The 60,948-nt window shown below is 41.2% G+C and overlaps 5 protein-coding genes across 5 annotated transcripts; 3 read left to right on the plus strand and 2 right to left on the minus strand.

Annotated features, from left to right (window-relative positions):
* Positions 1-29,085: 29,085 nt before the first annotated feature.
* Positions 29,086-31,914, minus strand: LOC141003640 (probable E3 ubiquitin-protein ligase RNF144A-A). The gene is made up of 4 exons (XM_073475047.1): positions 31,722-31,914; positions 31,379-31,479; positions 30,201-30,374; positions 29,086-29,857 (listed from the first exon to the last, which is right to left on the minus strand). The coding sequence occupies exons 1-4, from the start codon at positions 31,810-31,812 to the stop codon at positions 29,402-29,404; spliced, it is 822 nt and encodes a 273-aa protein (XP_073331148.1). The 5' UTR covers positions 31,813-31,914; the 3' UTR covers positions 29,086-29,401.
* A 1,450-nt stretch (positions 31,915-33,364) lies between these two features.
* On the plus strand, positions 33,365-35,389 carry LOC141003743 (uncharacterized). The gene is made up of 3 exons (XM_073475186.1): positions 33,365-33,425; positions 33,593-33,880; positions 35,071-35,389. The coding sequence occupies exons 1-3, from the start codon at positions 33,422-33,424 to the stop codon at positions 35,202-35,204; spliced, it is 426 nt and encodes a 141-aa protein (XP_073331287.1). The 5' UTR covers positions 33,365-33,421; the 3' UTR covers positions 35,205-35,389.
* Positions 35,390-36,123: 734 nt separating this feature from the next.
* LOC141003654 (uncharacterized) lies at positions 36,124-42,092 on the plus strand. The gene is made up of 12 exons (XM_073475069.1): positions 36,124-36,273; positions 36,375-36,470; positions 37,247-37,346; positions 37,439-37,560; positions 37,816-37,886; positions 37,971-38,096; positions 38,638-38,733; positions 38,863-38,994; positions 39,071-39,193; positions 39,309-39,346; positions 39,800-39,840; positions 39,951-42,092. The coding sequence occupies exons 2-12, from the start codon at positions 36,425-36,427 to the stop codon at positions 42,017-42,019; spliced, it is 2,964 nt and encodes a 987-aa protein (XP_073331170.1). The 5' UTR covers positions 36,124-36,273; positions 36,375-36,424; the 3' UTR covers positions 42,020-42,092.
* A 1,850-nt stretch (positions 42,093-43,942) lies between these two features.
* Positions 43,943-50,154, plus strand: oxa1l (OXA1L mitochondrial inner membrane protein). Its single transcript, XM_073474818.1, has 11 exons — positions 43,943-44,055; positions 45,581-45,715; positions 46,243-46,374; positions 46,472-46,763; positions 47,094-47,237; positions 47,359-47,444; positions 47,995-48,159; positions 48,325-48,429; positions 48,549-48,711; positions 48,817-48,897; positions 49,902-50,154. The coding sequence occupies exons 1-11, from the start codon at positions 43,945-43,947 to the stop codon at positions 50,021-50,023; spliced, it is 1,536 nt and encodes a 511-aa protein (XP_073330919.1). The 5' UTR covers positions 43,943-43,944; the 3' UTR covers positions 50,024-50,154.
* Positions 50,155-50,252: 98 nt separating this feature from the next.
* slc7a7 (solute carrier family 7 member 7) lies at positions 50,253-59,868 on the minus strand. The gene is made up of 10 exons (XM_073474961.1): positions 59,816-59,868; positions 58,073-58,705; positions 55,222-55,347; positions 54,607-54,751; positions 53,956-54,079; positions 53,770-53,873; positions 53,560-53,656; positions 53,276-53,425; positions 51,979-52,162; positions 50,253-51,004 (listed from the first exon to the last, which is right to left on the minus strand). Exons 2-10 carry the CDS (start codon positions 58,563-58,565, stop codon positions 50,937-50,939), a joined length of 1,491 nt encoding a protein of 496 aa, XP_073331062.1. The 5' UTR covers positions 58,566-58,705; positions 59,816-59,868; the 3' UTR covers positions 50,253-50,936.
* Positions 59,869-60,948: the final 1,080 nt, after the last annotated feature.

The raw sequence follows: 60,948 nt of genomic DNA on the forward strand, positions 1-60,948 counted from the left end.
GGGTTAGGGTTATGGGGCTAGGGTTAGGGTTACGGTCGTCTTTTGACCGATTGACTCGAAATTCGGCACGAATGTGGTCCTCTACTGGCTGAACGAGGGACAGCAGTTCCCATTGGATTCTGGTGAAATTTGTATTTTTGGTGAATATTTTAGTGAAAAAAGTGGCCCATTTTTTCAATAGCTTCCAGGTCTTTGGACCGATTGACTCGAAATCGCTCCCAAATGTGCTCCTATACTGCCTGAACGAGACACAGCAGTCCCCATCGGATTCCGGTGGAATTTGTATTTTTGGTGAATATTTTAGTGAAAAGGGACAATGTTTCATGAGACTGGCTTAAGGCTGCAGTTAGGGTTAGGGTTATGGGGCTAGGGTTAGGGTTACGGTCGTCTTTGGACCGATTGACTCAAAATCGCTCCCAAATGTGCTCCTATACTGGCTGAACGAGACACAGCAGTCCCCATCGGATTCCGGTGAAATTTGTATTTTTGGTGAATATTTTAGTGAAAAAAGTGGCCCATTTTTTCAATAGCTTCCAGGTCTTTGGACCGATTGACTCGAAATCGCTCCCAAATGTGCTCCTATACGGGCTGAACGAGACACAGCAGTCCCCATCGGATTCCGGTGAAATTTGTATTTTTGGTGAATATTTTAGTGAAAAAAGTGGCCCATTTTTTCAATAGCTTCCAGGTCTTTGGACCGATTGACTCGAAATCGCTGCCCAATGTGCTCCTATACGGGCTGAACGAGACACAGCAGTCCCCATCGGATTCCGGTGGAATTTGTATTTTTGGTGAATATTTTAGTGAAAAGGGAAAATGTTTCATGAGACTGGCTTAAGGCTGCAGTTAGGGTTAGGGTTATGGGGCTAGGGTTAGGGTTACGGTCGTCTTTTCACCGATTGACTCGAAATTCGGCACGAATGTGGTCCTCTACTGGCTGAAAGAGACACAGCAGTCCCCATCGGATTCCGGTGGAATTTGTATTTTTGGTGTATATTTTAGTGAAAAAAGTGGCCCATTTTTTCAATAGCTTCCAGGTCTTTGAACCGATTGACTCAAAATCGCTCCCAAATGTGCTCCTATACTGGCTGAATGAGACACAGCAGTCCCCATCGGATTCCGGTGGAATTTGTATTTTTGGTGAATATTTTAGTGAAAAGGGACAATGTTTCATGAGACTGGCTTAAGGCTGCAGTTAGGGTTAGGTTTATGGGGCTAGGGTTAGGGTTACGGTCATCTTTTGACCGATTGACTCGAAATTCGGCACGAATGTGGTCCTCTACTGGCTGAACGAGGGACAGCAGTTCCCATTGGATTCCGGTGAAATTTGTATTTTTGGTGAATATTTTAGTGAAAAAAGTGGCCCATTTTTTCAATAGCTTCCAGGTCTTTGAACCGATTGACTCGAAATCGCTGCCAAATGTGCTCCTATATGGGCTGAACGAGACACAGCAGTCCCCATCGGATTCCGGTGGAATTTGTATTTTTGGTGAATATTTTAGTGAAAAAAGTGGCCCATTTTTTCAATAGCTTCCAGGTCTTTGGACCGATTGACTCGAAATCGCTCCCAAATGTGCTCCTATACGGGCTGAACGAGACACAGCAGTCCCCATCGGATTCCGGTGGAATTTGTATTTTTGGTGAATATTTTAGTGAAAAGGGACAATGTTTCATGAGACTGGCTTAAGACTGGAGTTAGGGTTAGGGTTATGGGGCTAGGGTTAGGGTTACGGTCGTCTTTTGACCGATTGACTCGAAATTCGGCACGAATGTGGTCCTCTACTGGCTGAACGAGGGACAGCAGTTCCCATTGGATTCCGGTGAAATTTGTATTTTTGGTGAATATTTTAGTGAAAAAAGTGGCCCATTTTTTCAATAGGTTCCAGGTCTTTGAACCGATTGACTCGAAATCGCTGCCAAATATGCTCCTATATGGGCTGAACGAGACACAGCAGTCCCCATCGGATTCCGGTGGAATTTGTATTTTTGGTGAATATTTTAGTGAAAAAAGTGGCCCATTTTTTCAATAGCTTCCAGGTCTTTGGACCGATTGACTCGAAATCGCTCCCAAATGTGCTCCTATACTGGCTGAACGAGACACAGCAGTCCCCATCGGATTCCGGTGGAATTTGTATTTTTGGTGAATATTTTAGTGAAAAGGGACAATGTTTCATGAGACTGGCTTAAGGCTGCAGTTAGGGTTAGGGTTATGGGGCTAGGGTTAGGGTTACGGTCGTCTTTTGACCGATTGACTCGAAATTCGGCACGAATGTGGTCCTCTACTGGCTGAACGAGGGACAGCAGTTCCCATTGGATTCCGGTGAAATTTGTATTTTTGGTGAATATTTTAGTGAAAAAAGTGGCCCATTTTTTCAATAGGTTCCAGGTCTTTGAACCGATTGACTCAAAATCGCTGCCAAATATGCTCCTATACGGGCTGAACGAGACACAGCAGTCCCCATCGGATTCCGGTGGAATTTGTATTTTTGGTGAATATTTTAGTGAAAAAAGTGGCCCATTTTTTCAATAGCTTCCAGGTCTTTTGACCGATTGACTCGAAATCGCTCCCAAATGTGCTCCTATACGGGCTGAACGAGACACAGCAGTCCCCATCGGATTCCGGTGGAATTTGTATTTTTGGTGAATATTTTAGTGAAAAGGGACAATGTTTCATGAGACTGGCTTAAGGCTGCAGTTAGGGTTAGTGTTATGGGGCTAGGGTTAGGGTTACGGTCGTCTTTTGACCGATTGACTCGAAATTCGGCACGAATGTGGTCCGCTACTGGCTGAACGAGACACAGCAGTCCCCATCGGATTCCGGTGGAATTTGTATTTTTGGTGAATATTTTAGTGAAAAAAGTGGCCCATTTTTTCAATAGCTTCCAGGTCTTTGGACCGATTGACTCGAAATCGCTCCCAAATGTGCTCCTATACTGGCTGAACGAGACACAGCAGTCCCCATCGGATTCCGGTGGAATTTGTATTTTTGGTGAATATTTTAGTGAAAAGGGACAATGTTTCATGAGACTGGCTTAAGGCTGCAGTTAGGGTTAGGGTTATGGGGCTAGGGTTAGGGTTACGGTCGTCTTTTGACCGATTGACTCGAAATTCGGCACGAATGTGGTCCTCTACTGGCTGAACGAGACACAGCAGTCCCCATCGGATTCCGGTGAAATTTGTATTTTTGGTGAATATTTTAGTGAAAAAAGTGGCCCATTTTTTCAATAGCTTCCAGGTCTTTGGACCGATTGACTCAAAATCGCTCCCAAATGTGCTCCTATACTGGCTGAACGAGACACAGCAGTCCCCATCGGATTCCGGTGGAATTTGTATTTTTGGTGAATATTTTAGTGAAAAGGGACAATGTTTCATGAGACTGGCTTAAGGCTGCAGTTAGGGTTAGTGTTATGGGGCTAGGGTTAGGGTTACGGTCGTCTTTTGACCGATTGACTCGAAATTCGGCACGAATGTGGTCCGCTACTGGCTGAACGAGACACAGCAGTCCCCATCGGATTCCGGTGGAATTTGTATTTTTGGTGAATATTTTAGTGAAAAAAGTGGCCCATTTTTTCAATAGCTTCCAGGTCTTTGGACCGATTGACTCGAAATCGCTCCCAAATGTGCTCCTATACTGGCTGAACGAGACACAGCAGTCCCCATCGGATTCCGGTGGAATTTGTATTTTTGGTGAATATTTTAGTGAAAAGGGACAATGTTTCATGAGACTGGCTTAAGGCTGCAGTTAGGGTTAGGGTTATGGGGCTAGGGTTAGGGTTACGGTCGTCTTTTGACCGATTGACTCGAAATTCGGCACGAATGTGGTCCTCTACTGGCTGAACGAGACACAGCAGTCCCCATCGGATTCCGGTGAAATTTGTATTTTTGGTGAATATTTTAGTGAAAAAAGTGGCCCATTTTTTCAATAGCTTCCAGGTCTTTGGACCGATTGACTCAAAATCGCTCCCAAATGTGCTCCTATACTGGCTGAACGAGACACAGCAGTCCCCATCGGATTCCGGTGGAATTTGTATTTTTGGTGAATATTTTAGTGAAAAGGGACAATGTTTCATGAGACTGGCTTAAGGCTGCAGTTAGGGTTAGGGTTATGGGGCTAGGGTTAGGGTTACGGTCGTCTTTTGACCGATTGACTCGAAATTCGGCACGAATGTGGTCCTCTACTGGCTGAACGTGGGACAGCAGTTCCCATTGGATTCCGGTGAAATTTGTATTTTTGGTGAATATTTTAGTGAAAAAAGTGGCCCACTTTTTTCAATAGCTTCCAGGTCTTTGGACCGATTGACTCGAAATCGCTCCCAAATGTGCTCCTATACGGCCTGAACGAAACACAGCAGTCCCCATCGGATTCCGGTGAAATTTGTATTTTTGGTGAATATTTTAGTGAAAAAAGTCGCCCATTTTTTCAATAGCTTCCAGGTCTTTGAACCGATTGACTCGAACTCGCTCCCAAATGTGCTCCTATACGGCCTGAACGAGACACAGCAGTCCCCATCGGATTCCGGTGAAATTTGTATTTTTGGTGAATATTTTAGTGAAAAAAGTGGCCCATTTTTTCAATAGCTTCCAGGTCTTTGGACCGATTGACTCGAAATCGCTGCCAAATGTGCTCCTATATGGCCTGAACGAGACACAGCAGTCCCCATCGGATTCCGGTGGAATTTGTATTTTTGGTGAATATTTTAGTGAAAAGGGACAATGTTTCATGAGACTGGCTTAAGGCTGCAGTTAGGGTTAGGGTTATGGGGCTAGGGTTAGGGTTACGGTCGTCTTTTGACCGATTGACTCGAAATTCGGCACGAATGTGGTCCTCTACTGGCTGAACGAGACACAGCAGTCCCCATCGGATTCCGGTGGAATTTGTATTTTTGGTGAATATTTTAGTGAAAAAAGTGGCCCATTTTTTCAATAGCTTCCAGGTCTTTGGACCGATTGACTCAAAATCGCTCCCAAATGTGCTCCTATACTGGCTGAACGAGACACAGCAGTCCCCATCGGATTCCGGTGGAATTTGTATTTTTGGTGAATATTTTAGTGAAAAGGGACAATGTTTCATGAGACTGGCTTAAGGCTGCAGTTAGGGTTAGGTTTATGGGGCTAGGGTTAGGGTTACGGTCGTCTTTTGACCGATTGACTCGAAATTCGGCACGAATGTGGTCCTCTACTGGCTGAACGTGGGACAGCAGTTCCCATTGGATTCCGGTGAAATTTGTATTTTTGGTGAATATTTTAGTGAAAAAAGTGGCCCACTTTTTTCAATAGCTTCCAGGTCTTTGGACCGATTGACTCGAAATCGCTCCCAAATGTGCTCCTATACGGCCTGAACGAAACACAGCAGTCCCCATCGGATTCCGGTGAAATTTGTATTTTTGGTGAATATTTTAGTGAAAAAAGTGGCCCATTTTTTCAATAGCTTCCAGGTCTTTGGACCGATTGACTCGAAATCGCTCCCAAATGTGCTCCTATACGGGCTGAACGAGACACAGCAGTCCCCATCGGATTCCGGTGGAATTTGTATTTTTGGTGAATATTTTAGTGAAAAGGGACAATGTTTCATGAGACTCGCTTAAGGCTGCAGTTAGGGTTAGTGTTATGGGGCTAGGGTTAGGGTTACGGTCGTCTTTTGACCGATTGACTCGAAATTCGGCACGAATGTGGTCCTCTACTGGCTGAACGAGACACAGCAGTCCCAATCGGATTCCGGTGGAATTTGTATTTTTGGTGAATATTTTAGTGAAAAAAGTGGCCCACTTTTTTCAATAGCTTCCAGGTCTTTGGACCGATTGACTCGAAATCGCTCCCAAATGTGCTCCTATACGGCCTGAACGAGACACAGCAGTCCCCATCGGATTCCAGTGGAATTTGTATTTTTGGTGTATATTTTAGTGAAAAAAGTGGCCCATTTTTTCAATAGCTTCCAGGTCTTTGAACCGATTGACTCAAAATCGCTCCCAAATGTGCTCCTATACTGGCTGAACGAGACACAGCAGTCCCCATCGGATTCCGGTGGAATTTGTATTTTTGGTGAATATTTTAGTGAAAAGGGACAATGTTTCATGAGACTGGCTTAAGGCTGCAGTTAGGGTTAGGGTTATGGGGCTAGGGTTAGGGTTACGGTCGTCTTTTGACCGATTGACTCGAAATTCGGCACGAATGTGGTCCTCTACTGGCTGAACGAGACAAAGCAGTTCCCATTGGATTCCGGTGAAATTTGTATTTTTGGTGAATATTTTAGTGAAAAAAGTGGCCCATTTTTTCAATAGCTTCCAGGTCTTTGAACCGATTGACTCGAAATCGCTGCCAAATGTGCTCCTATACGGGCTGAACGAGACACAGCAGTCCCCATCGGATTCCGGTGGAATTTGTATTTTTGGTGAATATTTTAGTGAAAAAAGTGGCCCATTTTTTCAATAGCTTCCAGGTCTTTGGACCGATTGACTCGAAATCGCTCCCAAATGTGCTCCTATACGGGCTGAACGAGACACAGCAGTCCCCATCGGATTCCGGTGGAATTTGTATTTTTGGTGAATATTTTAGTGAAAAGGGACAATGTTTCATGAGACTGGCTTAAGGCTGCAGTTAGGGTTAGTGTTATGGGGCTAGGGTTAGGGTTACGGTCGTCTTTTGACCGATTGACTCGAAATTCGGCACGAATGTGGTCCTCTACTGGCTGAACGAGACACAGCAGTCCCCATCGGATTCCGGTGGAATTTGTATTTTTGGTGAATATTTTAGTGAAAAAAGTGGCCCATTTTTTCAATAGCTTCCAGGTCTTTGAACCGATTGACTCGAAATCGCTGCCAAATGTGCTCCTATACGGGCTGAACGAGACACAGCAGTCCCCATCGGATTCCGGTGGAATTTGTATTTTTGGTGAATATTTTAGTGAAAAAAGTGGCCCATTTTTTCAATAGCTTCCAGGTCTTTGGACCGATTGACTCGAAATCGCTCCCAAATGTGCTCCTATACGGGCTGAACGAGACACAGCAGTCCCCATTGGATTCCGGTGGAATTTGTATTTTTGGTGAATATTTTAGTGAAAAGGGACAATGTTTCATGAGACTGGCTTAAGGCTGCAGTTAGGGTTAGGGTTATGGGGCTAGGGTTAGGGTTACGGTCGTCTTTTGACCGATTGACTGGAAATTCGGCACGAATGTGGTCCTCTACTGGCTGAACGAGGGACAGCAGTTCCCATTGGATTCCGGTGAAATTTGTATTTTTGGTGAATATTTTAGTGAAAAAAGTGGCCCATTTTTTCAATAGCTTCCAGGTCTTTGGACCGATTGACTCGAAATCGCTGCCAAATGTGCTCCTATACGGGCTGAACGAGACACAGCAGTCCCCATCGGATTCCGGTGGAATTTGTATTTTTGGTGAATATTTTAGTGAAAAGGGACAATGTTTCATGAGACTGGCTTAAGGCTGCAGTTAGGGTTAGGGTTATGGGGCTAGGGTTAGGGTTACGGTCGTCTTTTGACCGATTGACTCGAAATTCGGCACGAATGTGGTCCTCTACTGGCTGAACGAGACAAAGCAGTTCCCATTGGATTCCGGTGAAATTTGTATTGTTGGTGAATATTTTAGTGAAAAAAGTGGCCCATTTTTTCAATAGCTTCCAGGTCTTTGAACCGATTGACTCGAAATCGCTGCCAAATGTGCTCCTATACGGGCTGAACGAGACACAGCAGTCCCCATCGGATTCCGGTGGAATTTGTATTTTTGGTGAATATTTTAGTGAAAAAAGTGGCCCATTTTTTCAATAGCTTCCAGGTCTTTGGACCGATTGACTCGAAATCGCTCCCAAATGTGCTCCTATACGGGCTGAACGAGACACAGCAGTCCCCATCGGATTCCGGTGGAATTTGTATTTTTGGTGAATATTTTAGTGAAAAGGGACAATGTTTCATGAGACTGGCTTAAGGCTGCAGTTAGGGTTAGTGTTATGGGGCTAGGGTTAGGGTTACGGTCGTCTTTTGACCGATTGACTCGAAATTCGGCACGAATGTGGTCCTCTACTGGCTGAACGAGACACAGCAGTCCCCATCGGATTCCGGTGGAATTTGTATTTTTGGTGAATATTTTAGTGAAAAAAGTGGCCCATTTTTTCAATAGCTTCCAGGTCTTTGAACCGATTGACTCGAAATCGCTGCCAAATGTGCTCCTATACGGGCTGAACGAGACACAGCAGTCCCCATCGGATTCCGGTGGAATTTGTATTTTTGGTGAATATTTTAGTGAAAAAAGTGGCCCATTTTTTCAATAGCTTCCAGGTCTTTGGACCGATTGACTCGAAATCGCTCCCAAATGTGCTCCTATACGGGCTGAACGAGACACAGCAGTCCCCATTGGATTCCGGTGGAATTTGTATTTTTGGTGAATATTTTAGTGAAAAGGGACAATGTTTCATGAGACTGGCTTAAGGCTGCAGTTAGGGTTAGGGTTATGGGGCTAGGGTTAGGGTTACGGTCGTCTTTTGACCGATTGACTGGAAATTCGGCACGAATGTGGTCCTCTACTGGCTGAACGAGGGACAGCAGTTCCCATTGGATTCCGGTGAAATTTGTATTTTTGGTGAATATTTTAGTGAAAAAAGTGGCCCATTTTTTCAATAGCTTCCAGGTCTTTGGACCGATTGACTCGAAATCGCTCCCAAATGTGCTCCTATACTGGCTGAACTAGACACAGCAGTCCCCATCGGATTCCGGTGGAATTTGTATTTTTGGTGAATATTTTAGTGAAAAGGGACAATGTTTCATGAGACTGGCTTAAGGCTGCAGTTAGGGTTAGGGTTATGGGGCTAGGGTTAGGGTTACGGTCGTCTTTTGACCGATTGACTCGAAATTCGGCACGAATGTGGTCCTCTACTGGCTGAACGAGGGACAGCAGTTCCCATTGGATTCCGGTGAAATTTGTATTTTTGGTGAATATTTTAGTGAAAAAAGTGGCCCATTTTTTCAATAGGTTCCAGGTCTTTGAACCGATTGACTCAAAATCGCTGCCAAATATGCTCCTATACGGGCTGAACGAGACACAGCAGTCCCCATCGGATTCCGGTGGAATTTGTATTTTTGGTGAATATTTTAGTGAAAAAAGTGGCCCATTTTTTCAATAGCTTCCAGGTCTTTTGACCGATTGACTCGAAATCGCTCCCAAATGTGCTCCTATACGGGCTGAACGAGACACAGCAGTCCCCATCGGATTCCGGTGGAATTTGTATTTTTGGTGAATATTTTAGTGAAAAGGGACAATGTTTCATGAGACTGGCTTAAGGCTGCAGTTAGGGTTAGTGTTATGGGGCTAGGGTTAGGGTTACGGTCGTCTTTTGACCGATTGACTCGAAATTCGGCACGAATGTGGTCCGCTACTGGCTGAACGAGACACAGCAGTCCCCATCGGATTCCGGTGGAATTTGTATTTTTGGTGAATATTTTAGTGAAAAAAGTGGCCCATTTTTTCAATAGCTTCCAGGTCTTTGGACCGATTGACTCGAAATCGCTCCCAAATGTGCTCCTATACTGGCTGAACGAGACACAGCAGTCCCCATCGGATTCCGGTGGAATTTGTATTTTTGGTGAATATTTTAGTGAAAAGGGACAATGTTTCATGAGACTGGCTTAAGGCTGCAGTCAGGGTTAGGGTTATGGGGCTAGGGTTAGGGTTACGGTCGTCTTTTGACCGATTGACTCGAAATTCGGCACGAATGTGGTCCTCTACTGGCTGAACGAGACACAGCAGTCCCCATCGGATTCCGGTGAAATTTGTATTTTTGGTGAATATTTTAGTGAAAAAAGTGGCCCATTTTTTCAATAGCTTCCAGGTCTTTGGACCGATTGACTCAAAATCGCTCCCAAATGTGCTCCTATACTGGCTGAACGAGACACAGCAGTCCCCATCGGATTCCGGTGGAATTTGTATTTTTGGTGAATATTTTAGTGAAAAGGGACAATGTTTCATGAGACTGGCTTAAGGCTGCAGTTAGGGTTAGTGTTATGGGGCTAGGGTTAGGGTTACGGTCGTCTTTTGACCGATTGACTCGAAATTCGGCACGAATGTGGTCCGCTACTGGCTGAACGAGACACAGCAGTCCCCATCGGATTCCGGTGGAATTTGTATTTTTGGTGAATATTTTAGTGAAAAAAGTGGCCCATTTTTTCAATAGCTTCCAGGTCTTTGGACCGATTGACTCGAAATCGCTCCCAAATGTGCTCCTATACTGGCTGAACGAGACACAGCAGTCCCCATCGGATTCCGGTGGAATTTGTATTTTTGGTGAATATTTTAGTGAAAAGGGACAATGTTTCATGAGACTGGCTTAAGGCTGCAGTTAGGGTTAGGGTTATGGGGCTAGGGTTAGGGTTACGGTCGTCTTTTGACCGATTGACTCGAAATTCGGCACGAATGTGGTCCTCTACTGGCTGAACGAGACACAGCAGTCCCCATCGGATTCCGGTGAAATTTGTATTTTTGGTGAATATTTTAGTGAAAAAAGTGGCCCATTTTTTCAATAGCTTCCAGGTCTTTGGACCGATTGACTCAAAATCGCTCCCAAATGTGCTCCTATACTGGCTGAACGAGACACAGCAGTCCCCATCGGATTCCGGTGGAATTTGTATTTTTGGTGAATATTTTAGTGAAAAGGGACAATGTTTCATGAGACTGGCTTAAGGCTGCAGTTAGGGTTAGGGTTATGGGGCTAGGGTTAGGGTTACGGTCGTCTTTTGACCGATTGACTCGAAATTCGGCACGAATGTGGTCCTCTACTGGCTGAACGTGGGACAGCAGTTCCCATTGGATTCCGGTGAAATTTGTATTTTTGGTGAATATTTTAGTGAAAAAAGTGGCCCACTTTTTTCAATAGCTTCCAGGTCTTTGGACCGATTGACTCGAAATCGCTCCCAAATGTGCTCCTATACGGCCTGAACGAAACACAGCAGTCCCCATCGGATTCCGGTGAAATTTGTATTTTTGGTGAATATTTTAGTGAAAAAAGTCGCCCATTTTTTCAATAGCTTCCAGGTCTTTGAACCGATTGACTCGAACTCGCTCCCAAATGTGCTCCTATACGGCCTGAACGAGACACAGCAGTCCCCATCGGATTCCGGTGAAATTTGTATTTTTGGTGAATATTTTAGTGAAAAAAGTGGCCCATTTTTTCAATAGCTTCCAGGTCTTTGGACCGATTGACTCGAAATCGCTGCCAAATGTGCTCCTATATGGCCTGAACGAGACACAGCAGTCCCCATCGGATTCCGGTGGAATTTGTATTTTTGGTGAATATTTTAGTGAAAAGGGACAATGTTTCATGAGACTGGCTTAAGGCTGCAGTTAGGGTTAGGGTTATGGGGCTAGGGTTAGGGTTACGGTCGTCTTTTGACCGATTGACTCGAAATTCGGCACGAATGTGGTCCTCTACTGGCTGAACGAGACACAGCAGTCCCCATCGGATTCCGGTGGAATTTGTATTTTTGGTGAATATTTTAGTGAAAAAAGTGGCCCATTTTTTCAATAGCTTCCAGGTCTTTGGACCGATTGACTCAAAATCGCTCCCAAATGTGCTCCTATACTGGCTGAACGAGACACAGCAGTCCCCATCGGATTCCGGTGGAATTTGTATTTTTGGTGAATATTTTAGTGAAAAGGGACAATGTTTCATGAGACTGGCTTAAGGCTGCAGTTAGGGTTAGGGTTATGGGGCTAGGGTTAGGGTTACAGTCGTCTTTTGACCGATTGACTCGAAATTCGGCACGAATGTGGTCCTCTACTGGCTGAACGTGGGACAGCAGTTCCCATTGGATTCCGGTGAAATTTGTATTTTTGGTGAATATTTTAGTGAAAAAAGTGGCCCACTTTTTTCAATAGCTTCCAGGTCTTTGGACCGATTGACTCGAAATCGCTCCCAAATGTGCTCCTATACGGCCTGAACGAAACACAGCAGTCCCCATCGGATTCCGGTGAAATTTGTATTTTTGGTGAATATTTTAGTGAAAAAAGTGGCCCATTTTTTCAATAGCTTCCAGGTCTTTGGACCGATTGACTCGAAATCGCTCCCAAATGTGCTCCTATACGGGCTGAACGAGACACAGCAGTCCCCATCGGATTCCGGTGGAATTTGTATTTTTGGTGAATATTTTAGTGAAAAGGGACAATGTTTCATGAGACTGGCTTAAGGCTGCAGTTAGGGTTAGTGTTATGGGGCTAGGGTTAGGGTTACGGTCGTCTTTTGACCGATTGACTCGAAATTCGGCACGAATGTTGTCCTCTACTGGCTGAACGAGACACAGCAGTCCCAATCGGATTCCGGTGGAATTTGTATTTTTGGTGAATATTTTAGTGAAAAAAGTGGCCCACTTTTTTCAATAGCTTCCAGGTCTTTGGACCGATTGACTCGAAATCGCTCCCAAATGTGCTCCTATACGGCCTGAACGAGACACAGCAGTCCCCATCGGATTCCAGTGGAATTTGTATTTTTGGTGTATATTTTAGTGAAAAAAGTGGCCCATTTTTTCAATAGCTTCCAGGTCTTTGAACCGATTGACTCAAAATCGCTCCCAAATGTGCTCCTATACTGGCTGAACGAGACACAGCAGTCCCCATCGGATTCCGGTGGAATTTGTATTTTTGGTGAATATTTTAGTGAAAAGGGACAATGTTTCATGAGACTGGCTTAAGGCTGCAGTTAGGGTTAGGGTTATGGGGCTAGGGTTAGGGTTACGGTCGTCTTTTGACCGATTGACTCGAAATTCGGCACGAATGTGGTCCTCTACTGGCTGAACGAGACAAAGCAGTTCCCATTGGATTCCGGTGAAATTTGTATTTTTGGTGAATATTTTAGTGAAAAAAGTGGCCCATTTTTTCAATAGCTTCCAGGTCTTTGAACCGATTGACTCGAAATCGCTGCCAAATGTGCTCCTATACGGGCTGAACGAGACACAGCAGTCCCCATCGGATTCCGGTGGAATTTGTATTTTTGGTGAATATTTTAGTGAAAAAAGTGGCCCATTTTTTCAATAGCTTCCAGGTCTTTGGACCGATTGACTCGAAATCGCTCCCAAATGTGCTCCTATACGGGCTGAACGAGACACAGCAGTCCCCATCGGATTCCGGTGGAATTTGTATTTTTGGTGAATATTTTAGTGAAAAGGGACAATGTTTCATGAGACTGGCTTAAGGCTGCAGTTAGGGTTAGTGTTATGGGGCTAGGGTTAGGGTTACGGTCGTCTTTTGACCGATTGACTCGAAATTCGGCACGAATGTGGTCCTCTACTGGCTGAACGAGACACAGCAGTCCCCATCGGATTCCGGTGGAATTTGTATTTTTGGTGAATATTTTAGTGAAAAAAGTGGCCCATTTTTTCAATAGCTTCCAGGTCTTTGAACCGATTGACTCGAAATCGCTGCCAAATGTGCTCCTATACGGGCTGAACGAGACACAGCAGTCCCCATCGGATTCCGGTGGAATTTGTATTTTTGGTGAATATTTTAGTGAAAAAAGTGGCCCATTTTTTCAATAGCTTCCAGGTCTTTGGACCGATTGACTCGAAATCGCTCCCAAATGTGCTCCTATACGGGCTGAACGAGACACAGCAGTCCCCATTGGATTCCGGTGGAATTTGTATTTTTGGTGAATATTTTAGTGAAAAGGGACAATGTTTCATGAGACTGGCTTAAGGCTGCAGTTAGGGTTAGGGTTATGGGGCTAGGGTTAGGGTTACGGTCGTCTTTTGACCGATTGACTGGAAATTCGGCACGAATGTGGTCCTCTACTGGCTGAACGAGGGACAGCAGTTCCCATTGGATTCCGGTGAAATTTGTATTTTTGGTGAATATTTTAGTGAAAAAAGTGGCCCATTTTTTCAATAGCTTCCAGGTCTTTGAACCGATTGACTCGAAATCGCTGCCAAATGTGCTCCTATACGGGCTGAACGAGACACAGCAGTCCCCATCGGATTCCGGTGGAATTTGTATTTTTGGTGAATATTTTAGTGAAAAGGGACAATGTTTCATGAGACTGGCTTAAGGCTGCAGTTAGGGTTAGGGTTATGGGGCTAGGGTTAGGGTTACGGTCGTCTTTTGACCGATTGACTCGAAATTCGGCACGAATGTGGTCCTCTACTGGCTGAACGAGACAAAGCAGTTCCCATTGGATTCCGGTGAAATTTGTATTGTTGGTGAATATTTTAGTGAAAAAAGTGGCCCATTTTTTCAATAGCTTCCAGGTCTTTGAACCGATTGACTCGAAATCGCTGCCAAATGTGCTCCTATACGGGCTGAACGAGACACAGTAGTCCCCATCGGATTCCGGTGGAATTTGTATTTTTGGTGAATATTTTAGTGAAAAAAGTGGCCCATTTTTTCAATAGCTTCCAGGTCTTTGGACCGATTGACTCGAAATCGCTCCCAAATGTGCTCCTATACGGGCTGAACGAGACACAGCAGTCCCCATCGGATTCCGGTGGAATTTGTATTTTTGGTGAATATTTTAGTGAAAAGGGACAATGTTTCATGAGACTGGCTTAAGGCTGCAGTTAGGGTTAGTGTTATGGGGCTAGGGTTAGGGTTACGGTCGTCTTTTGACCGATTGACTCGAAATTCGGCACGAATGTGGTCCTCTACTGGCTGAACGAGACACAGCAGTCCCCATCGGATTCCGGTGGAATTTGTATTTTTGGTGAATATTTTAGTGAAAAAAGTGGCCCATTTTTTCAATAGCTTCCAGGTCTTTGAACCGATTGACTCGAAATCGCTGCCAAATGTGCTCCTATACGGGCTGAACGAGACACAGCAGTCCCCATCGGATTCCGGTGGAATTTGTATTTTTGGTGAATATTTTAGTGAAAAAAGTGGCCCATTTTTTCAATAGCTTCCAGGTCTTTGGACCGATTGACTCGAAATCGCTCCCAAATGTGCTCCTATACGGGCTGAACGAGACACAGCAGTCCCCATTGGATTCCGGTGGAATTTGTATTTTTGGTGAATATTTTAGTGAAAAGGGACAATGTTTCATGAGACTGGCTTAAGGCTGCAGTTAGGGTTAGGGTTATGGGGCTAGGGTTAGGGTTACGGTCGTCTTTTGACCGATTGACTGGAAATTCGGCACGAATGTGGTCCTCTACTGGCTGAACGAGGGACAGCAGTTCCCATTGGATTCCGGTGAAATTTGTATTTTTGGTGAATATTTTAGTGAAAAAAGTGGCCCATTTTTTCAATAGCTTCCAGGTCTTTGGACCGATTGACTCGAAATCGCTCCCAAATGTGCTCCTATACTGGCTGAACTAGACACAGCAGTCCCCATCGGATTCCGGTGGAATTTGTATTTTTGGTGAATATTTTAGTGAAAAGGGACAATGTTTCATGAGACTGGCTTAAGGCTGCAGTTAGGGTTAGGGTTATGGGGCTAGGGTTAGGGTTACGGTCGTCTTTTGACCGATTGACTCGAAATTCGGCACGAATGTGGTCCTCTACTGGCTGAACAAGGGACAGCAGTTCCCATTGGATTCCGGTGAAATTTGTATTTTTGGTGAATATTTTAGTGAAAAAAGTGGCCCATTTTTTCAATAGCTTCCAGGTCTTTGGACCGATTGACTCGAAATCGCTCCCAAATGTGCTCCTATACTGGCTGAACAAGGGACAGCAGTTCCCATTGGATTCCGGTGAAATTTGTATTTTTGGTGAATATTTTAGTGAAAAAAGTGGCCCATTTTTTCAATAGCTTCCAGAACTTTGGACCGATTGACTCGAAATCGCTCCCAAATGTGCTCCTATACTGGCTGAACGAGACACAGCAGTCCCCATTGGATTCCGGTGGAATTTGTATTTTTGGTGAATATTTTAGTGAAAAGGGACAATGTTTCATGAGACTGGCTTAAGGCTGCAGTTAGGGTTAGGGTTATGGGGCTAGGGTTAGGGTTACGGTCGTCTTTTGACCGATTGACTGGAAATTCGGCACGAATGTGGTCCTCTACTGGCTGAACGAGGGACAGCAGTTCCCATTGGATTCCGGTGAAATTTGTATTTTTGGTGAATATTTTAGTGAAAAAAGTGGCCCATTTTTTCAATACCTTCCAGGTCTTTGAACCGATTGACTCGAAATCGCTGCCAAATGTGCTCCTATACGGGCTGAACGAGACACAGCAGTCCCCATCGGATTCCGGTGGAATTTGTATTTTTGGTGAATATTTTAGTGAAAAAAGTGGCCCATTTTTTCAATAGCTTCCAGGTCTTTGGACCGATTGACTCGAAATCGCTCCCAAATGTGCTCCTATACTGGCTGAACGAGACACAGCAGTCCCCATCGGATTCCGGTGGAATTTGTATTTTTGGTGAATATTTTAGTGAAAAGGGACAATGTTTCATGAGACTGGCTTAAGGCTGCAGTTAGGGTTAGGGTTATGGGGCTAGCGGTTAGGGTTACGGTCGTCTTTTGACCGATTGACTGGAAATTCGGCACGAATGTGGTCCTCTACTGGCTGAACGAGGGACAGCAGTTCCCATTGGATTCCGGTGAAATTTGTATTTTTGGTGAATATTTTAGTGAAAAAAGTGGCCCATTTTTTCAATACCTTCCAGGTCTTTGAACCGATTGACTCGAAATCGCTGCCAAATGTGCTCCTATACGGGCTGAACGAGACACAGCAGTCCCCATCGGATTCCGGTGGAATTTGTATTTTTGGTGAATATTTTAGTGAAAAAAGTGGCCCATTTTTTCAATAGCTTCCAGGTCTTTGGACCGATTGACTCGAAATCGCTCCCAAATGTGCTCCTATACTGGCTGAACGAGACACAGCAGTCCCCATCGGATTCCGGTGGAATTTGTATTTTTGGTGAATATTTTAGTGAAAAGGGACAATGTTTCATGAGACTGGCTTAAGGCTGCAGTTAGGGTTAGGGTTATGGGGCTAGGGTTAGGGTTACGGTCGTCTTTCGACCGATTGACTCGAAATTCGGCACGAATGTGGTCCTCTACTGGCTGAACGAGGGACAGCAGTTCCCATTGGATTCCGGTGAAATTTGTATTTTTGGTGAATATTTTAGTGAAAAAAGTGGCCCATTTTTTCAATAGCTTCCAGGTCTTTGAACCGATTGACTCGAAATCGCTGCCAAATGTGCTCCTATACGGGCTGAACGAGACACAGCAGTCCCCATCGGATTCCGGTGGAATTTGTATTTTTGGTGAATATTTTAGTGAAAAAAGTGGCCCATTTTTTCAATAGCTTCCAGGTCTTTGGACCGATTGACTCGAAATCGCTCCCAAATGTGCTCCTATACTGGCTGAACTAGACACAGCAGTCCCCATCGGATTCCGGTGGAATTTGTATTTTTGGTGAATATTTTAGTGAAAAGGGACAATGTTTCATGAGACTGGCTTAAGGCTGCAGTTAGGGTTAGGGTTATGGGGCTAGGGTTAGGGTTACGGTCGTCTTTTGACCGATTGACTCGAAATTCGGCACGAATGTGGTCCTCTACTGGCTGAACGAGGGACAGCAGTTCCCATTGGATTCCGGTGAAATTTGTATTTTTGGTGAATATTTTAGTGAAAAAAGTGGCCCATTTTTTCAATAGCTTCCAGGTCTTTGAACCGATTGACTCGAAATCGCTGCCAAATGTGCTCCTATACGGGCTGAACGAGACACAGCAGTCCCCATCGGATTCCGGTGGAATTTGTATTTTTGGTGAATATTTTAGTGAAAAAAGTGGCCCATTTTTTCAATAGCTTCCAGGTCTTTGGACCGATTGACTCGAAATCGCTCCCAAATGTGCTCCTATACTGGCTGAACGAGACACAGCAGTCCCCATCGGATTCCGGTGGAATTTGTATTTTTGGTGAATATTTTAGTGAAAAGGGACAATGTTTCATGAGACTGGCTTAAGGCTGCAGTTAGGGTTAGGGTTATGGGGCTAGGGTTAGGGTTACGGTCGTCTTTCGACCGATTGACTCGAAATTCGGCACGAATGTGGTCCTCTACTGGCTGAACGAGGGACAGCAGTTCCCATTGGATTCCGGTGAAATTTGTATTTTTGGTGAATATTTTAGTGAAAAAAGTGGCCCATTTTTTCAATAGCTTCCAGGTCTTTGGACCGATTGACTCGAAATCGCTCCCAAATGTGCTCCTATACTGGCTGAACGAGACACAGCAGTTTTTATTGGATTTTAGTGGAATTTGGATTTTTCATGAATATTTTTAAGAAAAGTCGCCATTTTTAGCCAATACACCACCTGATTTTTTCAATAGCTCCCAGGTCGTTTGGCCGATTGACTCGAAATCGATCAGAAATGTGGTCCTATACTGGTAGAATGAGACACAGCAGTTTTTATTGGATTTTAGTGGAATTTGGATTTTTCATGAATATTTTAAAGAAAAGTCACCATTTTTAGCCAATACACCACCCGATTTTTTCAATAGCTCCCAGGTTGTTTGGCTGTTTGACTCGAAATCGATCAGAAATGTGGTCCTATACTGGTAGAATGAGACACAGCAGTTTTTATTGGATTTTAGTGGAATTTGGATTTTTCATGAATATTTTAAAGAAAAGTCGCCATTTTTAGCCAATACACCATCCGATTTTTTCAATAGCTCCAGGGTCGTTTGCCCGATTGACTCGAAATCGATCAGAAATGTGGTCCTATACTGGCAGAATGAGACACAGCAGTTTTTATTGGATTTTAGTGGAATTTCGATTTTTCATGAATATTTTAAAGAAAAGTCGCCATTTTTAGCCAGTACACCACCCGATTTTTTTCAATAGCTCCCAGGTCGTTTGGCTGTTTGACTCGAAATTGATCAGAAATGTGGTCCTATACTGGTAGAATGAGACACAGCAGTTTTTATTGGATTTTAGTGGAATTTGGATTTTTCATGAATATTTTAAAGAAAAGTGACCATTTTTAGCCAATACACCACCCGATTTTTTCAATAGCTCCCAGGTCGTTTGGCCGATTGACTCAAAATCGATCAGAAATTTGGTCCTATACTGGTAGAATGAGACACAGCAGTTTTTATTGGATTTTAGTGGAATTTGGATTTTTCATGAATATTTTAAAGAAAAGTCGTCATTTTTCATAAAAACATCAGACGATGTTTTCAATAGCTCCCAGGTCGTTTGGCCGATTCAATCGAAATCAATCAGAAATGTGGTCCTATACTGGTAGAATGAGACACAGCAGTTTTTATTGGATTTTAGTGGAATTTGGATTCTTCATGAATATTTTAAAGAAAAGTCGCCATTTTTAGCCAATACACCACCTGATTTTTTCAATAGCTCCCAGGTCGTTTGGCCGATTGACTCGAAATCGATCAGAAATGTGGTCCTATACTGGTAGAATGAGACACAGCAGTTTTTATTGGATTTTAGTGGAATTTGGATTTTTCATGAATATTTTAAAGAAAAGTCACCATTTTTAGCCAATACACCACCCGATTTTTTCAATAGCTCCCAGGTTGTTTGGCTGTTTGACTCGAAATCGATCAGAAATGTGGTCCTATACTGGTAGAATGAGACACAGCAGTTTTTATTGGATTTTAGTGGAATTTGGATTTTTCATGAATATTTTAAAGAAAAGTCGCCATTTTTAGCCAATACACCATCCGATTTTTTCAATAGCTCCAGGGTCGTTTGCCCGATTGACTCGAAATCGATCAGAAATGTGGTCCTATACTGGCAGAATGAGACACAGCAGTTTTTATTGGATTTTAGTGGAATTTCGATTTTTCATGAATATTTTAAAGAAAAGTCGCCATTTTTAGCCAGTACACCACCCGATTTTTTTCAATAGCTCCCAGGTCGTTTGGCTGTTTGACTCGAAATTGATCAGAAATGTGGTCCTATACTGGTAGAATGAGACACAGCAGTTTTTATTGGATTTTAGTGGAATTTGGATTTTTCATGAATATTTTAAAGAAAAGTGACCATTTTTAGCCAATACACCACCCGATTTTTTCAATAGCTCCCAGGTCGTTTGGCCGATTGACTCAAAATCGATCAGAAATTTGGTCCTATACTGGTAGAATGAGACACAGCAGTTTTTATTGGATTTTAGTGGAATTTGGATTTTTCATGAATATTTTAAAGAAAAGTCGTCATTTTTCATAAAAACATCAGACGATGTTTTCAATAGCTCCCAGGTCGTTTGGCCGATTCAATCGAAATCAATCAGAAATGTGGTCCTATACTGGTAGAATGAGACACAGCAGTTTTTATTGGATTTTAGTGGAATTTGGATTCTTCATGAATATTTTAAAGAAAAGTCGACATTTTTAGCCACTACACCACCCGATTTTTTCAATAGCTCCGACGTCTTTTGGCCGATTGACTCGAGATTGATCAGAAATGTGGTCCTATACTGGTCGAATGAGACACAGCAGTTTTTATTGGATTTTAGTGGAATTTGGGTTTTTCATGAATATTTTAAAGAAAAGTCGCCATTTTTAGCCAATACACCACCCGATTTTTTCAATAGCTCCCAGGTTGTTTGGCCGATTGACTCAAAATCGATCAGAAATGTGGTCCTATACTGGTAGAATGAGACACAGCAGTTTTTATTGGATTTTAGTGGAATTTGGATTTTTCATGAATATTTTAAAGAAAAGTCGCCATTTTTAGCCAATACACCACCTGATTTTTTCAATAGCTCCCAGGTCGTTTGGCCGATTGACTCGAAATCGATCAGAAATGTGGTCCTATACTGGTAGAATGAGACACAGCAGTTTTTATTGGATTTTAGTGGAATTTGGATTTTTCATGAATATTTTAAAGAAAAGTCGCCATTTTTAGCCAATACACCATCCGACTTTTTTCAATAGCTCCCAGGTCGTTTGGCCGATTGACTCGAAATCGATCAGAAATGTGGTCCTATACTGGTAGAATGAGACACAGCAGTTTTTATTGGATTTTAGTGGAATTTCGATTTTTCATGAATATTTTAAAGAAAAGTCGCCATTTTTTGCCAATACACCACCCGATTTTTTCAATAGCTCCCAGGTCGTTTGGCTGATTGACTCGAAATCGATCAGAAATGTGGTCCTATACTGGTAGAATGAGACACAGCAGTTTTTATTGGATTTTAGTGGAATTTGGATTTTTCATGAATATTTTAAAGAAAAGTCGCCATTTTTCATAAAAACATCAGACGATGTTTTCGATAGCTCCCAGGCGGTTTGGCCGATTCACTCGAAATCGATCAGAACTGTGGTCCTATACTTGTAGAATGAGACACAGCAGTTTTTATTGGATTTTAGTGGAATTTGGATTTTTCATGAATATTTTAAAGAAAAGTCGCCATTTTTAGCGAATACACCACCCGATTTTTTCAATAGCTCCCAGGTCGTTTGGCTGTTTGACTCGAAATCGATCAGAAATGTGGTCCTATACTGGTAGGATGAGACACCGCAGTTTCTATTAGATTTTAGTGGAATTTGGATTTTTCATGAATATTTTAAAGAAAAGTCGCCATTTTTCATAAAAACATCAGACGATGTTTTCAATAGCTCCCAGGCGGTTTGGCCGATTCACTCGAAATCGATCAGAACTGTGGTCCTATACTGGTAGAATGAGACACAGCAGTTTTTATTGGATTTTAGTGGAATTTGTATTTTTCATGAATATTTTATAGAAAAGTCGCCATTTTTAGCCAATACACCACCCGATTTTTTCAATAGCTCCCAGGTCGTTTGGCCGATTGACTCAAAATCGATCAGAAATGTGGTCCTATACTGGTAGAATGAGACACAGCAGTTTTTATTGGATTTTAGTGGAATTTGGATTTTTCATGAATATTTTAAAGAAAAGTCGCCATTTTTAGCCAATACACCATCCGACTTTTTTCAATAGCTCCCAGGTCGTTTGGCCGATTGACTCGAAATCGATCAGAAATGTGGTCCTATACTGGTAGAATGAGACACAGCAGTTTTTATTGGATTTTAGTGGAATTTCGATTTTTCATGAATATTTTAAAGAAAAGTCGCCATTTTTTGCCAATACACCACCCGATTTTTTCAATAGCTCCCAGGTCGTTTGGCCGATTGACTCGAAATCGATCAGAAATGTGGTCCTATACTGGTAGAATGAGACACAGCAGTTTTTATTGGATTTTAGTGGAATTTGGATTTTTCATGAATATTTTAAAGAAAAGTCGCCATTTTTCATAAAAACATCAGACGATGTTTTCGATAGCTCCCAGGCGGTTTGGCCGATTCACTCGAAATCGATCAGAACTGTGGTCCTATACTGGTAGAATGAGACACAGCAGTTTTTATTGGATTTTAGTGGAATTTGTATTTTTCATGAATATTTTAAAGAAAAGTCGCCATTTTTAGCCAATACACCACCCGATTTTTTCAATAGCTCCCAGGTCGTTTGGCTGATTGACTCGAAATTGATCAGAAATGTGGTCCTATACTGGTAGAATGAGACACAGCAGTTTTTATTGGATGTAAGTGGAATTTGGATTTTTCATGAATATTTTAAAGAAAAGTCGCCATTTTTAGCCAATACCCCACCCGATTTTTTCAATAGCTCCCAGGTCGTTTGGCCGATTGACTTGAAATCGATCAGAAATGTGGTCCTATACTGGTAGAATGAGACACAGCAGTTTTTATTGGATTTTAGTGGAATTTGGATTTTTCATGAATATTTTAAAGAAAAGTCGCCATTTTTAGCCACTACACCACCCGACTTTTTCAATAGCTCCCAGGTCGTTTGGCCGTTTGACTCGAAATCGCTTCAGAAATGTGGTCCTATACTTGTAGAATGAGACACAGCAGTTTTTATTGGATTTTAGTGGAATTTGGATTTTTCATGAATATTTTAAAGAAAAGTCGCCATTTTTAGCCAATACACCACCCGATTTTTTCAATAGCTCCGACGTCTTTTGGCCGATTGACTCGAGATTGATCAGAAATGTGGTCCTATACTGGTCGAATGAGACACAGCAGTTTTTATTGGATTTTAGTGGAATTTGGGTTTTTCATGAATATTTTAAAGAAAAGTCGCCATTTTTTGCCAATACACCACCCGATTTTTTCAATAGCTCCCAGGTCGTTTGGCTGTTTGACTCGAAATCGATCAGAAATGTGGTCCTATACTGGTAGAATGAGACACAGCAGTTTCTATTAGATTTTAGTGGAATTTGGATTTTTCATGAATATTTTAATGAAAAATGACCATTTTGGCCAATACACCGCCCGATTTTTTCAATAACTCCCAGGTCATTTGAGCCATCTACTCCAAATCAATGCCAACATGTCTTGTTATACTGGTAGAATGAGACACAGCAGTTTTTATTGGATTTTATTGGAATTTCTATTTTTCATGAATATTTTCATGAAAAATGACCATTTTTGGTGAATTCACCGCCCGATTTTTTCAATCGCTCGCAGGTGATTATATCCATCGACTCCAAATCAATGCCGACATGTCTTGTTATACTGGTAGAATGAACCACAGCAGTTTTTGTTGGATTTTAGTGGAATTTCTATTTTTCGTGAATATTTTAATGAAAAATCAGCATTTTTGGCGAATACACCGCCGATTTTTTCAATAGCTCCCAGGTCATTTGATCCATCAACTCCAAATCAATGCCGACATGTCTTGTTATACTGGTAGAATGAGACACAGCAGTTTTTATTGGATTTTAGTGGAATTTCTATTTTTCATGAATATTTTAATGAAAAATCAGGATATTTGGCAAATGCACCGCCCGATTTTTTCAATAGCTCCCAGGTCATTTGAGCCATCGACTCGAAATCAGTGCTGACATGTCTTGTTATACTGGTAGAATGAGACACAGCAGTTTTTATTGGATTTTAGTGAAATTTCTTTTTTTCATGAATATTTTAATGAAAAATGACCGTTTTTGGCAAATACACCGCCCGATTTTTTCCATAGCTCCCAGGTCATTTGAGCCATCGACTCCAAATCAATTGCCAAATGTCATGTTATACTGGTAGAATGAGGCACAGTTGCTTTTATTGGATTTTAGTGGAATTTCTATTTTTCATGAATATTTTTATCAAAAAATCACCATTTTTAATGAATACACCGCCCGATTTTTTCAATAGCTCCCAGGTCGTTTGAGCCATCGACTCAAAATCAATGGCCAAATGTCATGTTATACTGGTAGAATGAGACACATCAGTTTTTATTGGATTTTAGTGGAATTTCGTTTTTTCATGAATATTTTTATCAAAAAATCACAATTTTTAGCGAATACACCGCCCTATTTTTTCAATAGCTCCCAGGTCGTTTGAGCCATCGACTCAAAATCAATGGCCAAATGTCTTGTTATACTGGTAGAAGGAGACACAGTAGTTTTTATTGGATTTCAGTGGAATTTCTTTTTTTCATGCATATTTTAATGAAAAAGCTAAATGTTTTATTAATAAACCGGACGATTTCTTCAATAGCTCCAAGGTCATTTGAGCCATTGACTCGAAATCAATGCCAAAATGTCTTGTTATGCTGGTAGAATGAGACACACCTGTTTTTATTGGATTTTAGTGGAATTTCTATTTTTCATGGATATTTTAATGAAAAAGCACCATTTTTAGTGAATACACCAGACGTTTTCTTCTATAGCTTCGAGGTTATTTCAGCCATCGACTAGAAATCAATATCCAAATGTCTTGTTATATTGGTAGAACTAGACACAACTATCTGTACGGACACTTTCTCGGATCTGGGGTCAGGCTCGGAGGCAGGCCTGCAAAGTGAATGGGATTGATGGGAAGGTGAAATTTGACCGTGTCTATATCAACTTTCCAACACACTCCCTCCAAGGGGTGTTTAGGAGCATGTTTCGGGCCATTTGGAGTCGGCTGGCACCCCTCTGTACAGATACTTTTTCGGATCTGGGGTCGGGCTTGGAGGCAGGCCTGCAAAGTGAATGGAATGGATGGGAAGGTGAAATTTGACCGAGTGTCTATGTCAGCTTTCCAACATCCTCCCTCCAGGGGGTGTTTAGGAGTGAATGAGCAGAGATGTCTGCCAGACATTTCCAGATGCGTGTTGCAACGTGGGTATTGGAGGATGGGGGAAAGAGAGGAACAGTTGGGTGTCATCAGTGTAACAGTGGTAAGAGAATCCATGTGATGTGATTGCAGAGCCTAGTGATCCTGTGTATAGTGAAAACAGAAGTGGTCCTAGTACTGAGCTTTGAGGGACACCTTTTTCCAGAAAGCAGGGTTTGGACAAGGAGCCATTCCACGTGACCTGAAAGGTGCGATTCGTCAGGTATGGTGTGAACCAGGTTAGAGCAGAGTCAGCGATGCTAAGTTCGGCCAGAGTGGAGAGGAGGATTTGGTGGTTGACTGTGTCAAATGCAGAGGATAAGTCGAGGAGAATGAGGACTGACGAGTGAGACGAGTCTCTGGCGGCACGGAGTGACTCAGTCACTGTGAGGAGGGCCGTCTCAGTGGAGTGAGCAGTCCTGAAGCCTGACTGATTAGGGTCAAGGAGGTCGTTTTGTGAAAGGTAGGAGGACAGTTGGTTGTAGACGGTGTGTTCCAGTTTTTTAGAGAGGAATGAAAGAAGCGATACAGGTCTGTAGTTGCGGATGTCAGCTGAGTCTAGGGTGGGTTTCTTTAGGAGTGGCTTTACTGTAGCTGTCTTGAAAGAAGCTGGAATATGGCCTGAAGTGAGGGAGGAGTTGATCAGGGTGGTGAGGAAAGGCAAGATGTCGTGTGAGATGTTTTGTTTCTCTGCTCGTAAAACAATCTATTGGTTCACAGAGATTCAGACACCAGGGACCGGGGAAATGATCGTGCTGGTTGGGAGGCGAGGGGACAGAGAGTGTTTAAAGCGGAGGAGAGGGAGGATAACAGAGTGGAGGAGGCTTTCCTCAGTGGACATTAGAGAGAATTGTTCTGTAGATGGTAGTGAGGAAAGAACAGTTGAGGAGAGAGTGGTGGGAGAGAGGGATTTCCGGTTGCAGCGGGTGGTGACCGTGCGAGGTGTAGGGGCGAGGAAAGTGGTGGACTTCAAGGGGAGAGAGAAAGTGTCAAAGTGGTGCTCGGACATAGTGAGTGGGGTAACAGAGAGTGCCGAGGTACTACAGTACCAGTTAAAGAGCATCACAGTGCTGCAGCTGAAGAAGAAGATAGAGTTCATCTTTGGAGGTAGAATCACATGTATTCATACAATCTACACATAGCCACTTTACACCAATACACACACCCTTTACCATTAGATGGTTGCCAGTGTAGGACCATGTAGGAAGACAGTAGGTCCAAGAAAGGGGAATTAACATAAAATGAAAACAAACCCACTTTTTTTTAAGAATTAGATAAATAGGCTGTAAATATTAGGAAATATTAGGCCTATCTTCAGGATTTATTTTGAAGTAATGTTGTCAGTGCCTGATTTTGACTCTGTGTGTGTGTGTGTGTGACTGTGTGTGTGTAAGATACGGTGACCTGTGACTGGTCTTTGGATCCAAGCCTCTGGAGGAAGGTGCTCTGCTGTCTGATTATGGAATCCAACACATGTCAGAAATTTACATCATTTTAAAGTTACCAGGCGGAGGGGGTGATTCGGGAAAGGGATATGGTGGAATGGGTGACAAGGAGGGCAAACACAGAAGTATGGAAAAGATCTATTTTTTATAAACATACCCCGGATATATCTGTTGGGACCCTCACCACATGTTTCCGACAATAGAGCAGCCTGCATGTAGACCAAAGCTTAAATGCAGCCTCCTTGCACTAACAAAGCCTGGTAAGCAAAAGAAAGTGCACCGACCCTAATGTCCAGTAGGTGGCGCGTGCTTGTCACAGACCCCCGGGTTTGACTACTCCCATCTCCCATTCTCTGAACACATCGTCAGTTCAGCTTCGTTGTTTGTGAGTTTATGGCCGCCGAGTCCTTTTTATTGCCTGTTAGTTTTACACTGAAAACGTTGTTGTTTGTTTTTCTTTGTGCTCATCACGATCTGATTCGAGCCTCTCTACTCTGAGGAGCTAAAGTCTTAGCTTTGCCGTGTGAGCGTACAATAAGCCGCATTCAAGGCAAGGATCAGCGAAGGTGATTCGCCGGGTGAAGCAAAAAGCGACTTAGAGTGAGATGAAATATGACAAAATAAAAAAAATACTCATATTAAGTACAGTTATAAAGAAAGCAGGAAGCAGGTTTATTAAACTAACCCTGAGAAAGGAAACTCAGAGGAAGCTCAATCAATCACCAATTGAGGTCTGATACTACAATCCACTGTGGGAAGAGGTAAATAATGGACAAAAACTAAAATTTAATCCAGTGGAGACAGAATTATGAATGTATGACGCTGTGTATTTATCTTTAATGAAGAAGTCAATAATTTAACACCTCCTTGTGTCATGAATTACACTTCATTATCTATTATTTTTGGTTAAACAATAACATATTTCTGGAACAGACCCCTAAATAGTTATTCTGTTGGGGGTTTTTTTTTAAATGTTGTTTTGTTTCGGTTTTGTTATTGTGTTTTCTAAAATGTGCTGTGCTGTTTTTCATCTCAGCACTCCCGCTTCATGAGTGTATATCTATCCTTTAAAGACAAGGACCTGGATGAAGACTCCACGCTGCTGTCTGAATATGGAATCCAACACGTCAGCCATTCACGTAATCTCCATATCTCAGTGCAATAGCTGCCCATGTGACAGTAAGGAAGACGAGTCATTTTTAGACTGACTCAGGATATATTCTGGGCCCTTCTTGTTTTGTTCCTTATTTCATTATTAAGGAAAAGAGCTCAGAGTCACTAATGTTTACCATCCAGCTTCATCAAACTTCACTGACCTTTGTGCCCCAGACAGTGAAGTAACATGACCTGAAGTCTACTACTGCTACCTAGTGGTCTGTATGTTAAAAGCTGACTTCTTTTCATAACACCCCCTTTGCTTTGAGTTAAACTCAATTATAAGCAATTCAACAACAATTTCAAAGCAACAAACCAACACTGATAAACTGCTTACTTTAAGGAGAAAAAATGTTAATGTGGGCATCAGCGTTCTACCAAAACGCTACAGAATTACACATTTTAAAAATTATTTGAGGATGATCCTATCTCACTTGTCCTGTGTTTTATGACTTATGTTTGTCCACAATTTTTTCTGTTGTATCACCTGATGTGTGTCCTCCAGCAGGTCTGGCTCTGCACCCGACTCTACTCCAGAGCAGCTAGGCAGCGGTTCTGGTACCACCCAGCACTTGGCAAACATCTTTTGTTGTATATAACGCTCATTAATGCTTCAGTTCATCCTCCACGCAAATGACCACATTAATTTTTAAGTTGATTTATCATGTTAAATGTCGTAGTTGTAGTTGTATGAAATTGACCGAACGTGTCAAACTTAACTCTCACATGCTTTGCCTCAGATTAAACAGCCAGACATTCTCTAGCACATTGCCACAAAACCGGAAAACATTTCAACCGTCCCCACCTGATATTTTCCCCCTGCTCTCTGTTCCTACATCCCTAAATCTGAAAGTGTGTTTGTGTGGGAAATGTGAACACGTTGCTTGTTTGATATTACTTATTTCAGTTTTTGTTTCTGTTAATACCCCTTTCTATGCTTGCACTCATGAGACTTTTAAGGCTTTAGTATGAAATCAAAGCATTTTCTAAAGGCTTACTGAATGTGATCAGCCTGAGAAAGACGAGAATATATTTTTAAAATGTGTAATTTTGTTTGTAGGTCAAAGGGTTGTTCATTCAAAAATATGTGATTTTGTATATTTTTCTGACTATTGGATAATAAACCACGTTTCCATTTTCAAGAATTGTCCTCATTGTTCAGTGTTATTTTGGGATTGACCACCAGAGGGTGCTACAGCTCCTCCTGGGCCACTGCAAGATTGACTCAATCCTACAGGTATCAACATTTTTTTACACCTCCATACATATGAGTAAAATTGACCAATTTAACATAAGTATATGTAAAATATTATTTTATATTTTGAATGTTATGTTGCATTTGGACACATGTTGCTATTTTTTACTAATTTCCCAATTTGCACTAAGTCACTACTCAAGTTTAACGCTTCAATTCATTCAGTTTCTCCTGTGTAGCTTGCTCTGGTACATACACAATGACAGTAAAGGTATTTGTATGTAAAAGGGAAACTTTATTAAGTGTTACAGTTATTAATGATGAGCTGTTATTGAGCAGAGATCAACTGTAAAGGAGCAATCAATGTTGCAATGCAATAGTAAGAAAAGTACATTATACAACAATCAATCAGACATTGTGAGAACATACGGAAGAGATTTCAAATGCTGACAATGTGCATGAACAAATACCATTATAAGCTTAAATGTTTGGCTTAAGGTGCAGAGAGAATCTTACATTTAAATCCAACACAAATAGCACAGTAAAGTGTGACAGAAGAAGGCTGTAAGCGACATCATGAGTAGTGAATCTTAGTTTCTGTGCCACACAGGTATGGAGGTTTGTCTGGGAGCCACACCATCACTGCAGGGGATGAAGTAAGAGCTCGTCTTCAGGCACTCTTCAGTGAGCTTCAGGCACACGAAGCAGAACTCAACCTGACAGCGAGGGCAGATGATGTTCTTACAGCCCGTTTTGTCGTGCTCCACCCTCTGACCACAGGTGGGACAGGCTCGGATGGAGGGGCAGCCATCGACCCCCTGCACCTCAGGGAGGACGGTGTTCCTGCAGTTCTTGAGAAGCTCGAGGTCGTGATTGATGCAGCCGTCGTTGTCGCAGCGGTCGGAGCGTGGAGCTGGACCTTTCCACAGCTTCAGACACTGCCAGCAGAACTGATAACATTTCTTTTTGTCTGCTGTGCAGACTGTGCACTGCACGTTGAGGTTGGTCAGGTCCTCTCTCTCCACATAGGTTTTGCACCCAGGGCACTGTTGGAAAGGATGTGAGAAAGATTAAGGAAAAACTTCAACTTTTGAGCATTGATCTGATGTGCCAGATGGTTTGTTACACAGCTGAAGGCTTTTCTTGATGGAAAACATGTTTTTGCTCTCTCTAGGCAATAGACGGATGGTTCCTCCAATCACCTGCCCAGTATTTCTTTCAGAGTGCCCGCCCTTTTCTAAAGTTTCCAAGGAAGACTTCCCAGATGGTACCGTGTAACAAACCATCTGGCACAACAGGTCAGAAACAAACCATCTCTAATGATTGCTGAACTCGTAATCAAACCAGTCTGTAACTTTTTGAAGATAGAGACAACACAGAGACACTCACTGTTTTGAATTCACAGTATTCTATGGCAGCCATACGGGCGATGTTCTCCTCAAAGTACTGCATCTCTTCAGCTGTCAGCACGGCCAGCCTGCGCACCTCTTGATAAGGCCACACTGCATTACACTTTTGGACGGTGCCGTCCTCTAAAGCAGGGCACTTGAATTTGTACTGGCCCTGAAATTAACAGGAAAGATTGTATTAGATTGAGAATCAAAGATACGGTGAACCTTGCTGTGCTTCGTCTGACAATAGGCAGTTGAGAATCCAATAACTAACACCTGCAATACCTCACACATAACTTTAAGGCTTAGAGTTCGCATGATTAAGGGAGAGATTGCTTTGAAAGACAGCTAACCACGAGCTGCCTGCTTCACCTCAGTTATTTCTTGTCCCTGATCTTGACCCCTCGGCTGTGTTTGTGGCGTTGATGGGTTTTGGAGAATTTTAAATGCAGTTATTGTACACATTCTATGGCTTTCTCTGCGAACTGGAATAACAGACGGGAGCGGAGAGACAGACGTTGTTGTTATGGACTAAAGAGCGACCCTGTAATCGACAGACAGCAAGCTCTGCTGTTCAGCTCGGCTGAACTGGGGTGAAACGTACTTCATGAATGTACTGAGAAGATGGGAAAAATAAAAGACACTGCAGGATAACAAAGAGCCAGAGTCTCTGGTGAGTGATGACTTTGGTCCGAGGCTAACGTTAAATTGAACACAAAGACAGACACACGCTCGCTGTCCTCTAGTGGATCTGTGGGTCTAATACATGCTTTGCTGTGCATTTTTATCCTAAAATACAAATTATAGATGCTTTGAGAAAGGTTGAAAACAGAATAATAAAAATCAGCGTGACTGTTGCGATGTAGGTTAGGTCCTGATTCCACCTCGCAGAGAATGAAGCAAAACATAACTTTTACATGAAAGTGAGGTCAGAGGAAGGGAATCAGTGTGCCACTGTTAATCTGAAGGTTATAAGTGCATCAAGATTTGAAATAATCATTTAGCAAATAAGCTCCATTTTTATTGGTGGTATTGTGTGTCATAAACAGCAGGAAGGTAAATAAGGTTGTTAGTAAACAAGTTTTAAAGTAATTCACTTTTACAAGAATGAGTGGAGACACACCTTTGAGCCCTGTAAAAAAAAAAAAAAAAAAAAAATCAAATGGTGGAAAGTACCTGATCCAGCAGGCTGCGACACCACCCAGTGAGTGACTCTGGTGTAACGGCATGCCCGCAGGACATCTCTGCTCGGAGACACTTGTCTCCCTCCTCTGGGGCTGAGGAGCACAACAACAAGAGCAGACATTGAACTCATCACCACAGTGACAATGCAATACCTCACATCTAACACTGAGGAAAAGTGGAAGGAAAATGGTGTTTCACATCTCCACCTGTCTCTACATACCAACAAAGTGTCATGCATTACAGTAATAAAGCCATTACAGGAGGTAATTACATAGAGGGAAAGCTCACAAAGATCGTCAATACAATCGCTTTTCAATCAGTTTTTGGTGCTTACGTAGTGGATCCAGATCATCCGGCCTGTTGACAAACTTCAGGGTCGTGTCCTTCGGGTCGTATCTTTTCTCGTCCTGACCCTGGTCACTCATCTTGTCCCAGCTCCTCTGTCCTCCGTCGACACACTTCTTCTATGTGAACACTGCAAATGAGCAAAGGATAAATACCGTGTCGCCTTCACAGACTCCAGCAGTAGTTTTAAGTTTCACTTTCCCTTTTGGCAATTCTGAGAAGTCACGTGAATGCAGTGAATGCAATTTTTCCATGCTTGTTTTTATTTTTATTTTACTTTTAAAGGTGCACTATGTAGTTTTGGGGAAGCAACTTTAATCAGAAGAGAAAGATCTTCATTGACTGATTTGTTCATGCCTTAACTAAATAAACTAACTCTCTTTGTTTTCATGACTGAATCAACAAACTGACCTTAAAGGACAACACAGTTTCATGCTGTTTTATTTTGTTTATATGTGGCGGACCCTGCCACCTTTCTAGCTTCAAACAGTGTTCTGGGACCTTTTCTTCCTCTGAGAACAGCTTGTTTTTTTCAGTTATGGAGAAAATAAATATTCCTGAGTTTGTATTATTACCTCATTGATATTGTAAATATTAAATTTCAGAGTTTGAGTTTCTTCTCCAGAACTACATACTGCCCCTTTAAGAGACTTGAAAGCATACTTGTCTTTGACGGTGCTTAATTTGCTTTCTTACTCTGCTTATCATACTTGTGTAATTTGATTAAGTATTTTGTCATCATTTGATCCTGAAGAACGTTTTCAGTAAAAGAAGAACATGCACTATACTGAACTAAACTATATGCCTGGAGTCAAGAGCAAAAGTGGCCAGTTTTAAGAAAAATGTACAGTATTAACTTCCCCCAACAGTTCAGTATCATGGCTTGTTCAACCAAGGAGCAACCCGTTACCTGAGCAGTGTGCTGCAGGTGCTGTTCATGACCGAAGACTTCAGAGCAGCTGTGGAAAGGTTTGTTTTAAACACCTGTCATATAATGCACTTAAATTTGACTGTGTGCCTTTGAATCTCTCATGACCAGGTGTCTTTATTTAGGCACTACTGTGAAAATCCTGCCACTGAGTGCATTGATCGTCATCTCAAAGCCTTGTTTGATGATTTAAAAGAACGGACAGCATACACCTATAACATCACAAGGAAGCTGGGCACATTGAGAAGATTTTAAGTTTGACGAGTATGGAATAATGTTAATACACATAGATTTGACAGTCTGGTATTATTAAACTGTTTCACATCAGCATCTTATAAGACCATCAAAATGTGTAGCAGCTGGTAAACAAACACTGCCCTGGTAAGATGCCAAACCCTGTTGAAAATTACCGGTGCTTTCCAGCTGCCATTTCCGCACATTGTGTAGCTGAATAAGGAAATGCATTCACATATTGGTTGTTTTAGGCGAGTATATGAAATAGAGCGCAGAATTTGTTATGCAGACTACTTGACAAAGTCCTCAGTGTCCAAAATGTGTAAGCAGAAAAGCTCTTTTTAAAGACAGGATTAAGGAAATGATGTTTAAAAGTCATGCACCTGTAACTTATTTTACAGACAAAAGTGAAAGTATCTGTGTGACGTCAGATTCCGTTTATAAACCCCAGGCCTGACCCTCAAGTGACAGAACCACAGCTACAGAACCAAAAGGAGCACAGCAACAGAAGAAGAAACAGCACAGAAATGGGTAAGTAGAGGCTTTTTTTAAGGCAGGATTCAGGACCTGCATGTAATACACATCAAAACAACACCAACGAATAACTCCCTCTTTACAATTTAAAGCTGTTTTGATACTAAATACACACAAGAGATGAAGGAATAATAATAATAATAATAATTGTTATTATTTTGCAGACGAAAGTGAAAGTATCCTCAGGCCCACTCTGACGTCACATGGCGGTCATAAGCCTGAACAACACCCTCGGTCGATATTACCTCCCCGCGACAGAGCCAAGAGGAGCACAGCAACTCGCGCACCGACCAAAACAAGCACAGGAATGGGCAAAATCTACCAGGTCATAGTTCACGGACTGAGGGGGGAGAAGATGATGATCGACCTGTGCAACACAGAGGAGCAGATGAAGAGCATGACGGTCCAGCAGCTGAAGGAAAAGATCGCGCAAAAGCTTCCAGACACCGCAGGTGAGTGATCAAGAGCTGCGATTTAACGTCCTGACATACTTTTAATACACCCAGCGAGATGCTAGGACGTGTTTAGTCGACTTTGAATTTTGTTTCGATTTCTTATATAACGAGCGTGACCTTGTAGCCTGTTTGAACTTTATGCCAACAGGCACATACATGATATAGTTTGCAGTCATAGAAGAAGAAAACCTGCTCAGATTGTTCACTTAAGTTAGAAAACATCACTACAAGTGAAAGTCCTGCGTTAAACATATCAATGAAGTAAAGAGTTGACAGCAAAAACTACTTTTTATTAGTTTATTGTTGCTTTTATATGAGCAGATTTTAATGTTTAGTGTTTAATGTAGTTGGTTGACATGGAGGTACATCACACTGCTTTATATAGCCTATTGTTTTCAACAAAACTGCATTGTAAACTAGTATGAATTATAATGTAGCACAGACAGTAGCCTATCTAGAAGTTGTACTTTAAAAGGTCCAGTGTGCAGGATTTAAGGAGACTGAGGAGGATCTATTGGCAGAAATTGAATATAATACTCATAATCATGTTTTCATTTGTGTATAATCACTTGAAAATATAAAAACCATGCTTTTGTTCACTTAAAATGAGCCGTCAACAGAGCGACTACATCCTCTTTCACCATGGATGCATTAGGGATAAACTGGATGCAGTCCAGGTTAAAAATGTCCTCTTAGGCAGGTCTTGCCACTCGGCAGCCATCTTGGTATCGCCCCCGTAGGCTGTGATTTCAGGCTAACAAGACAGGGTATAAAATTATCCATATGTGCGCGCAGCTTCCACATTGTGGGGCCATACAATCAGTTTTAGTTATCAGAACAAATGAATCCATTTCTGGAAGAAAAAAAAAGTGAATGTCAATGGCTTTCACATTTTTAGCGGCCTAGTTGTCATTGAAATATCATTTTTCAACCAAGTTAGTCTTTCAACCTTCAGTCACCAAATCAATGCTTAGTGATGAATAAGACGTTCAGACTTGTAATTTCTACCACTGCTTTTTTACAACCAGCGGAAAAGAAACAGATTCCCAGTCCTAGTGTTACGTTACAAGCCCAAGAACGTATATTTGATCTTGACTTTAAAAGAAAAGTTACATTTAATGTGATATAAATCTGTGTGTTTGAGTGATTCTGTTAATTTCAGCCCTTTTATGTGTGTGTGTATACAGGACAGGACGCTCTGAGGTTGATCTTCACTGACAAGGCGCTGGACGATGACTCCGATCTGCTGTCTGGATATGGAATCCAGCACATGTCCGTCATCCAATTGGTGATAAAGGTTCCTGGAGGACTGACGGCTTGACAGAAACCCTCTCCTCCCGCCTCTCCTGCCACTCCTGTCACTCCTGCCACTGCTGCTGTTCTTAAATAATAGCTCAGAAAAATGTCTTATGTTGTTTACAATTTATTGTAATAATCCTTCAATGTTCCCATGTTGTCTCTAAAGATGTCCATTAATGTAAAAATAAAGCCAAGTTCCCTCTAGTGCCTCATGCTTGATTAAGTGTGCAGATTTTAAGTTGACAACACTAAAGCTTTTGTCACATCAGCAGGTGATGCTGAACACAGGCAAGAAGTCTCATTAATGTTTTCTGACAAATAATGAATGTTTATAACAAATTCAAACTCTGAAAGTTTGATATTAATAATATCAATGAGGTAATAATACAAACTCAGAAATATTTATTTTTTCCATAACTGAATAAACAAGCTGTTCTCAGAGGAAAATAAGGTCCCAGAACACTGTTTGAAGCTAGAAAGGTGGCAGGGTCCGCCATATATAAACAAAGTAATATAGTATGAAACTGTGTTGTCTTTAAGGTCAGGTTGTTGATTCAGTTTATTCAGTCACAAAATCAAAGAGAGATTGTTTATTTAGTTTGTTTAGACAAAAAACAGTCAATAAAGATCTTTCTCTTCTGATAAAAATGTCTTCACCAAAACTACACAGTGCACCTTTAAGTTCTCTGCATTCACGTGACTTCTCAGAAATGCCAAAGAGGAAACTGAAAGTTAAAACTGCTGCTGGAGTCCGTGATTTATTTAACAACTAAATCAGTAAAAAAAAGAATTAAAAAAAAGAAAAAAAATCTATTGGTGCAATAATATTCAAGTTTCTTGTTAGTTGTGTGTGTGTGTGTGTGTGTGTGTGTGTGTGTGTGTGTGTGTGTGTGTCGGTCACCCCACTATTTCCGATAGACCCTAAACGCATCATTCCGGCAGGCGCAGAGACCAGTGAAAGAGAAAGTGTACAGCGGGTTGCATTTTACAGGAGGCAGATCAATTTCTTGTAAATCGACAATAAGAACAGAAGAACTTGATTTCCAACAATCTGCTCGGATGTCTCTAAAACATTGATTTCACAACTGAAGGTAACGAGGCTCGTCACTTTCTGCATTTTGTCTTCGTTTCCGAAAACGTTTGCGATTAATTTATTGTCAACAATTGATCGTAAATTTAAATTCCTTTGCAGCTGAGAGAGGTGTAGAAATGAACTGATAAGATCGTCTACAAGGAAACAAAATGGATTACTTAAAGCAGACTGTCTCCAATTTTTTCTCCTCTCCAGGTAAATTGTGTTAAGCTGGTGTTACACCAAATTCTGTGACCCATTATTTATCGTATGTGATTTTCTAAAGGTAAGCAGTTCTATAGTTGCTGCACCTGATTAAGACTGCAGTCAGCCCCGGCTTCTGATTGGTTGAGAGGTATAACATGCTTGTTAGTTAAAGGTGCACTATGTAGTTTTGGGGAAGAAACTTTAATCAGAAGAGACTTTAATCTTCATTGACTGATTTTTTATGCCTAACCAAACTAAATAAACAAACTCTTTGTTTTCATGACTGAATAAACAAACTGACCTTAAAGGACAACACAGTTTCATACTATTTTACTTTGTTTATATTTGGCAGACCCCGCAACCTGTCTAGCTTCAAACAGTGTTCTGGACCTTATTTTCCTCTGAGAACAGCTTGTTTATTCAGTTATGGAGAAAATAAATATTCCTGAGTTTGTATTATTACCTCATTGATATTGTAAATATTAAAATTCAGAGTTTGAGTTTCTTCTCCAGAACTACATACTGCCCCTTTAAGAGACTTGAATGCATACTTGTTTTTGACGGTGCTTAATTTGCTTTCTTACTCTGCTTATCATACTTGTGTAATTTGATTAAGTATTTTGTCATCATTTGATCCTGACGAAGAAAAGTTTCAGTTTAAAGAAGAACATGAACTATACTATACTGAACTAAACTATATGCCTGGAGTCCACAGCATTAGTGGGCATTTTTAAGAAAAAGATGGAGCCACACTAACCTACAGTATTTACATCCTCCCCCAACAGTTCAGTATCATGGCTTGTGTAACCAAGGAGCGACCTGTTACCTGAACAGTGTGCTGCAGGTGCTGTTCATGACCGAAGACTTCAGAGCAGCTGTGGAAAGGTTTGTTTTAAAGACCAACTTCCTGTCATATAAATGCATTTAAATTTTACTGCGTGCCTTTGAATCTCTCATGACCAGGTGTCTTTATTTAGGCACGACAGTGACAATCCTGCCACTGAGTGCATTGATCGTCAACTCAAAGCCTTGTTTGATGATTTAAAAGAACGGACAGCATACACCTATAACATCACAAGGAAGCTGGGCATTGACAGAGGTACAGTATGTGTAAACACACAGAACAACTCCTTTCTCCTCCAACGCCTTTGAAAAGACTAACTGTGGACCAAACCTGCTTTAAAACACCTTACATTAAGGTTACTTGGAGTAATATCTTAAAATAATATCGGGATCTTTATCCTGTGCATTAGCCCTACAAATAGAGATAAGTAAATCAACAGACAATGATATAATTTTACCACTTGTTTTGTTAAAGCAACACACATTTATTTCTGCTGTTCCCTCTCCTCAGTGTGTGAACAGCGTGATGCTGCCGAGTACTATGAGAAGATTTTAAGTCTAACGAGTCCTGATGCTTCACAGGTAAAGACAAAGTCAATGTCAAAGAAAATCTGTAAATTAAAGGAAAAATTCTAGTTAACGAAAGTCTGTATTTTGTGCTTTCAGATCTTCCACGGATGGTTGACAGACAAGACCATATGTTCTGCATGTGGTAGAGAGACGGACGCTGATGGGGCATTTTGGCATCTTCCTCTTGCGTTGGTGGATTCATACAGTGAACACTACAGTGTGGTAAGGATCTGACAACCTGCGAACTTTGTAGCATTTTTTCTGTTCCAACGAGATATCAAGTAAACTAAATATGCCATTTGCACATCAGAATTTTAGGATTAAAGGATGTCATTAGGATGATGGTATTAAGTACAAGGTCTGAAGTGATCAAAAAATATATAAACTAACTGAAAGTTGTTGTGAAAAGATAAATCTAAAGTTTGGATTAAATAACTCAATAGATGCTTTCTCATTGGATTGAACAATATGGCAGGCAAAAAATCATCACTATCATTTTGACAGATATTATGATTTGCAAAACGATTCACAACTAGTGGGAATGATCATATTCGCATCACAAATTTCATTTTCACTGACAAAACATTTTAAATTCTGAAAATGTGTTTGCGTCTGTACCAAACAGGTATCTTCTCTCACATCTTACATTGATAAAGCTGATTTACTTGCACGATTCTTCTGATTCTTGTATTCACATAGTTTTTAATTATTTTTATTAATCCTATATATTGCTTCATTGTTGGTTGTCTGCCGTTTTTTTTAGGTGGATGGCATTAAGGAGCATTTTAGAGCCTCAGATTTCAGCGGGGAAAACCAGATGTACTGTGAGCAGTGTGACGCCAAATCTGATGCTACAATTGTGAGTAAAGAGAAAACCTGAACTGATCTGTCTACATTAACTCCAATATTTTATTACAGCTTTAATTGTATTATAAGTGCATGATAACTACATGATAATACATGTTGAAGATTTGTGCTATTCATGCAGAAATGTGTAATGAAGCATCACCCAGAGGTTTTGATGCTGCTGTTGAAGAGGTTTGACTTTGACTACCGTTACATGACATATGTCAAGATCAACCAGACTGTGGATGTTCCCTGCACCCTACAGATACCAGAGGTATATAAAATATACACTTTCTTATCAAAAGACATTTCTTTTTTATTCATGGTCCTAATTTTATCACTGTGATCAGAATCAGACATATGAACTGTACGCGGTTGTGGACCACTTTGGAGATCTTAGAAGTGGACATTACACTGCAACTATCAGGGATGATGAGAACTGGTTTAACTTCAATGACACCAGGGTCACATTGGTAAGACTGAACACAACTCCAACGTTTCAGTACCTCTGTTATAGTTACGTATTACACTGATTTTACACTGAAACTGATTTTACCATGTTGTGTTTGTTTTTTCTTTTATCAACAGGCTGATTACCAGCCATTCCAGGAAGATAACTTTGAGAAGTAAGTTTTAATCGTTTTTTTTAACCCCACCATACATTTGTGATTATTTCTTAGTTTGTGTCCCGATGAGTACATCCACATATGGATGTAAACCCCTTTACTTCATTATAGCACATAATCATTCTGAAGGATAGGATAGATTACACGAAGCAGACTGTGTTTTTTGGGCCACATGATTGTTATTATACTCATTAATTTGTGTAGGTATATATTTTAGCTTAACTATTTGCAGAAAAAAATGTAAAAATGATTACATTCATATATATATATATATATATATATATATATATATAGAAGTTAAGTTTTTGATCTGAAATTCTTTTCAAATGTTTATATTTTTCCCTTCATATGCATGTGTGTTCACATGCATGAAAGACAGCACCTGTGTTAAACACAAGCCCGACATTTGGCTTTATTTGAAACTCTACGTTCTCTTTGCTTTTCTCTCACTAGATCCTGCAGTGCTTATCTCCTTTTTTACAGGAAAATGAATGGTAAGAAGGCAAACATTTACATTATTCTTACTGATGTGTTGAGTAAATTACCACCTCAATTAGGTTGTAACTGTGCATTAAGTGACTGTTTATGTTACCTCCTGCTCCAGCTACTCAAACCACCAGTGAGGTGTCTGCTCCTGGAGGCTACCTGCCTGCTACCAGCGATTATGACCAGTGTCAAGATGCTGGGAAGAAGAGAGAGAGAGAGGAGGGTCTAGACACAGATGAAGAAACAGAGAGAGCTAGGTCTAGAGGAGTTGAGCTACAGCCTAACCCTCACTATAATGAAAGTTATCAGCACACCATACCATGCATTCCTCAGACTGAAAAACACAGAGATCAGGTGGAAATACTAACAGGTGATAAGGAGGACATGGGAGGAAATGCAGAGGCTGAAAACCAGCCAGAAGAGAGAGGAACCTTATGTAGAGTAACTCAATGTGAAGAGAGTGTCGATGAGAATCAGGACAGTGGAAAAGAGAGCACACCAGATGTTAGCAATGATTTCAAACCAGAAATCAGTGGCAGGCTTGCAAAAGATGCTCATCTTAGCAAAGAAGATGAGATAAGTGATGAAGAGAGGGGAGTAATGGATGTAAAGATAGGAGAGGATAAACAGTCAGAGAAGGACGGAAAATCCTTGACGAAATATCCTGAAGACAATGCTAGAGAGAACATGGATGGAAATCTGGGGGGCACACAGGAAGATGGACATGACCTCAAACCTGTCAGTGAGGATGAACAGAGAGATGAGAGAGGAGTGGGAATAGATGACAAGGAAGGAAAAACTGAAGCTGATGTAAGAGGGATCACATCAGAGATAGGAAATATGAAACATGACTTATGCTCTCGTGAGATTCAAGACTATGGAAGAGGTGGTAACAGTAAACAGAACATGCCGAAATATGACCATCAACAAAGAGAGGAGAAGATGGATGTGCCGGAAGTCGAGGAACAAAAGAGTGGAGATGATAAACATGCACAGTCGACAGACACATCAGTGACAGAACCTTATCCTAGTGAAGGTGTCCAGGCTCAGGACAGTGACAGTGGAAGACGAGCTGATGTTAGTGGGAGGACACATGTGCATCCTGAGCAGAAAATCAGTATTACACCTACAATACAGAAAGATGCTGAGTTAGACAAGAAAGGAAGTACTAGAGTGGATGTAAGAGGGACGGGATCAGGGCCAACAAAGCTCTTGAAAATATATGACCTCTGCCAATCTAATGAGAATCAGGACGATAGAAGAGTTGACGACAATAAACAGAAAATGCCGAAAGATGACCAGAGGTGTAAAGAGGGAGGCAGTAGCAGGTATAACAGACATGAGCAAGAGAGAGGGGTGAAGAGGGATGTTAAGGGAGTCATGGAGCAAAAGAGGGGAGACAGTGAACATCCGCAGGTTGGTCAGGATGTAGAGGATCAGAACATTGTAGGATTAGATGATCAACAAAGGAGATCAGAGCAGAAAATCAGTCTTACATGTACAAGCCCGAAAGATGTGGGTGCAGAGAGACAAAGCAAACATATTCAAAACAGATCAGACTCCTCTCGTAGACGAGCAGGATCTGCAGGAAGCAGAAAACCAACAGAGAATCAGGAATCTACAGTGAAAGAAAGGCCTGGCTCAAAAAATATTGAAATTAAGATAATTGATGAAGAAATCCACACTGAAACTGTACCAAGATCCTCAGTATTCAGCAATTTGTCTAAGAGACTTCGCCATTTAAAACGACCAAGATCTGCAGGAAGCAGAAAACCAACAGAGAATCAGGGAGCTGGCCATGGTGAAAAGATGAGACAGAGTAATTCTCAGCCAAAAGCAACACTTGAATTTCCTGAATCTACAGTGAAAGAAAGGCCTGGCTCACAAAATATTGAAATTAAGATAATTGAGAAAGAAATCCGCAGTGAAACTGTAGCAGGATCCTCAGTAAAGGGCAATTTGTCCAAGAGATTTGACAATTTAACAGTGAGTGAGACAAACAGTACAATTCAGTCAAAGGCCTCAAAAAAGCGAAAACTCTTTGACACAGAGGATCAAGAAAAGAAAAAGAGTCGATGGTTTCGTCTGCCTGTCCGACGGAAGAAACGCAGAGAGAAGGAAAAAAAAAAGAAAACAACTACAGGGTGTTTCTCTTTTAAAAGGCAGGAAAATGCAGTTTCTGATTAAGACAAAATACACACTTGTTCAGAACGACACAAATGCTTATTTTGACTACAATTCACTGTGGTGATGATGAGATTGTGATTTCTACTTACAATATCAGTTAGTCATAAGACAGTGTGGCTAGTACTGTAATACTGTGTAGTGTCCCTTTGATCACCTCTACTGGTTTTTGCTGCGGTAAAATGCATCACTTCCTGTTTTCCACGGGATCAGTTCTGTGTAGACAGCGGCCAATGATACAGGATTAATGAGAGAGAAGGCTGTTTGAAATTAAAGTGCTGATTTCTTGCACCAGTCTGTAATAAACTTTAATATAATGTCAAGGTAAGAAAAGCAGTTCATTTGAAATTACATCCACAGACTGAATGATCATATTATTTTTGAATTTTCTCACTTTCTTCATATTTAAGGTTTACACTGATGAAAAGATGTTCTGATCTATTACATTGTGAAAATATTGTTAGATTGTTCAGAGAAATATAAATAGATGACACTGAATGGAACATGTAATGTTATTTCAGACAAGAGATTGTGAGGAAATGTATTTGTATAGATATTTTATTTTTACTTTTATTGTAATGTTATGGGTTTTTTTTACTGCTTCATTAGGATTTCTGGACACTCCATATGTTAATTCCTGTAGGATTGCTGCAGTGCTGACTGACAACTGTTTTAGAAGATTTTATGTTAATCACTTTGAACCAAACTATTGTGTTGTCATGTACCTTTGTGTCATTCCTACGATCAAATAAACTCAGTGTTTTGCAGAACGTCAAACTGTGCTTTACGATGGCAGGAGAGATTACCTCACAAGTCGGCTTTGTTTACATTGCCCAAAATATTTACAGGCAAAAAAAATATCTATTAACTTCAGGAGGTACAACAGGAGAGGGATTACTTTCAGATATTGTGTACAGAAATGTAATTAGTAGCATTGGACTATATATTAATGTGTCATTTTATGGATAATTGAATATTACATCTTTTTCATAATCACAAAGAAAATGTTCCATTTTGTGATCAGACTCTTGTATTGACAGTCATCCTCCCTCTCATTGTCATTTTCACATGATCAGTCTGATGTTTTTTACCCTTGTTCAACTGGTTAAACCTCACCTACGATCTGAGGACACTTTGTACCAGGAAATATTTGAGATATAAATACATCTGGCTCTAACTCAGACACATTTGGGTCAGACAGAGAATATCTGAGAGGATGAAGCCTCCACCCTGCAGTAAACAAAGCAGCCACTGAAACCAATCTCATAGTGTGTGTTGTGTAACTGTAAAATCGAGCTGAGCTTTAATTTTCACTTTCAGTTTCTCACACATTTACAGGAATTCACATTAATTGTAGCCTATTTTAAGGGTGCTGAAGCTATAAACTGATAGTCATCTGTTCTGCAAAAAAAGTTCCCAACCTTGTTTTTCTTTCTCTTACAAACTATTAGGGTGTCAAGATTTTGATGGAAACAAATACAGCCTTTGAAACATTGTTTTTGTAAGATAATCAGGCCACGATGGTTTGACAGATAAACAAATACATGAAAATATAAATGTGTTTCTCGATAGATATGCTTTATTTGTATTCCGTTTTCTATATTTTAGCATACATATGTTGTATTTAGCAAAAAATCTTTTCTTGAGCTTAATCAATGTGAGAATTTGATAGTCATAGTCATTTCTAAATAGTATAAAGTATTAGTTATTCTTAGTTACTAACAAGTACCTCAAACAATACTCGAGTAAATGTACTTATTTCAACACAGGTAATGAGTACTTATGTGTCTTGATGTCATGTTTTATTTGAACAGAAGACACTACACTGTTTATCTTGAAAACAAACATGAGCACCAAATATGAGCGAAGGTTGCTGCAGACAGCCACTAAAACTGACTCCTCGCGCTTTCCGTAGTAAATTTTCCAACATGGCTGCCATCAGGAGCGGGGTGACTCCGAGCTGCCTAGCAAGATGTCTCCTCAGACAGACTGGAAAACCGAGCCGAGGCAGCCATCCCCTTTCAGACATTTGGAACCACGTAGGTCTTCTCTACAGTTTCAGACCTCTTGCTTTACCTATGCTTCTCAAAAAAGGACGCAAACAGCGACTTTCCCCGGCTAACTCGCTAGCCGGCTAGCATCCTCACTGCGCAGTTATGGGTGCATGCCTTCTGTGTGACTTTGACAGGAGCACCCTCTCTAGTGAAGACAGCTCTCCGATATATAATATAACTGTGCTTTTAAACAAAAATAACGTGGACAGTTTAGCCAGAGTCACTGAAATATGTGCTTAAGACCACCAGGAGTTTGTTGACATTATTGAAGTGTATTTAGCTTCATCTGTGTGGCTCCACAGACTAGCAGGGCTCATGTTAGCACCTGCTAGCTGTGTCAACAACTACAACATAATTCCTCCTCAAGTAAAGAAAGTGGTGCTGTTACTCTGCCATCGACTTAACTGTGGTTTCAGAGTTTAAAGCTTAACTAGCTCACGTGTTGTATAGTCTGATCCTTGATGCTGTGTCTTGTTGAAATCGCCAAGCTATCTGCCTCGAGAGGTCACTGTATTTTAGGTTAAACCTGCTACACACCTGTTTTGTCAGAGCTTTGGGTCATCAGATGGTGGTTTTCTACACTTCAGATCATGTAATTAATCTTTTATCATGTATGTTCTTAGGAAAGCAACACTATCATAGGTATCAAATCAATATTACTGTGTAATAATAACATTTTATGATTGTCTCAGTTCAACTTTGACACAACAGAGAGGATTATCTGACTGACTTAAGAGCAACAGCTTTTTAATCAATGCACTTCTTCAAGTTTCTGTGGTAGTCAAAAGTGCAATTAGACTACAAATTATAAAACACAGACTGTATAATGTGCCAGCTGCATTTCTTAATTCTTCCCCTGCAGTTGATGTAGTTGGCTGAACTGGAAAATTTGAAATGTGAATTTCCATCAATGCCATCTACAAAGGAAAACAGGAAGAATTAACTCATGGCATTATTGTTCTGCTCCAGTCTGAATAAGGATAACTTAAAATACAATGCAATTTAGCTGAGCCTGTTCTAATTTTGACAAAGCAAACAGGTTTGGGGTTACAACTACTGGTAATTTTCATTTGATAAATCTTTGTTGTTTTTAAATTAGTTCATGTGAAAAGAAAAAAATAGCATCACTACTTTTCACTGACCATTTCTGAGTATGTCTAACACTTTTAAGTCTGATATTTTACCTTAAAATCATATTAAAAGAAGAAAATCAGAGATTCCTCATATTTGATAAAGCTTTAACCACAAACTTCAGCTTCTATGCTTAAGAAATGACTTTTCTGTCAAATAAGTGCTTATTAAACTTATTATTTCACCTCTAATCAGGTCAGATTTTGAAATTAGCAGCAATTTTTAAACCCCTGAAAGTTCCAGTTTAGCTGAAACCATTCTGAACCGCAGCTAAACAAAGCTATGTGACACCTCAACGGCCCTAACGTGTCATCAGGTTGTTGGTTATTGTGTAAAGTGTGCACCTGGCTGACACTCTTTGCCTCTTGTTCACAAACAGCGGTTGCTCCAGAAGTCCGGTCTGCACACAGTGTTTGAGTGTCGGAGTCCTGCCACAAGGACTCTGCTGGGCCGCAGACATCATGGGAAGTTCCTCTGGGTGAACGCCGTCGCAGTCAGACACAACAGCTCACAGGTGAGTTGATGTACACGTGATTAGTCTAATGGCAAAGCTGCTGTTGACCTCATTAGGAAAGAGTGAGGATCCCGTTAGAACTCGTTCCACAATTTGTTTTAGCCACATGATTAAAGATATATTCAGATATATATTTTAATAGCTTGACTTATAAATAAATAAATGACCAGGATTTAAAGAATGAGTCTGTTTTTACTGCTCAGTTTTGTACAATAATCTGTGATGTATAAAAACATTCCATGTTATTATAACTTAATTGTGGGAGTGACAACAGGCTCCACTTCTGTGTTATGAATTATCTTGGTTTGATTGCCCTTTTATTTACACTCGTATTGCTTATGTAGACTTGGAAAGATTTGTTTTGTTGTACTAGTATTAGTAAAGTAAATTGAATCATGTTCTGGCCAAATGTGAGATTTTACAATGCACCTAATCTTTGCTAAGATGTCAAAGGGGAATTGAACAGCTGTTTGATTGAGCTGTTACACCACTACCATGTTGATATTGATAATAGTGTTTACTTTCAGATCCCATTTGAGGATGGAAGCACGGCAGCTCCAGTGGCCGAAGCTTCTGATGGTTTTCCAGTCCTCCAGTCCTCTCCTGTCTCTCTGCCTGTGGACTCTACCCCGATCATCGCACAACCAATCACTGAACAGGTCTCTGAGACTACATATGAAGTTAAATCATCTGTCTGAGGTTTCTAGTTCCCTTCTTACTTGAATGACATGATTCCATTTTTGTTGATATTTCCAGATCCCAGTTTCCACAGCACCAGTAGTTGACATCTCTCCTCCTCCTCTCGTCTTGGATGCCTCCCCTGAGCTTCTGTCCGCCAACCCCACCCCTGTTTTAACGCAGCCAGTCATTGAGCAGGTGGCTGATGCTGCACCGACTGCAGTGGAAGTCCTGCAGGCTGCTGCGACCACAGAACAAAGTTTAGCAGAGCTGGGATTGGCCGGCTACACCCCAGTGGGACTGATCCAGCACTTGTTAGAGTTCATGCACGTGGATCTTGGTTTGCCCTGGTGGGGGGCCATTGTTATAGGTAAGCAAAGTCAAAAATGTGTTTTTCACCTTGTTCCTACAGTTGAATGTTTGAGCTTCACTGTGTAGAATGGTGTATGTGAAGTTTGACATATAAATTGCTCAAAGTGTAAATTTTCGCTATCCTCATTGAAGTTAGTTTTAATTATAAAGATTCTCAGTGTTGCAACAGTGATGAACTTTGATCTGTGCCTCAAACCATATTGTTTTGGGTCCTTGAATTCAAGAGAATTGGGCACAGAAAGTCATTGCAAATCCTTGAATATTGTGTTTAAGAAGGTTTGTGAACCCTCCTCTTTCCTGTTTCTGTTAATCTCTCGCCCTCGTGTAGGAACGGTGGTGGCTCGTATGGCCGTGTTTCCAGTCATAGTGAAGGGCCAGAGGGAGGCAGCCAAGCTGAACAACGTTCTGCCTGACATGACCAAACTCACCAACAGGATGAATGAGGCCAAACAGAGTGGAAACAAATTTGATTGTAAAAATTAACTTTTCTTCTCTCTTATTGCATTTCTTGTCTTTTCTGTCAAAATTAAGATCATGTTAATTATGTAATAAGCCTCATCAACTTCTCATGAGCTGTTGTTTGCCTGTTACAGTCGCCAAAGCCTACTCTGACCTGAACTTGTTCCAGAAGAAGCATGATGTAAATCCTCTGCGTGGCTTCCTAGTTCCCTTGGTGCAGGTCAGTTTATCTCTTTATAATAATTATTTATATTGTTATATCTCACTATGATGCCAGTACATTATTTCTGTGTTTTCGGATTTAATCAAATCATCAACCTGAACTTTTAGATAAAATAAAATGATGATATCTAATTCATTGAAGCAGAATTCATTTTCATGGCCGTCTTTCTGTACATTGTTTTTTTTGTGGATTCAAATTTGAATCAAATAAACTCAACTTTTCTCATGCACATGTAGGAAAACATTGAAAATGTTAAAAATGCAAACGTGCTTAAGCAGCTCTGAGAAGCTTTGACATGTATCAGCAGTATGAGTGTTTATTCATCAATATACTTCTTCAACATGGCTGCATCCTCACATCAACACCTGATGTTCACAGCCAATGTGCTACCTACACTTGTACAAGTAACATGTAGATGATTATACTGTTAAGAACTACTTTAATACCAGTTTAAAACTCCCAACAATTGTATATTATTTGTTGAATTGTGTTTTAACATTTGTAAGCTTGTTATTCAAAATTTCTGTATTCTGTTTTGTTCCCCCAGGCACCAGTCTTCATCTCTTTCTTCATTGCTCTAAGGAAGATGGCCTACCTGCCGGTGCCCAGTTTTCAGACAGGAGGCCTGTTCTGGTTTTCAGACCTGACAGCAGCAGATCCTTTTTATATCCTGCCTATCGCCGTCACTGGAACCATGTTCTTCATCCTGGAGGTCAGCCACCTTTTACCCAACAGAAAGTTATTGTTACTGAAAAATACCATCACCCAGGACTTTCACCGGACTGATGGAGTTTCGTGATGAATGATGTTATGATCTTGTTATAATCGGTTGAAAGTGTAATTTTCCTTAGTAATCACCACATGTCTTCTCTTTTAGTTGGGCGCAGAGTCCGGTATCGACAACCCCAACCTGCGAGCCATGAAGACAGTGTTCAGGATCATGCCTTTCGTCATCCTCCCCCTCACCATCAACTTCCCCACGGTCAGTCTGCCGACCACTTGCGTCATTTTTTTTTTCTAGTGGGTTATAAACATCCTTAACACACTGCAGAATTTGCTCTTTAAGTGTCTGAAATCCTTTTGTTCTCAATCAAACCTCAGGCGGTGTTCACCTACTGGCTGACCTCCAACTGCTTCTCCTTGGGTCAAGTCGCCCTGCTCAGACACCCTTTGATCAGGGATAAGCTGAATATCCCAGAGAGGATCACACACCCGGCCACTGCCCTGCCCCAAAACGACGGCTTCATCGAAAGCATGAAGAAGGGTACGTGTCTAGGACTTGAGGACTTTTGTTCGATTGATTTTTAACTAGTACTGACAACTCAATTTGCGTTTTTTGTCTTGGTTCAACTCTCTTTTGACCACCCAGGCTGGAAAAACGCTCAGCTGGCCCAGCAGCTGCAAGAGAGAGAGAGGAGAATCAAAAATCATTTGGACCTGGCGTCTAAAGGTCAGTCCCGACACTACATTATCAGCTTTACATAGACAGACTTTTTATTCCCTCCTTGGCTTTAATTCAGCTGTCTGCCACTGAGAAACAGCTGGCTGGAGTTGTTTCAAATGATGGACGACAAGGTGAATTTGAACAGGTGGAAAGATTTTTACTTTTGAAAAGCTTCATGAACCCTGTACTTTGTGTCTCAATGTATAAATGGAGAAGGTGCTCCCCCATGTGGCCAGGGTTAGTTTTTGCAAAAACAACACTTGAATAATAAAATGCTGATTGTTAACACCAAGGTATTTATGCAGATTGTTGCATCGCCATTAATCAAGGCAAACAGATTTAGTCATGGCCAAAAAAGGTCCCTCGTTCCAGCTCTTAATTATGTTTCTTTATCTTTTATCCTATTTGAAGTCCTGTGTCAGACAGACATGTTAATTGCTGCAACTGACGATTACTTTCCTTGTTGATCAGTCAATTTTTTTCTCATTTAACCGATTTGTTTGATCTTTAAAATGTCAGAAAATGTAGAAAAATGGCAATCAGTGTTTCCCAAAGCCCAAGATGACATCTTCAAATGTCTTATTTTGTCCACAACTTAAAGTTATTCAGTTTCCTGTCAAAATATTCACATATAAGATGCTGGAATCAGAGAATTAAAAAAAAAAAATCTTAAAAGATTACACAAAACGATTTATCAATTCTCAAAATAATTGGCGATTATTTTGGTAGTTGACCAAAAAAAATAGATTTATCATTACAGCTCTCGTCTCAAATATCCGGTGTGACTGGTGCTGCTGATGTAAAGTCACAAGACTTTTTTGTTTTCCATCTTATGTGTGCCATTTAGACTGCTTGCACAGTGTTTATAAAATAAACCTTCACATCCTGAAGGCTAGATGGAGGCGTTAGCGTGATGTCTCTGTGTTATCGGGCTTTGACACTCTGTGAATGTTGTAATTTTGGTTTTGTGCTAAATGTCCTGTCTTCATTCCTCTTTCTTTTTTTTTTAGGTCCACTGAGGCAGACTTTTAGCCACAATCCCATCCAGCAGACTCCACCCATCGCTGCAGCATCATCCAAAAACAAAGCAGATGGTGGCAAGACGAGGCCATGGAAGGACACGTTGGGATAAATCAGATCAGGTTGATAACTTGAGAGTAAAATCATTTATGTACATATTTATGGATGGAAGAGAGGACAGGATGAGTGACAACATGAGTTGTCATTAGGTATTATTAAAATGTAAAATCTGCCTCAAAACAACTCTTTGGTGTCTTTTATTTGTGTGATTTTTGAGTACACAATGCATTAATTAACCTCCCCAGAAACATCCCTGGAGCAGGATGAAAGAAAAAAGTCAATTTATGTTGTCAACAAGTAATTTTTATTATAAATACATGTTTGCAGCTCAACTATCTCAAACTCTTTTACTCAAACTGCAGAAAAAAGAGTTAATTTGTGTAAAAATAGCCCTTTACTTCACTACACCTTGCCCCTGACAGTATAAAACTTCTTCCTCCACATTAGTGAACGTGGAAACATATTTTAATCTTTACTGCTAAATTTCCTTTGTTCTAATAGTAATATGATAAAAATAACAAGGTTTCTATGGTCAGCAGTGCTTTTAGTTTCAAAGATGTTCTCCTGTCCACTTAAACAATTTAACCATAAAAATAATAATTGCCACCTTGCAGTAAAATCAAAAAGGTATTACATGTATGTCATTTCACACAAAATACGTGTCTTTACATAATTAAATAATCATCTACTACAGCTCTGTAATAGAAACAGGTGTTCGTCAGGAGTGCATTAAAATGTTCCTCTAGGGTGAAATCTTGCCAACAAGCAGCCGGGCGCCATCATTCATGCATTCATTAACATTATGACTGGGTGATGATTGACAGGCCAGAGAGCTGGCTGGCGACGAGCTCAAGCCCAAATGTTTTCATCCACTGAGGCCTCGTGGTGGCAGCGACTGTCCAGGATGAGTTCAGATTCTACATTTGTGCGTTGTGAGTCTCCGGCAGGGTGTTGAAACCAATCGTCTACTGATTCTTGTCCATTTCAGTCAGAACAGAGTAGCACACCTTCTGGATCAGCACGCCGGATTTAGCTGAAAGAGGTGAAGACAGGAGGAAAGTTAGGGCAACCTGTTCATCTGTTATTATCCTGAATCCATCTGCAAACACTGAAAACAAATGAAATACAAGTTGACATCTGTAAAAAAAAAAAACAATAGCCTATTGTTGGGTCCAAGCCAGGTGTAGCTGTTATATCTAGTTAAAGAAATAGCTGTACTCTACCGGATTGAGCCATTTCTAGCACTCAGGAGCACACCTTTTTAGGTGGCTTACTACCAAGAAGTTAGATCAATTCATTTTACAAAAAAGTAGTATCTCATTCCATTTCACAGAAACAATGTAGATGTGATGATTTAGACTTAAAGAGTCTTGAAAGTTTTGGTTTAGTTACCTTAAAAGTGCCTGAAAAGTGCTTGAATTACCCAAAATATAAAAATAAATGATAATAATGATGATCCATAAAAAGGCTGAGATGTCAAACAAAGATAGAAAACATAAATAATTATAGATGTTTTAAATTTAGTTTTAGAGGGTTTACACAAAAAGTCCGATGACTTAGTAATTATTTTCAGAATCATGCTCCAATCGGTGCATTAGAGATGAAAATTGTGTTTTCTCAAGCATTTTTTCTTCACAAAACATTTTATTTTAATGGTTATAATATTATTTAATAGCACTTACAGTAACAATTGACATAGAATACAAAGTCTAATATAGATAGTTGTTAATAATAAATATGATGTAATTAACTGTAGGTTTGTTGATGTATCAGTATGTTTTTTTGACATTTTTTAGCTAATCAAACAAGAAGGGTGTACTTTTTACTTTAAATGGACTTCTCTGCTGTTTTCTTAAAGAAGTGTATCAGAAATATATTGCGTGTTTGTTGTTTGTGCCTAAAGGAACCAAAAAATCCCAAAAATTCTTTTTCCATTCCTTTTTTTCCCCAGTGGGGCCGTTAAATATAAAAATAAATGTCATCAAAGGTTCGGGGTTAGGCTCTTACCAATGAGGCTCCGTAGCCGCATTGGTCTCTTGTGGGCCGGAGTGTAGCAGCAGAGGAAGTAAACAGGCACTCCAGACAGGGCGATGCCGATACCGATCAGGGAGTTTGTGGTGTCACTGTAGAGCGGCACCACCACCAGGAAGACGGTGAGCAAACAGAAAATGATGGGGTAGATGAGACTGAGCTGTGGGATTAGAAGAGAGGAAAGAGAAATGAGGTGATGCTCTGAATTCCCACATTAACAATGAAATAAAGAAAGCAGGTCAAATTGATTTCCATAGCACCTTTCAAAGTCACAGTTACTTACAAATAAAATACAATCGCATTAAGTAGAACAACACTTAAAGGGAATATTCTAACAGAGAGGCTGTGCCATTTTTAACATCTGTTTGTCAGATGTTATTAATTTATAGCCTTATGATTGTTGATGTAGCAAAGCAATACACTTTGGAAAAAAGTGGAAAAAACGAAATACAATTCCTGTCCTTTACAGTTATTTTAGTATTAACAACTTCGGCACTTAAAGGGGAACTCCACTGTTTTCTAGTCTGCTGAATTTATATATATATATATATATATATATATATATATATATATATAGATATATATATATATATATATCTATATATATATATATATATATATATATATATATATATATATTAAAAAAAGCCATTTGTGGCTCCAGAGGGAACTGCGCAAAGTAAATAAATAAAAAGTTGCCTCAAGTGATGTCATCTGAGTCTGCGTTTATTTGTTCTGGAGACTACAAGTCCGAAATGAAAAAACGCTGGGGGTGTGGAGTTAAAAAGAAGTGAAGTTACTATTAGGTAGCGCTTGAGGCTACATTAGCCGCTACTAGCACAACACACCAGAATCTCAGACTTAACTGTGAGCAGTTGAGTTGCATTTTGGGTAATGTAGGCGCAAGGTTTTATTGGTATTCTCCTCCCTTTCGCTATCTGTACAGCAATAACAACCAGAGCTAGCAAGCTACAGGCTGAAAATGGCAAGTTAGCCTAACCCTTACATGGTCGCTAACAGTAAAAATGTAAACAAGCTAGTACGTTTTAGCAATTCTTTTCAGAGATTTAGCCAATTTAATGCAAAATACTGAGTGCTACAGAAGGTCGCTGCACCCAGTTAACACTGCCCAAGACAATTGTGATGGGTTAAAAGAAATCTAAACAAGCTAGAGCGTGTTTTCCCTTATAGCATTATGAGAATTGGTGTGGCCTGAACTTTCAACGCAAGACCAACTCCAAGCTGACAATGCGTTGTAGTAGAAGTGAGTTACCTTCAGTGGTCTCTTTCTGTCCGGCTGCTTCCAGCGCAGGTACAGTTGCCCCAAAATGGACAGACCGACAAAGAACCAGTAGCTGAAGCTGTAGTAGTTGATCAGCTTGAAGACGTCTTCAACACACAGGTATATCAGAGCCATGATGCCCTGCAGAGCCACACAAGAAAACATCGTAAGTCAAACTGAAATGTGGGGAGAGTTTTTCCTAAATATGCAACACATAGCAGCCAAATGGAACTTATAAGAGAACATCGAATAAAAGGTGATGAGTGTTGACTGACGTTGAAGAGCAGGGCGGGGATGGGAGTGTAGTGGGTGACATGGATCATGCACAGGTAATCAGGCAGGTGGCCCTCCCTGGAGCCCACGAAGAACAGCCTTTTTAGAGACAAAAATATGCAGCACAGCGGTGATGAGTGAAAACGAGGCAATAGGTGTTGATAGTACAGGAGTAAAAGACTAAAAACAAATATTAAATTGTGATCACTCACCTGGAGGACGCCAGGATGGAGGCGTTGAGTCCTCCGAAACAGGAAAGAGCCACAGCCAAGGGAATGGTCCAGTTCATTACACCAAACACCTGGTCCGCAAACGTCTGGAAGGAGAAGATTAAACGGTGAAAAGCTGCACTTGAAGAGCCAAAGTGAGGTGATGTATTAAGTATTATATGCACTTACCACTGCTACGGCGTCACTGTCTAAGATTGAATTGATGGGGAGGATGGTGTAGTAGGCCACGTTGGTCAGGATGTAGATCACTGTCACTATGGGCATGGATATAGCGATGGCCAGCGGCAGATTCCTGTAGTTCACACAAACAAACAGCAGAGGGAAGCAGAAGAGGTGAGATACAGATACAGGCTTCCTCAAGATTAGGGAGGCTGTGGGTCAAGATCAGCCTCGTGGGTGAGGGCAGGATGGGGATGGTCATAAGGTGGGGCTGTTTGTCACCTAATCTGCCTGGGAACTCTGGGAGAGGCGTGTGACCCAATCACATGTGTGGCCTTTGGTGGTGGAATGTAACTAAGTACATTTAATCAGGTGCAGAATCCGAGGTACTTTTTTGAGTATTTCTATGTTATGCAGGTTTATACCTCTACTCCACTACATCTCAGAGGCAAATATTGTACTTTTTACTCCATTACATTCGTCTGACAGCTTGAGTTACAACCTCAGACTTTCAAAAGTCTCAACCAGGTCAATTCGATCCAAATTAAAGACTCCTGCTTGCATTAGGTGTTTGCCGGCTTCTGTACTTTGAAAAATTGTATCTTAAAATATACTTTCCTCAGATATTACGCACTGGAACACGAAAAGTGATCTCCTCACCTCTCTGGGTTCTTGATCTCCTCTGTGACAAAGTTGAGGGTGTCCCATCCTGAGTAGGAGAACAGAGCTGAGTACAGAGCCAGAGCGATGTGTCCTGGATTCTGAGAGGAGCCCTCGAACAGGCCCTCGAAGTTCTGTGTGTGACCTGGAAAACAACAACACAACTGTTTCATTAAGAATCAGCTTCCTAATCTCAATCCAGTCATTTTAATCAGTAATTCAGATTGTAATTTAAAGCATTTAGGCGTTGGATTTGGTAAAATTTCAAGATATTATGGAGGGTTTAAAGGGGCAGTTCACCTCAAAATCAAACATACTATTTTTCCTGTAGTGCTACTTATCCATCTAGATTGTTTTTGGTTTGAGTTGCCAAATTTTGGAGATATTGGCCATAGAGATGTCTGCCTTCGATCAATGTAATGGAACTAGACAGCGCTCTGCTTGTGGTGCTCAAAGCACCAAAAAAACACTTTGAAAACTCAACTGTAATGTCTCTTTACAGAAATCAGGACCTGGAACGATCTAGATGGATAAATATCACAGGTAAGAGGAAAAAATAAATGTTTTTGAGGTGAACCGTCCCTTTAAGATGAAAATGAGGAGTGGTTTTAGCACCTTGTCCGATCTTCACCAGGCCGGTGATGATGACGGCGATGAGAGCAATGACTTTGGCGTATGTGAAGAAGTCCTGGACTCTGGTGCCCCACTTCACATAGGCGCAGTTTACAAAGGTCAGCAAACCTAAAAGGAAGCAACCAGAGCACATCCATGAATATTACTCACACACACACACACGCAGAAACAAATCATTGTACAGTCTCAGTGGGTGACATTGCTCTGTAGACTGTGAGTCTGTGCCAGCATGTTTTTCCGCGTCAGAGTTCGGTGGATTTGAGGAAACGCTGCTGCTGACTCAAGCAGACTGGTGTGTTGTTTTTCAGATGAGGAAACAGCTGAGTGCAGCACATACAACCTCACACACACACACACACACACACACACACACACACACACACACAGGTACCGTGGTGTCAGACTAACTTTTAAAGCAATAAAGGAGCGTTGTGAAACCGCCACTGATCAGATGACCTTCTATATTTCTGCTTGATGTTGACTTGTGACCCACAGCCCCAGTGACTGATAGTAAAAAGTCTAAACTGCTTCTTTCCTCATTGCCCTCCTTCACTTTGAGCAGCATTGATTGTTTCGGAAAACATGTTTTCATGCTTCTTTCTGTGACTTTCTCTGACCTCTTATCAGCACATGACCCCTAAAGACTTCCAATAATCATTATGTCAAAAACCTTTTCAAAATAAAAGCACTCATCGGCGTGTAGATCTTCCTCCTGTTTACACAAATTCACCTGCAAACCAGCTGAGTGCACATATTTTATCTACAGTAGCATGAAGTTCATTCAAAGGGGCTCCAGCTCACAGATTTATCTCTCCACACTGACCTCCACATCACCCAGAGGTCTAAAGAAGACACCAAAAGAGGATTACATCACCGCCCTCTCCTCCACGTTGACCACCAAAGCCGCGGTGAATCATAACACTATCATCTTCCAGCAAATTGACAGGTACAGGATCATAACAAGTCTGCTCACAACAGGAGGTCCGGTTCAAAGACAACAACACACAACGGGCCGGACGGAGGCGACCAGCAATGAGTGATGAAGACTGAGACTCTGCCACACAGAAGTAGAGGCGTGGTGTGTTGATAGTGAAAGTTTAGAAGGGTGGGAGGTGTGAGATCAGATTTAGGAGGCTGGCCGACTGGTAGTGGAGGTCGAATGTGGTCCAGCTGCGAAGTGAAATGGAGCTCCTCAAAGCTGTGAACTCACGTGCGGGTGGGAAGCTTTGACATCCAGGGCTCCAGATGTTGACGGCTAAAATTCGTTCAATTTATGTTATTGTTACATAAAGTAATTTGAGGAGGTCCTCAAAAATATTATGTATTTTTGGTCCCTTCCGGTTCTGTAATGCTGTTTTTCAGATTTCAGACTTTTAAGAATTTTTGTAAAATGTACAGTTTCCCCGCTTCATAATTCTACTACAAATGTCAGTCATGTAAAGTTTCAAAGTTTTAAAGTACTGACATTACAAGTTGGGCGAGAGGGTCAGTGTATGAGATACATTCAACCTGTTTTACACCAATAAAAGAAAAAAATTATTTAAAAAATGTGCTTAATCTAAACTTAAAGTATAAAAATATAAGACAGTAAGTGAAAAAATTTGACTTAGTAGGTCAAAGTTATGAGATTGGATGTCGACGTCATGATTATAAGATACTAAAAAATTAGTTAAGTCAAAGTTTTTAAAGATAGTAGGTCAGAATTATGATACAAGTAAAACAATTTGAGTTACTACGAAAACATTTTTTTTGTTAAGTTCAATTTATGAAGTTAAAACTTTGTCACTGTCAAACTGTCACTTTCAATTTTGCCTTATTATAAGTATATTTTATTTGTTTTATCATGCATACTTTTCATGTTTTGTTTTTTTATTCAAATTTGTTGTCATAAATGGTCATTTTGACCAACTTCAGACAAAATATACATTTTCATGACCAAAAATCTCATTTAAAAGAGGATAAAACTGAAGTACAGATGGAGCACAAAGTCTCCAGAGTGTAGATGTTTTTCAAAAAGTCCTTCAGGGACTGTGCGTTGACTCCTGTGCTGAGCTGTCAGTGGCCTTGTCAGCCTCTGAGGTCAGAGTCTCGCTGCAGGAAGGACTTTACCTCGCGACTATCAGCACTCTCAGTCATCCTCTGAGCACTGCTTATCGGTGCATGGCACAAGTGTTGTGTGTGTTCATTCAGACATGTCTTTCAGGCGGGTGGGAGGGTAAATTAGTTATTAAATTGCACCATAGGAGCACCATGTACTGTATATTTATCAGGGCTTGTCTGAGAGATATTCACTCTGTCTTCTGGCTTCTTGTCTGGTTGCCTGAGTGTTGGTATTTCTCGGCCTCTGGAGTTGTGCTTGGTTGCCTCGGTGAGCAGTTTTGTGAATTTCTTGGAGCGATCTTGTTAGTTTGATTAACTCGGTTTGTCAGCTTTGCTCTTTCTCAGAGCCATTGTGTTCTAGTTACCTCGGCAATCTGGGCCACATCCATAAATGAAGTTTACCTCCACACTTATGAGGAGTCTCTTGCTGTTGCTGACTCTGAAGCTCTGAGGTCGAGTCAAATATTTTCCGCTTACTTTTCCTAAATTGTCGCACAAGTTTTAAGGGTCGCCCAGTTCCTCTTTCGTCAAATGTCAGTGTGTCTTTCTGCTGACTTCAGCAGGTGTGTCACCATGTTTCACTTCTCTAGTCTACAAAGCTCACGTGCTCTCTTTAATATGGGTAACTAACTTGACTCCTTTCATCACTAACTCGCTTGTACACTGACTCATCCTTCTCTCGTCTCTGTCATTCTCTCATACACATTGCCACACACTCCAGATGTATACTTACATATACAAGCAGCAGCCAGCAGCCTGTTGGCCAGGTATGGAGGTATACAGGTGGGGAAGATGGGCTGCACCATGTAGTTGGAGAACGTGATGGCGATGACGGCCTGGCTGGTCGGCTCGATGATCAGCAGCGACGTCCACAATCGGATGAAGGCCAGGAAAGGCCCGAAGGCCTCCAGGATGTAGGCGTAAGAGGCCCCCGACTTGGTGATGGTGGTCCCCAGCTCGGCGTAGCACAGGGCCCCGAAGATGGAGAAGATCCCTCCGATGGTCCACAACACCAGAGAGAGGCCGTAGGAGGCGCTGTGCATGAGGACGCCCTTGGGCGAGACGAAGATCCCCGAGCCGATCATGTTCCCCACGATGAGGCAGACCCCATTCACAAGGGAGATCTCCTTCTTCAGCTTCATGGACTCGTTTGAGCCTTCAGATTTCACAGACGGGGGGCCACTGCTGGGCGCCTCTTGTGTCGGGGCCGGGCTGTAGGATGCCATTGTTCGTTGATTTATGAAATGGGAAAGCTATAAAATGTCTTCTGAGCAAGATTTCAGTCACAAACGCAGAGCTTTTTGCCTTGATGTGAGACTGAGGACTTCAACTTTTCTCCCAGTTATCTCTGATCATCTCCTGCCATCTGTGGAGAAAACACACACGAACACGCTCGTAAAGTGATGCCGTTACCATGGAGACTGATAACTCAATACTTGTGTTGTTTCAATCTGTTCAAATCTAGTCAAACAAAAGCATATTTCAATGCCTCAGGCGCTAACGTGGGAACAAACATGCAAAAAAAAACAAAAAAAACAACACAAAATACCACAGTAGCATACACGCTGTTCAATTTGAGGGCGGTTTAGTGGATTGGAGAGCCATTAGGCCGCTCGGCAAATGGCCTTTTAAGGTTGAGTGTATTGACAGAGAGGGGGAGACGAGCAAACACGCCACATGCCTGAAAACACCAGCTCTTCATTAGTAACCGTACGTCTTAGAATCACCGACTGAGACACACACACACACATTTTGAGTTCATAGCTTCCTAAGAATCCACCTACACACACACAGCAGGTGTCGGCACAGCGGCTGGTCACATGCTTTCTAAAGTTCACCATCCTCAGCATGAATGGAGTTTGGGGTATGTTGGGCGGCATGTTCATTCACCTTTCTGCCTGACCGGCTTCAATGAGTTAGAGTCACTCTGCGTTAATAGGCTCAAACTTGCCACAATCAGATGTACGACCTTAAATCCGGTAAAATGTTAATGGAGTTTTGAATGAGAAAGGGTGCGCTCTGTCAGGGACAAGATTGCAGTGATATTAAAGAGAGTTTTTTTTAATTAACACAGACATTTAAGCATCCAGAATTTAGTGGCTGGAAAATGAAAATTTAGATTGAACTGTTGTTTCAAGGTGATTTCAAGGACTTTCTTTGAGTTTTCCAGGTCCAAAAATATCTTCAGGAATGTAAAAGCATTCTCTGATGAGCAGAGATTGATCCAACAACCAAGTAAAGTACAAAAACACCTCTGAACCTATAGATAGAAAGAACAATGCGGCGCACAGATGTAAAAATTGATCCCAAGATAGTGAACAAAAGTCTTTAAGTAAGTAATTCAGCTGGCGAGATACAGAAGAGTCGGGCAAAGAAAAGATAACCTGATATCAACATGCACAATGACAGACTTTTACAAGAACTTAGAGGCAGATATGATGAAATGAAGGTAAGAGTGGCTGAGAAGTTCAGATACCTTCAGGCAGCAGCAGCAGCAGATCAGCAGCACGTGGGTTCAGGAAGTAGTGACTGCAAAAGGAGACAGTAAGACAGTAGATTGAGTCTTCCTGCATGTGATCAAACGCGTACCGCAGACACTGAGAGGCGAGGCTCTTCCAGAAAAGGGAGTGCAAGGTCCAAAAGGCTGCTGATAAGTAGCCCTTCGTGGGTTACTCAAGGTTATAAAAAAAATCCTGAAGTGCTGATTATTGAATCTGACATTGTATCATCATGAGGGTTCAGTTTCTTCTGTGTGAGTTTGAATTAGTTCTTATATCTATCTACCTCATTTATTATTTACTCATTTTGATTTGTTGAACCTCCCTTTCCCAGCAGACCTCAGTGTAAGCCTGGAAAAAAAGCCTCACAAGTTCAAGGAGGCAGATTAACAAGACAACCAGGCACACGTGGAATAATATTACAGGTTAATAAATGATAAATAGGCTCGACCCATGTGCTGTAAACCTGAGCGTATCAGTGCCTCACCTATGTGAACTATCAGTGTGAGCAGATACAGTGAGGCAGGCGGCAGCTGCTTTGGGGGAAACTCACCTTCTCCAAGACGCGCTCCTGTCTCCTCCTGCGTGTCCAGAGCGATCCCAAACTGTGTCCACCTCTTCTCTCCAGCTCGCACCCGTCGTTGCCTCTGTCTGTACAGCAGCCAATAAGAAGCCTCCTCATGCGTCTTCCTCCTCGCTTGTTTTGAACGCGCTCTGTTCCTCCTCTGCTGATGTTCATGTGGCTTTTACGCACTTCTGGTTTCTAACGCCTCACTAAGGAAACGACTCAGACGAGGGGAGGGAGGGAGGGAGGGAGGGGGGAGAGTAATTGCCTCGCATTGTGCCCCCTGAGTGAGTATAGCTGTGAGAATAAACGGTTTAATTAAATTATCGCGCACATCAAACAAACCATTTTAACCGTATTAAACTTTTACAGATAGACCTTTGATGAATGTTAAGGAAAAGAAGGTTCAACAAATCAAAGTAGATAATAAATGATTCAGATATAACAGCAAGGCAATGAGTTAAGGCTTTTATATGTATTATATCGTTATGATTAAAAGCAATGAGATGTAAACTCACACTTGTAAGCAGTGGCGTAAAGTAACTA

Source organism: Pagrus major, chromosome 10 (assembly GCF_040436345.1).
Source record: "Pagrus major chromosome 10, Pma_NU_1.0".
NCBI classification, from domain to species: Eukaryota; Metazoa; Chordata; class Actinopteri; order Spariformes; family Sparidae; genus Pagrus; species Pagrus major.

What these genes read in the sequence shown, in the direction of transcription:
- LOC141003640 (XM_073475047.1), bottom strand. Translation starts at nt 31,812, where the DNA reads ATGAGTGACCAGGGTCAGGACGAGAAAAGATACGACCCGAAGGACACG. An exon ending in GGATGATCTGGATCCACTAC is followed by an intron (nt 31,480 to 31,721) that starts GTAAGCACCAAA and finishes TGTGCTCCTCAG; the next exon opens with CCCCAGAGGAGGGAGACAAG. An exon ending in AATACTGTGAATTCAAAACA is followed by an intron (nt 29,858 to 30,200) that starts GTGAGTGTCTCT and finishes CCTTTCCAACAG; the next exon opens with TGCCCTGGGTGCAAAACCTA.
- LOC141003654 (XM_073475069.1), top strand. Translation starts at nt 36,425, where the DNA reads ATGGATTACTTAAAGCAGACTGTCTCCAATTTTTTCTCCTCTCCAG. An exon ending in ATGACACCAGGGTCACATTG is followed by an intron (nt 39,194 to 39,308) that starts GTAAGACTGAAC and finishes TTTTATCAACAG; the next exon opens with GCTGATTACCAGCCATTCCA. An exon ending in TTTTTACAGGAAAATGAATG is followed by an intron (nt 39,841 to 39,950) that starts GTAAGAAGGCAA and finishes CTCCTGCTCCAG; the next exon opens with CTACTCAAACCACCAGTGAG.
- LOC141003743 (XM_073475186.1), top strand. An exon ending in AAAGCTTCCAGACACCGCAG is followed by an intron (nt 33,881 to 35,070) that starts GTGAGTGATCAA and finishes GTGTGTATACAG; the next exon opens with GACAGGACGCTCTGAGGTTG.
- slc7a7 (XM_073474961.1), bottom strand. Translation starts at nt 58,565, where the DNA reads ATGGCATCCTACAGCCCGGCCCCGACACAAGAGGCGCCCAGCAGTGGC. An exon ending in ACAGTGACGCCGTAGCAGTG is followed by an intron (nt 53,874 to 53,955) that starts GTAAGTGCATAT and finishes TTCTCCTTCCAG; the next exon opens with ACGTTTGCGGACCAGGTGTT. An exon ending in TCCATCCTGGCGTCCTCCAG is followed by an intron (nt 53,657 to 53,769) that starts GTGAGTGATCAC and finishes GTCTCTAAAAAG; the next exon opens with GCTGTTCTTCGTGGGCTCCA.
- oxa1l (XM_073474818.1), top strand. Translation starts at nt 43,945, where the DNA reads ATGGCTGCCATCAGGAGCGGGGTGACTCCGAGCTGCCTAGCAAGATGT. An exon ending in TCACCATCAACTTCCCCACG is followed by an intron (nt 48,430 to 48,548) that starts GTCAGTCTGCCG and finishes ATCAAACCTCAG; the next exon opens with GCGGTGTTCACCTACTGGCT. An exon ending in CATCGAAAGCATGAAGAAGG is followed by an intron (nt 48,712 to 48,816) that starts GTACGTGTCTAG and finishes TTGACCACCCAG; the next exon opens with GCTGGAAAAACGCTCAGCTG.